We start from the raw sequence: 72,089 nt of genomic DNA on the forward strand, positions 1-72,089 counted from the left end.
ATGAGTAGTGTCTTAGGCAGCACCAGTTGCAGCTTCTGAAGGATTGTTATCAGGTTCAGCCTCCACCCAGAATTCAGTTTTCTTTCCAATTTGGGATACCGTGTAAAAAATATCTTGTGGGTTTACATTTCCTTTAACTGTCACCTTTTGTTCCTCCATATCAATGTCAACTGAGTGATTCTACACCTGTAATGAGCCCAAATTGGATATGAAACCACAATAGATAGATATGAAATAGAGATAAGAAACCCTACCACTCTTTAACTACATGAAAAACCAATTGTTTTTGGTGATTATAATGTGTAAAGTACAACATATATAAAAAAACTAAAGATATTTCAATGTTATAATTACATACATCCTCCAGACACTATTATAAGCAAAAAAAAAACATTTTAGATTCATTTAATTAATGATGCTTATGATCTCTATTATATACCACATACATCATTTAATTAAGGCTTAATAGCAGTTTTGGCCCCCTATGTTTCAAGAAGTTGCGATTTTGGCCCCCTAACTAAAATAATTTGATTTTGGCCCCCTATGTTTTGCCCCCTTTGCACTTTTGGCCCCCTAAGCCAATTTTGACCAAGTCAATGTTGACGTGGCGCCACGTGTGTAATTTTTTTAATTTTTTATTTATATTTTTTTAATTAAAAAATTTTAAAAAAAGTATTTTTTTTTATATTTTTTTAATAATTAAAAAAATAAAAAATAAAAAAATTACACACGTGGCGCCACGTCAGCATTAACTTGGTCAAAATTGGCCTAGGGGGCCAAAAGTGCAAAGACGGCAAAACATAGGGGGCCAAAATCAAATTATTTTAGTTAGGGGGCCAAAATCGCAACTTCTTAAAACATAGGGGGCCAAAACTGTTATTAAGCCTTTAATTAATGAATCTAAAATGTTGATTTTTTATTATAATAGTCACCGGAGAGTGTATTAATTTAGATAATTTGATAGGAGAGATAGTTTGCTTAAGAATTTAAAATACCTTGCATTTTTTTCAAAACCCACTTGACTGCTCCAGAACAGCCTGTCCATGACATTCTTACTTTGAGGACAACAGTCTGCAATATAATCACAAAGACAAAAATCATAAATTATCAATTCTTAAAAGGTTAAGCACATTAATTATTCTTTGATTTCAATTTAAAAATGGAAAATATGTTGAAGATGGGGACAACAATAAGAGGAAGTAGAAATAGAATAACTAGCATATAAATGTCGATTAACCAAATATATATATTGTTTACCATTTTTTTTATGAATAAGTGTGGTTAAACAACAAGGTGAAACTTACACATCCCAACTTGACACCCCAAGAAACTCTATCCTCTACCCACTCATAGATATATTTAAAAAATAATAAAAATATGTGTAAGAGGGAGGCCAAACCAAAATAAGTAAAATAAAAAAAGGTAATATATATTGATAAAGAGGCCAACGGCCGAAAATAAATATCGCTAACAATAAAGATTACAAAATTAGGGTAATGACTGAGAGGCTAGGGTTAAAAAAAAAAAAAGGTTTAACCTGGTACATTAAAGCTCCCGCGTACACAAGGGTCGGAAAAGGGTCCCACCATTTGGTGTATTGTACGCAGTCTTAACATGCATAAATATCTTTTTTACTATTGGATAAAAATTATGCATCATATTTCGTGTAATTTAATTGTGTGAAATATTGATACAATAGTAGAAACTAGCTTGTTGATGATGTAATATATGCCTCATTATAAGGAGATATCAAATTAAACCACTGTAATTTTATTTAGCAAATAAAAATTATTAATGAAGTTAGAAAAATTCCACCCCTCACAATTAATTTTTCAAAACACTTTTCTATACAAAATTTACCCTTATGATCAGTTTACTTTGTAAAAGAAATTCTATTTTTTTAATGTATGTGTTAGTTTTACTTGCTAATTAGGGTATAAGAGACAACTCTTTGAAGCAAAAAATTATTTAGGTAAAGTAGACTGCACCCTCTAGTCTCCTGAATACACCCTTGGTTTCAAAGACTTGAACATATGACCTTTCAGTCAAATGGTTGCTTATATAAAATGCATAACTACATATATTGTTGAACTCAATCTTTTCAAGGCAAGTTATGCAACCATCAATAATTCTTCTATGTTTTCATCAGAACCAAATTTTTTAAGAATTAATTAAAAAACAAAATACAAAAAAAGTACAAAGGAATCATAATATTTCAATTCAGAAACTCATCAAATTCATTACAAAAACGTCATAAACAAGGAACTATAGATCAAGGGGGAAAAATAAACGGAACTCAAAAAATTAAAATAAAAAATCTAGAATCACAATGATCAAGCACAAGAAAAATACAAGCGCAATAACAACATAAGAAAAGAAGTATAAAGGTTAAGCACCTCAGAAGACATGGTTATGACGCATGAGTTTGATGGAAAATGAACAATAAGAAGAAGAATATATTCTCAATTGGATGGTTTTGAAATGAAGGTTTAATGTAATGAGAATGGTAATTGTTGAGTGCATATATATAATATAGGGGGCTGCTAACTTACTCTCACTCGAAAACATGAAAAAGTAAGTTAGCAAGTCTACTCCCACTTGCTTTTTACCAAAAACTACCTTGCATCTTTAATAAACAACATTTTCATAGATGGGCATTATTGTAATTTGCTTTTGTAACTTTTTTTTTGAAACATCGTTTATTTTTATTTGTTTTTTTGAAAGAGTTTATTTTTATTTGTTAACATCGACGTTGTTTTTTTACGTAATAATGACGTTGTTTTTTTTAGGTAACAGCAACAACTTGTTTTTTTTTTTTTTACATTGTGTTTTTTGTAGAAACATTTTTGTATTGATGTGGGCTTCATAGGAATTTAAATTTTTTTAAACTAATGTTATTGCCATGATGTGATCAAACATAGAACAACGACTATTCATTCAAATAAAAGATGAATGGAAGAAGAAGTACTTTGCAATTTTCTGTCAAAAAAAAGAACATAAGCTTATTAAAAATACAAACCTCAATTTATTTGAAAATAAGATAAAAAATACAAGCCTCAGCTGACTTATTTTTTGATCAAAGATAACAAGCTGGGTTTATCAGGGGAAAAAATAAATCAAACGAAACACACTTACGGAAATCTCGGAAATGGTTACTGATTTTTTTGTTTAAAAATCAAAATTACTCAATTATCCTTCACTTAAAACTATTTTAAACTAACAAACAATAGGTGTTTTGGTCAATAACAAGTGGGAGTAGGCTTGCTAACTTACTCCTTCATGTTTTTGAGTGGGAGTAAGTTAGCAACGGCATAAGTTATGGTGCATAAGCCATTTGCTTATGCACCATGCATAAGGACTTCACAACCATTAGATTTATTGGACACTTGTAATAATCATAGCCTTCTCAGCTCATACCCCACAATTAAACTTCATTTGCTTCTCTCACCAAAACACAGGCCGGCCACTCCTTCTTCTCCGGCGAGCAAAACGATTCCGACACGGTGGCCGGTGGTGCACCACCGTGCCGGAGTTTCAAAACAACTCCGAATCCAATTTTTTTTCATATTTAGATATCCTTTTTCATGTAGATTACAGATCCGGCCTTAGTTTTTCAAAACAAAGCTTCACAAGTTCTAGATCTAACAAACAAAGAGACGAAAAAGAAACCCTGAGGTTTATGTACAGTTCTCTTTGCGGTCCTTTTTCACAGTTTTGCTCTGAGCTTGCTTCATTCCGATATGTTCTTCTACAGATCTAGCCGGTTGCTTGTATAGTTTGGGTAGTGGTGACAAATTCACACTCGTGGTTGTGGTTTGTAGCTTGAACGAATTCGGTTTCGGTGGTGTTGTGGTTTAGAATCCGAATCTGTGATGTGTGTTGGTGGATTTTGAATTTCAGTGATTCTGGAGGACTATGGTGTGGTGTTGTTTGATTTCGGTTTGATTTTGGTGGTTTTTGAGTACAACTCACAGAAACCATTTCCACAGCAAAATGGTTTTGGAGTACAACTCGCAGAAACCATTTCCACAGCAAAATGGTTTTGGCATTCTGGTATAGTGATGATGACGGTGTTGATGATGAGATTGAAGATTTTGGAAACCATTTCCACAACAAAATGGTTTTGGAGTACAACTCGCAGAAACCATTTCCACAGCAAAATGGTTTTGGAGTACAACTCCCAGAAACCATTTCCACATCAAAATGGTTTTGGCATTCTGGGCAATGCTCTAATGGATTGCTTTTTTTCCCCCTTGAGGAATATCATAACAGAAGAGAAGGAGCGAGCACAGACAAAGATTCAGAAGTTCTTAACGGCGTTATAACTATTGTAAGGCTTAATAGTGTAAACTTGGAAGTGATTATTATTATTTTTCTTTTGAGTTTATAAGGATCTAATGATATTTCAATTGAAATGTTTACCAAATTCAAAATATTCTCCACCATTAATTAAACAGCAGTTACATATAACAAATCACGATATGATCAAACCAAATAGTTGACAATAATCACATTCTATTTGAATAAAATGGTACTACCACCTTCCAATCACCCTTGCAATCATATGTTTGAATTTCTTAATTTGTTTTGTCATTAGAAACAACATCAGTCACGCTCACATCATAAACTTTCAACCAAAATGGATCGCCTAATTAATGGTGTGCCTTACTGGTTATGAAGAACAAGGATGCGAACCTGGAACGCTTTTTATGGAAATTAGAAGTTAGCTCTGATGTTTATTTATGGTTGTTGAGAACGAGAGGATAATTGAGAAAGAAACACTGATATGTGGTTGTTGAGATTATAGTCACATACAATTTCTATCACAGCTTTGATTTATGTAGTTATACTGGATAATATATTTTCTTTCCTTTTGAGTTTCTAATTGTTTTGTTTTATTTTGTTTGGTTCTTTTTGGGGTGTAGGAAGCGATTCTGTTGGGCTACAGGTTAATGGGCTGGACTTATGCATGATGCATAAGGATTTTCCTTATGCACCATAACCACACCTGTTAGCAACCCCCTATATATATATTGAGACTTAAATATATTATTGACATTTAGATTTAAAATATATTTAAGATTTCAAATAAAAAATCTCTCAAAAAAAAGATTTCAAATAAAATATTATTGACTCTTATAATTTATATTTATGTTTAGAATATTTTTAAGATTTATTCTTATTTAAATATATGATTTTGAAATATATTTTGTATTACAATTTAGTTTATATAAACTAGCGGAAAGACGATTTGTCCGCTGTTTTTACTACGCTAACGTGTGTATATTTTATTATGTTGTTTGTATAATTTTGATTACAATTTTTAAATTTTTAAATATTAATGGAAATTATTCGTACATTAATTTATCTACAAATTATTGTCAAATCATATAACGAAATTATTTATCAACTCGACATAACAGGAGTGAACTCCCGCTCGACATTTGTCAGCAGTAGTTAACTATCGCTAACACTTTTAAGATTGGTTCAATCTATCTTAAAAGTGCCAGTGAAAGTTAACTCCCGCTGAAAAATTCCGAGCGGGAGTTAACTCCCGCTGAAAAATTCCGAGCGAGAGTTAACTCCCGCTGAGTTAAGGGAATGAGCAATTTTTAAAGGGAGAAGAGTAATTTTCATATACATATATATATATATATATATATATATATATATATATATATATATATATATATATATATATGTTTTTTAATTTGGACCGAGAAAACATCTAAGGCCCATTTTCACGGGCCCAATCCAAAAATAACCCAATTCTCGCATTTGGGCCACTTACGCGTAACACACCCCTTCTCCGTGAAGGGGTTGTGCTGGTATCGTGTCAGGAGATCCATTCATAATGTCACTTCCCACGTTTTCGAGAATCTCGCTCGGCGGTTACAATTCCCACAAATCTGTAACCATGCGAGCTAAATGTGTGCCTTATAACGGCTCCTACACCTCCTCATTATAAAAGGGGACTGTCAATAGTCCTCAAGGTTAGATTATCTCTCATTGGAGTGCCTATAAGTACAATCCCCCCTCCCCCCCACCACATACGCACTGTTCAAAATAATGCAAATCACTCAAAGCAATCACCTTCTGATCAGGTACCATCAGTGGTGCCATCTAGGGGAATTTAATGCTTTCCTTTCTTTTTTACCTACAAAAAACCAAAACCTCTAGAAATATACTTTGAAACATGACTACCAACGGTGCTACCTCACAAATACGAAGCGAAATCTACCAGATCCAATGTGACGGTCAAACATCAACGCCATCACCTGGTGAAAGCATAAGAGAGGGTCTTAACCATTAGATCCCACAAATGGTGATGCCCTTGCAGGAGTCCCCTCCATACGGTCCCTCGTGGCCTAACGAGGAGACGAGCAACACATCTCACGTAAATGCTATGCTTAACAACCTGTTCCGAACGGTTCAACGACAAACGTTGAATCAAAGAAATATAGGATGCTCACTCAAAAAGATCTCCATCTCCTTAACAAATTGTTCGACCTCCTTCTCTATTGTAATTTTGGCACGTAGGGGACAAATGTCGTATAAGATGTCCAGGACACCAAGAATGTCGAATGCAATGTCCAGGACATGTGATAACAAATACTAAACACAATAAACAATAAACAAGTGAAGTGCAGGAAGGAAATAACACATAGTATTTATTAGCCCAGTTCGGTGCAACGTCACCTACATCTGGGGGCATCCAAGCCAGGAAGGAAATCCACTATAATAGTATTAGTTTGAAGTCCTATATGAACAGCGTCCTATCCACTGCCCTCGCACTTAATCACTACCCGTGATATTTCTATCTAATACTCTCTTGGATATGAGATCCCATCTCACTACTCGTGATATATCTTAGTTTGTAAGTTATCAGTTACGAGTTTTATTTGTCTCCTAATAGAATGTTTCAAGCACCCCTATTTTTGTTGAAGAAGATAAAAAGGTGCTCGATGAGTATCAATATCCTTCTGTGGTTAAGGAGAAACTGATTATGAATAAGCAGAAGAACATATTCAATGATCAATTTACGGAGGCTACCAATCTTAAAAGCAAGAGAAAGATTTCTCAAGTACTTGGTAGCATTGATGAAGAGAAGTGTCATATCAAGTTCAAGGTTGATCATGCATTAATTGGAGAAAGTTGAAGATGTTTATCTTTATGACTAGGCATTGGATTTGTTTGTCTTTTAATTTGTTTTGGTCTTTTTGTGGTGTACCTCTTTTTATCATTAAGGCTCTTTGTTGTATTTGAATGTTTTGTTTGGTTTGGAGTATTAGTCTTTTATGTTGTTAAACTTGACTCTAATTGTCTTTTACTTATGTATTTGTATGTTTCACACTCTGTGTAAGTTTGTTGGTTAGCTAATGTTATCCCTTAATCATTTTCTAAAGAGACCTTTTAATGGAGTTTGTTATCATAGTTGATGTTAATGCGTCTTATTTTTTGTCTATATGGTTTGATTTAGACAGAGTATATGGACCAAACTTATAACATAAATAGAGCTAAGATACAAATCAATCATCTAAGGTGTAGATTTCAAATAATTTTGACTAAGGATTGGTGGAAAAATTTATGTAATGTCGTTGTGTGTGTTTGTGTATCACTTATGTATTTCTTAGGCAATATGCACCATAATATGATGTTGTTTATGCGATTAGTATGGATTGATGATTGCAATGGTGTGAGTGTTTTTTTTAGGGCTTCGTTCAATTTTTAAGACATATTATGTTCTATACATTGGGTAAAAATATGGTTATGTACACTTTTGTTCATATGGTGGGGTGAATTATTTTTTTGTTGGATAAACAAACTTTTTGTCCGATATGGTATGCAATTCCAAGAGTCATTTGTTGGAGGATTTTCTCTTACTGGTGTCATAATTTTCTTCTTTAAATGGACATTCAGCTTACAATCTTATTCAGTAAAATTCTTTGTTGCTATTTCAACCAATTTGATCTTTATTTTTTTATGGATTATATGGTGTGATAGATTGTTTCTCATTTAATGCCACTTTTTGAACCATTGTCACATTATTTTCTTTTCCTTATTTTAGTGGATTTGGTTATGTGCACTTTTGCCTAAATTTGGTTTCCATCATTCCTTTATTGTTGATTGATGGATTGGGTTTATAGTGTGTGGATGACGTCATGTTAACCACCAAAAGAGAGAACAATATGTTTGTTGAATATTTAATTATAGTTTAGAAAAATATTGTCCATTTTTTTATCCATATTGGGGTTTTTATATGTTATATTTTTTTCTATACATGGACACAATGTTATTTACGTTTCATGCTTCAACAACTATATATACATCTCTAGGTAGGTGCATTATATTTGTTATTCTCATATGTGTTGGGTTATTTGCTAAACATATATGCATATTCTGTTGAACTAAATTCATGTCTCTGTCTTACTTTTGTCTCACTTCTTAAAAGAGAAGTTTAATCATCATGAACTTTTTTCACGACTTCAAACTTTGTTTTTTCTTGGCATGGATAAAGATATAAGTTGTTTGTTGTCCCTGGTGCCTTTCAGATCTGACTGGACTATAAGAGTAAAAGTTCTTAGGTTATGGCGTGTAAAGAGTTCATTGGTTCCTAACAAAGTTAACGTCATTGGGATGACACTCTTTGATAAGGATGTATGTTAGTCTTTACTTGCATTTTTATTTATGTGAAGAAATTGGTTCCCGTTTTACTATTGGTTTCTTTTCATGTTCATTGTTCATTTATCTAAAAGAAGATTATTTGTCCGTGTCGTAATATTTCTTTCAAGGAATCAAAATACATGCTACGATGCCATCCTGTAGTCTGTATCGTTTTGCTCACCGTTTGGCTGGAGGCAAAAGTTATATTATGACTTCTTTTGTTGTTGTTCTAAATTCAAGTGATTTGATTGTCACTAATCATGAGTATAGGCTAATATTTCAGTTGATGTCTGAGATTTACTTTAAGGACAGTCCTCTTATTGAATTCAATGGCTTATCTATTTATCCATCTAGCAAGATATCGTCTTGTGAGTCTGATCACAAGTATTTGATTGGTGAGTTTAACTTTGTTGTATTTTCATGCATTTATGTTTACCATCCATGGTGGTATATTTTGGTAATATGGTTTAGTTCATGCATTTGTTGTATTTGTTTCAGATGTGATGTGGCTTTTGACCTCAATCAGACGTGAATATGAACATGAGCAAGACGGTTTCATCCAAACTATTATTGACTTAGAGCTTATGGATCGCAGATGATGTTATTTTTCTGCTTGGTTTTGATGTGTATGCTTATATTTGGATATTTTTAGATTTGTAAAGTATGGTTTGAGTTTCTGTTGAGCATTTTTCTGAATTATCCAACGGTAACCAAAATTAAAAATAGCAAAGCCTATGTTGTGTGGCATAAGGGTAACAATATCATTAACAGTAACTGCAATTTACAAAATCCACTATATAACTACCTAACCTTCAATCATAATTTTCACATCATTATCAGAATATTTATCAATCTTTTCAAAATGGCTAAAAGTTTTCTTCTATGCATCACACTATATGTCATTATTTTATTTCTTATTATCATCATCATCATCATCATCATCATCATCATCAACAACATTGAGGAATTAAGAATTATTTATGTAGGGTTAATTGCATTTAGCGTTTTCCATTATTGAGTTTAGCTTGGACCATTATCATTTGTTTAGATAGAGACATAGATTAAAACATTGTAATGGTTGTTGTGATTGTTGTTATTGAATAAGATGATATTTTAATTTTTATTGTCTATACATTAAATGTTGATTGTAATTTTTAATGTTTTTAATATAATTTAATGTTTTAATGCACAAGGAAAAGGGCCTTTGAAAAAATATTTTTTTGTTTCTATAAATAGATAGTTTAGAGGAGCTTTCTACTGGACAACTTCGTTCACCAGCAGTTATGAAGAGTTACTAGAATTTCCTGAAAGAACAACCATGTTGAGGTTTTACAACCCTCTATCTTGCTTGCAAGGTTAATGTTTATCAATTATTTTATTTTGATTGTTAAAGTTTGTCCAAGGTTAATGTATGGAGAATTATTTCGTTTCAGTCATGCTTGTTGTGTCTGTAACTTATCCTTTGTTTCTCTTTTACTTCTCTGTTGTTAGTAAGTAATTTATTTTATTAAGTGTTTGACGATATGTGTTGTCTTTCTATTTTTACATATTACTTATGTTTATATGAATCTCTGATGTTAGTATGATGTGATCTTTGCCATTTCTATGTTGTGATCTTTGCCATTTCCTTTGCCTGTTTTGCCAGCAATTTCCTTAACTCATTCTCCGATTCTTCTTTCTTTGCCAACGCCTCCTTTTGAGATTGCAACTCCTGGTTCAATCGTTGTATCATTGCTTGCATCTCAAGAGGCAGCTCCCTAGAACGAGATGAGGACTCTGGTGGAGGAGGAACATAGAACAAATCTCCATGTACCACATTGTCGGCTAACGGCCCAAGACCGTACATTCTACCCTTTCTTCCTTTTCCTCCATCCGGTCTTCCTTTTTCTGCAGCCTTTACCCATAATTGAAGTTTAATGGGGAAGGGAATTTCTGGATATGATGGAATCTCAAGATTCTCCTCCATAAACTCAGTTGCATTCGTGCGATAAGCTGCCTATAAAGAAAAGTAATAAATAATAAAGTCAAAACCGAAAAGAAAAAAAAACACAGCAGCAGCAAGTTATCAACACCAAAACAGAAAAGCCACAAACAGAAAATACTGATAGCTTCAATCTCAAAAACGAAAGGCACCAACCACAAAAAACGCTGGCAAACAGAACAGAACAACATTTTCTGGGCAGCTGCAAGCTTTAATAATTTAACTAACAATGTGATATTTATAAGCATCAAATAAAAACGAAAGGCACCAACCAATAAGCACTAATTGACAATGCACATATGACCGACACACATCCTTTGAACACAGCAGATAACAGAAAATTATTAAAAATTTACCTGGATATTGCTAGCTCGAGCATCGACATACCGACCAAGATTATGACTGAAATGAGTCACATCATGGATCTCTTCCGAATAAGGATCTCTACCCAATCTATTTCGCTAATTGTACACACAAATATTAACCAATTAGAACATTTGGCAAATTTGATATATACATATATAAAAACATTAATAGTTAAATATATTTTTTTACCAAATTTCTAGCATGGGTAGCGGTACTGACAGAGCCTTGTGCATGCAACTATCCTCCTACAATAGATGCCCTGTTCGCCTTGTTAGCTTTGGACCGGTTCTTAAAATGTGGATCTTCATTCCAATACTTCAGCAATAAGGCCCAACTTTTTTCTCCGATCCATTCTGTACGATAATTGCCCTTACGTTTTTTCAATTCCTGCCGTTCATCATACAATAAATCTTATAAACGTCTTGCAGCTACCCTATGAAAGTTTCTCTCTACAAGAGTGTGATGATGAGGTTCCCATCTACAAAAATCCTGCAATAAAAAAAAATGATTTATCTATCTGGAGCCATTCCCCATTTTCGTATCAAACCATTCTAGTCATCAAGACTTCTCAGCTCGCTGCAAAACGTCCAATTGTATCTTAATTATCCAATGATGTTTATATTCAATAATCCAAAAATTACAAAAATAATTCTTGATAACGTATCGTAAAAGAAGAGTGAAGAGAAGCATAACCCTAAGATCGCTTATAGGAAAAGCTGAAATTAAGCAATCAGGGAAGGAACAATCTGGCTGGCTAATGGATCAAGAAACGAAAGACAGTAGAAAGAAAATCAAGCAAACTCTAAACTTAAGACATCAAAATCATTTATGCTCTCCTACAACACTAAAGATTGAACAAAAAGAATTTACTTTAGGCTCCATGCTATGAATGAAGGAGATCATTATTATGACAAACCACAATGCAGAAAATCAATTTGTATGTTTTGCAATCAAAGTTAAAGATTAAAAACAATAAACAATGGCTCATTGAAGAAATTTGATTTACCTAATCAAAACTTGGAGGTTCTTTTTTATTTATGAACTAAGGAGAAAAACTTAAGGGTCTATACAATGAAGGAGGTTATTAATTAGACATTCAATAATGTAAAAAATAAACCATATTATAAAGTAAATACAATTATTTAATATTCAATAAAATGTGTTTACCGAAAGTATTTAAAAAGGTCCTTCCTGTCATCGGTAGTAAGATCTGTATATACGCCCCAACGCCTATCTTTAGGGTAAAACGTCTAGATCGCCATTCTAATATGTTCTGATACTTCATGGGATGGCTCCAACCTACAAATTTGAATTGTTAATTAAATTATGTATTTAAAAAACTAATAAGAATTAAGTCAAACATAGGTAACAAATTAAATTTTTATTACTTACGTTTCATGTGTTGGTGTAACCGCAACAAGGTCATCCACATACTCCCAGTCTTCAATGATGTGATGTCGATGTCGTCGTTGTTGATCACCCTCAGACGGTACCTCTTCATTTTGGTTGTTGTTGTTGTTGTTGTTGTTGTTGTTGCTGCTGTTGTTGTTGTTGTTGAGGCCGTTGATCAGCAAGTAAGGCTAGGAAATTGTCAGTTTGCATAAGATCTTGCATCAGTTCCGTTGATGATTGTGATGGAACGGATGTGTTAAAGCCTTGTCGGACATTATACGGGGTGGTGTTGTAATTTGGCAAGTGTGTGGATAGCAGAGTAAATCCAGGCATGGCAAAACCAGGATTAGAATATATGGGGGGCTGGCTAGTAGTAGCCTGACTAGTAGTAGCAGCTGAAAATGATGCGGGAAGAATAGGTGGGAATGGTGCGAGAGGATTAGGCGGGAATGGAGTGGAGTAAGGAGATGGAGTAGTAGCAGTAGGAATAGGAGTACCTGTCCGTTCATCCATGTTACGGAAGGTAACCCCCGTCGGCCGAACCCACTGTCTGGTAGGGTCCGAGGAAACATCTATTCTTCGATTCTTTTTTTTCTTCGGCTTCCCATGATCTACATCATGAACCTTACCCCTATCCTTGTCTCTCCCAGAAATCCCTGTCATAATTATACAATAAACAAAATTAATAGAGGTAGCAGAAGAAAGAGTAAACGAATCAGTTTGAAGTTTTAACTTCAACAACCAAGTGCAACAAACATTGACTATATACCACTATGTATATCATGGCACAGTCTAACACATCATGCAGAAATAAAATATAAACAGTGTATTACTATATTTATAAGCATTCACAATTTGAGTTGACAGGGAATATTAAATCACATACAGAGGGCATACTACATTATTCAAGTCACACAGATAGCCTATACAAATATCAGTTTAAAAAGAAGACCCTAAACCTAAGTTTAAAGGTATTACTCATTGTCCTTAGAATTGCTCTTACTGCTAATGAAAATGGCATCAAGTTGGATGAGGTGGTCCTTAGAATTGTACTAGTTATAGTTCATATTGAAATTTCTCTAAATAGCATTACTCATCCAACAATTTCTTAACCTCAAACTATATCTATATAACCACCATGGAATACTCTATTGTAGAAATATATACTATCTTGTAGAAATATATGAACTTGTTTCATAACAAACTCATTCTATAATATACATGAAAACAATCATAGATGTCAAAATTAATAAAATCCATAGCATAAGGAGCATTGAATTCTCATTAAGCTTGTATAGTAGTCAACGATCATGTTATTATTAGGTGCTGATCTTTTGGAGTTTGTTTTCCTAAAATGACTCTAGAAATATCATTGTATATTATTTGTAATTATTAGCATTACTTATTAAAATTACTTCAAATAAGGGGACCCTAAGCTAGGCATAATGATTAACTAATACCTTCATTGTTATGCACCAAACCAGTGTATGTGCATCTGACTCTGTGTGTTTGCTTAAGGATGACCAAGTAAAATTAGAGTGGAAGTAGCGTGCAGGTGTGCGTAAAAGAATTCTATACAATAATTTTATGGATTAAGTAAACTAAATACAAAATGCATATTATCAACAACTCACTACTCTGTCTAAAAAATATATCAGCTATTCACAAGGAAAGAACTAGTGCGCGCAAAATAGTGCTAAACTCGTATCTTCAACCAGTATCACAGAAATATTAAGTTGTCTATGATATCATTAAGTTTGACTCAAGGAAGGCATGATGTAATATTGGCAAAAGCTGAAAGTGACAGCTCTCCATATGTTCAGGACTAGGTTTGCACAAAAGAAAGTCAAAATCATTGCCTTGATATAATGGTCACATACTCACATGCAAGACAAAGATTACAATGAAGATAAAATACAAATATTGAGGACGTTTGAAGGTGTTTCAAAGGGTGTGTTAGGTGTAGTGTGTACTTATGAATAAACAGTGCTGCTAGAGTAACAACTATTTGTTCAAATTCTATTTAACAATAATGAGTAGCTGACATTTTACTTTACCTATTTTTATTTTAACATTGAGGCAATTAGTGATGAAGACTTCACTAGTTGTACTAAGAAAAACAACAGAAAATCACCTTTACAGATGATATTACACATTTTGAAGCATTCTGAAAGCCTTGTTGCCTGGAATATGTATATTGGGTTGCATTATAAGTTGTTCTCGCCATGAATTGGCAAGCACTCAAGACTTCAAATTGTTTCATGATGTCTTACTGCCACAACTTCTTTGGACGCGATTTCATTACCACTCAACTAAATAAAAAGGAATACACACACAAGAAATAACATAAACTACCATTCAGTTGCAGCACCAAATATTACCTAGTTGCAACAATGGATTGTTAAGACGCCTCGGCTCATACAGTCTTTGATTAAGCTACTTCGATAACACCTCAAGTTGATCCAAGTTTCTATAAACATAGTTCAAAATTAGATAAATCAAAATACATTTAGGGTCAGAAAGAAAATAAAGCAACCCACAACAAATTTATTCTTTAGACAACACTAAGAGAGTTGAATCAGCATAAAAAACACTCAAATCAACATAAAAACCATAAAAATCTTAAAACTAATTCTCACAATCACTTGTGTGGGTGTGACAGTAATACATTTGATTTCAAGCTCGTTTTCATCGTACACTAGTAGTAGGTGATTTCCTTCTCTGCTTTCAAGCTCATTTTCATCACCGCAACTCTTACACTAGTAGACCATCATACAATTGTGTGGGTGTGAAAACCAATCAAGAGTAAAACCCAGTTTCACACAACCCCTCTTAATTTTTTTACCTTAGGTTACAAATTAACTAATTATATCAAAAATTAAAAAAACAACATTAGCGTAAGAAAAAAATTAGGGTTAGAGTGTACCTTCAGCTGGGAAAGGAGATTTGAAGCAGAATCGATTGAGTGAAGGAATGAGAAACGGTGAAGAAGAGGAACAATTCAATTGCTTTGATTCGGTGAGCCATGGAAGAGGAACAATGAAAGAAGAAGAGGAACGGTGAAGAAGAGGAAAAGAGATTTGAAGCAGAATCGATTAAGGTTTTGGAAGTGTGTATGGAGACTTAGGTTTTCGATTTGGGGGAGAAAATGAGATTGAGAAAGTGAGATTTGGAGGTGTGGAGGGAGAGTGAAATTGGAATCTGGAAAAGAGGGGGAGTGTGAAAATCCTGCGACCCTTGTGTGTTGTTTTGACAGTATATAATTTTACTTTATACAATATCTTATAAATAATTTAATTTCTTTATAAAATATAATTTAATTTTTTTAATATATTAGATATATAACTAATATGATAAAATCATTACATTGAACATAAATGTTTTATTATTATGATAAAATAATAACATTAAAGGCATCAAGTGTTTTATCAAGGGTTATTAATCATCATAATAAAAATCATCCACATTGTTGTCAGGGTTATTTGCATCTTCCCCATTGTCTCTAGAGTTGCTTGACTCCTCCCCACTATCAGTGTCAATAAGTAACATTTGAGCTAACATATCAGCATCAAGTTGCTGATCGTCAACATCTCTGTCAACCAAATTTGTAACAGGATCGATTTCAATCACATTTGGACACATGTGATATTTCATCATCTTGGTAAGGTATTTCTTTATCTGGAACTTCTGTCTCAAATTCACCTCTTGGTTTACACTTGATAGCAGCACACCATCCATGTTTGCGCCGGTGATGAGAAGGATAAGGTACATAATACACTTGACTAACTTTACTTACCAAAATAAAAGGGTCAAATGCATCCTGTTCATTCGTACATCAACAGTTTTATGCTTTGGATCAATTTTCATCCCATTTGCAGGGTCAAACCAATCACAATACAACTTTGTTAGGTTCATCCACATATAGGTAAGTTACTTCAAATATGTGTTTGATCACACCATAGAAGTCATCTTCACCTCCATCACTGATTCCTTTGACGTAAACATCACTGTTAATTGTTTTTTTGCCCACTGACCGCGATTGAGTATGAAATTTAAACCCATTGACAAAGTAAGTGTCCCATTGTTTGACTTTTCTTCTCGGACCTTCGGCTAATCCTCTCAAATGATATATCTGTGTAGTCGGATGAGAATTTAACAATTGATGCTTAAACCATCCTTGAAAACTGGTATATATGTTACCGATATTTAATCCTTGAAATATCTTAATGTATGGTCCAACTTTGCTGCAATTAAACATCACATGAATTGTCGCTGATTGCAACTCTGCGTCATTCATCCAGTAATATTTTCCTGGATGACAAGGACGTCCTTGGTGACGAAAAACTGATAAGGTAGACTGAAACCCTTCACTTTCAACAATAACTTCATTTCGTGTATTTCTTGGGGTCAACATCAACAGGTTGAAGTAATGAGAGATGAAATAGTTTGTTTCCCAACGGACGTAAGCTGCAACTTCTGATCCCTCAACCCTTGCTTTATTTCTCACCATTCGCTTTGCATAACCCATGAACCTTTCAAAAGGATACATCCACCTATATTGAACAGTTCCACCGAGCCAAGCTTCATATGCGAGATGCACAGGAAGATGTTCCATAGAATCAAAGAAACTCGGGGGAAAATTTGCTCCAATTTACAAAGAGTGATAGGCATATTTTGATCCATTTTAACAAGTTCATCCATCCTCAAGGTTGAAGCACACAAGTCTTTAAAAAATTGGCTAATTTCAACCAATGGATTTAGAACATTGTTTGGCAATGAACTAAACGCAATTGGAAGTAAGCGTTCCTGGAAAACGTGGGAATCATGACTTTTCATTCTATGCAGTCTTCCTGGAAAACCAATGGGTTTATATTTGTTATTCTCATATGTGTTGGGTTATTTGCTAAACATATATGCATATTCTGCTGAACTAAATTCATGTCTCTGTCTTACTTTTGTCTCACTTCTTAAAAGAGAAGTTTAATCATCATGAACTTTTTTCACGACTTCAAACTTTGTTTTCTCTTGGCATGGATAGTTTGTTGTCCCTGGTGCCTTTCAGATCTGACTGGACTATAAGAGTAAAAGTTATTAGGTTATGGCGTGTAAAGAGTTCATTGGTTCCTAACAAAGTTAACGTCATTGGGATGACACTCTTTGATAAGGATGTATGTTAGTCTTTACTTGCATTTTTATTTATGTGAAGAAATTGGTTCCCGTTTTACTATTGGTTTCTTTTCATGTTCATTGTTGATTTATCTAAAAGAAGATTATTTGTCCGTGTTGTAATATTTCTTGCAAGGAATCAAAATACATGCTACGATGCCATCCTGTAGTCTGTATCGTTTTGCTCACCGTCTGGCTGGAGGCAAAAGTTATATTATGACTTCTTTTGTTGTTGTTCTAAATTCAAGTGATTTGATTGTCACTAACATGAGTATAGAAAATATTTCAGTTGATGTCTGAGATTTACTTTAAGGACAGTCATCTTATTGAATTCAATGGCTTATCTATTTATCCATCTAGCAAGATATCGTCTTGTGAGTCTGATCACAAGTATTTGGTTGGTGAGTTTAACTTTTTTGTATTTTCATGCATTTATGTTTACCATCCATGGTGGTATATTTTGGTAATATGGTTTAGTTCATGTGTTGTATTTGTTTCAGATGTGATGTGGCTTTTGACCTCAATCAGACGTGAATATGAACATGAGCAAGACGGTTTCATCCAAACTATTATTGACTTAGAGCTTATGGATCGCAGATGATGTTATTTTTCTGCTTGGTTTTGATGTGTATGCTTATATTTGGATATTTTTAGATTTGTAAAGTATGGTTTGAGTTCCTGTTGAGCATTTTTCTGAATTATCCAACAGTAACCAAAATAAAAAAGAGCAAAGCCTATGTTGTGTGGCATAAGGGTAACAATATCATTAACAGTAACTGCAATTTACAAAATCCACTATATAACTACCCAACCTTCAATCATAATTTTCACATCATTATCAGAATATTTATCAATCTTTTCAAAATGGCTAAAAGTTTTCTTCTATGCATCACACTATTTGTCATTATTTTATTTCTTATTATTATCATCATCATCATCAACATTGAGGAATTAAGAATTATTTATGTAGGGTTAATTGCATTTAGCATTTTCCATTATTGAGTTTAGCTTGGACCATTATCATTTGTTTAGATAGAGACATAGATTAAAACATTGTAATGGTTGTTGTGATTGTTGTTATTGAATAAGATGATATTTTAATTTTTATTGCTATACATTAAATGTTGATTGTAATTTTTAATGGTTTTAATATAATTTAATGTTTTAATGCACAAGGAAAATGGCCTTTGAAAAAATATTTTTTTGTTTCTATAAATAGATAGTTTAGAGGAGCTTTCTACTGGACAACTTCGTTCACCAGCAATTATGAAGAGTTACTAGAATTTCCTGGAAGAACAACCATGTTGAGGTTTTACAACCCTCTATCTTGCTTGCAAGGTTAATGTATGGAGAATTATTTCGTTTCAGTCATGCTTGTTGTGTCTGTAACTTATCCTCTGTTTCTCTTTTACTTCTCTGTTGTTAGTAAGCAATTTATTTTATTAAGTGTTTGGCCATATGTGTTGTTTTTCTATTTTTACATATTACTTACGTTTATATGAATCTCTGATGTTAGTATGATGTGATCTTTGCCATTTTTATGATGTTTTGTGTTTGTGACCTTTTTGTTTAATTTCAATACTGTCTAAAACCCAAGTAGAGACAAAAACCTGGGGGAAGATGTGGTATTGGTTTACTACGAATTAAAAATAATTAATATTTTGTTTAATCTAAATTAAACTTTTAGTATAATTTTTTCCTAATCAAAGATAAAGTTCACCCGACAATCACTCGGTTTTAAATTCTCCTTTATTCTCATATCACTTTTGAGTTACGATCACAATGGCAGGTGCTACCCTCAGCACCAATGGTTATGGGAAAAATATCTCGGAAAACTCACTTTTAGAGTTTTGATCGCTTGTGTTACTGCTGTTTTTGGAGGTGTAATTTTTGGCTATGATCTTGGCATCTCAGGTGGAGTTACGTATATGAATCCTTTTTTACAAAAATTCTTTCCAAATGTCTATGGAAAGGAGGCCAATATAAGACCATATGACACCCAGTACTACCAAATCGACAGCCAAACGCTAACATTATACATATCCTCATTGTATGTGGTTGCTCTTGTCACGTCTCTTGGGGCTTCTTGACTAACTCGACTGTTTGGATGGCGTATCACCATGCTTCCTGGAGGTGTACTTTTTCTTGTTGGTGTTGCCATGAATGGCTTTGCTCAAGAGGTTTGGATGCTCATTGTTGGTCACATGTTACTTGGATTCGGTATCAGATGTGCTAATTAGAGTGTGCCAAATATATCTTTCTGAAGTGGCTCCATATAAGTACAGAGGAGCTCTTAACATGATGTTCCAATTGGCAATCACAATCGGCATTTTTGTGGCTAATATTCTAAACTATGTGTTTTCTAAAATGAAAAACGGCGAAGGATGGTGTTATAGTTTGGGTTTTGTTGTCGTCCCTGCAATAATGATTATCTTAGGTTCAATCTTTCTTCCCGACTCGTCAAGTTCTTTGATCGAGCGCGGTCAAAATGATAAGCCAAAAAATAATTGATAAGTATCCATGGAACGACCGATGTTGATGAGGAGGTTCAAGATTTGGTTGCAGCTAGTAATATTTCAAAAACTGTGGAACATCCTTGAGCCTCTTTGTTGATGAGACCGTATAGACCTCATCTCACGATGGCAATTGTAACACCCCGTTTTCCCAACATAAAAATTTCATTTAAAATCAGAGTATTTAATTCATAACGGAATGCCACACACTACTTTAACATCTCAAAACAGATAATAATAATTATCCTTCAAATTCAACATCATGAAAATCCTAAACTGTTGCAGCGGAAAATAGTTCAACATTTAAAAGTCTTGGCACGCAGGCCTTATTGGAAAATCTCATAGATTAGTTCATAAAAGAGACACGTAAGGAATAGAAGTAAAAGCAAGCCCCCATCCCGTTACGTATCAGAGCACCTAGACACCAACTGAGAGTCCACTCATGAACACCTCTAATCTTTATTACCTGCACATTACCCACGATCGAGGCAACATATACGCAGAAGGGGTGAGATTTCATAATCAATACATTAAGCATATAATCCAATAAAATGCATTTAACAGCTTAAACATTAATATCATATCAACGATTAACAATTAGCATATTTTTCATTTCATAACAAATACAATCATCAATACCGTTACTAATTTTCATCACAAATCATAATCAACTTACACTCAACTTGACGACACAACTCATCTTTGACCATGCAACTCTATCAACTCAACAACAACTTGACAACTTAAACATCATGAAACTTCTTGTTATGCAAATGCATGTGGTACCAATCAACAACAAAATGAGCATAATAGGCTCTTCAACGTGTGAGCACAAAGGCTGCCGGGCCTAAAGCCCCCAACTTTAATGAGCACAAAGGCTGCGGGCCTAAAGCCCCCAACTTTAATGAGTATGCAATGAACTCAAACTTCCAACAACTTAGACAACATCATGAACGACTCATACGACTCATAATCATGGACAACTTCTTAAATTCTTGCAACATAGACCGACTCATGCAATTTCAAGACTTTAAAGGTCAGCAGCAATGAACAGCAACAGATTTACGACATATAACGGTGTTGGAATATCTCAACATCATTTAAGGAATGGATTACATCAACATAAATATCATAAAACATCATAACATCATTCATGCAACATTACTAATCATTTCAGTCATATAAACAGACTTCTGTAACATCTGGAAACATCCTAAACCACCCTCATTCTTACTTCTAAGGTCAGCTCAAGACTATACGTGTGAAAGGATCGCATCGGGACAATTTTGGACAACTAACAGCCTAACTCGCAGTGGCGAGTGACTTTGCTCGCAATGGCGAGCAAAACGTGTTTTCTGGAACTCATAAGACCTTGCTCGCAATGGCGAGCTACTTTGCTCGCAAATGCGAGCGTTACGGGTTACTCGCAATGGCGAGTTGTTTTGCTCGCAGTTGCGAGCTCTGGGTTCTAGCTCGCAGTTGCGAGTGTTCTTGCTCGCAGATGCGAGCGATGAATGTCAGTACGACCAGAAACCTAAAAATCACAACTTTTCACCTATATTCATGATTCCTTCATCCAAATAGCATCTAATTATCATCTTAAGGAATATCTAAGGTCTGTACACTAATTTTGCATCATTCTAACATCTGTTCATGATTCAATCATCAAAATTGATCTTAAACCTAATTCTCACTAAAACTTAATCTAATCATGCTAACTTCATCCTATAGAATCATACTCTTAATAATATTGAAAATTAGTCTCACCCTTACCTGATAATAGCAGAAATCGATAGCCTCCCTTTGTTCTTCTCTCTTTCTGACTTTTCTCCCTTTTTCTCCAAAAACGTACGTATTCTGTTTTCTAACTTTTGTTGTCTATTTATCTCTCCTAATTACTCTTCTCACTACACAGTCCAATTTTTAATATTTTTATTTTATTTCTCATATCTTATTTTATTTAATAATAAAATAAGTCACACCAACATAACAACTTCACAACATCAATATACTTCACGTCAATCTAGAAAATCACATAATTTATCTATAAATCATGCAAACTATTTAAATTCTTAAATCATATAAATATATATAAATATATAAATCCTCATTAAATTAAGTAAATAATTAAAACGGGCGATACAACTCTCCCCAACTTATAGAATTTTCGTCCTCGAAAATTTATCTCAAGCAAACAACTCTGGGTAAGACTCCATCATCTTACTCTCCAGCTCCCATGTCAAGCTTTCACCAGTCGTTCCACTCCAAACAACTCTCACTAGAGGTATCTCCTTGCCTCTCAACGTCTTCATCTTGCGATCATCAATCCTCAAGGGTAAGGTCTCCACCGTAAGGTTGTCTCTAACTTGCACATCATCACTCTGAATCACATGGGACGGGTCTGGGACATACTTCCTCAACTGAGACACATGGAACACATCATGCAAATTTGATAAATGCGGTGGTAAGCCAACTCTATAAGCCACCGTGCCAATTCTCTCAGATATCTGATAAGGACCAATAAACTTTGGAGTCAACTTCTTTGACTTCAATGCACGACCAACACCGGTCGTTGGGGTAACTCTCAAGAACACATGGTCTCCCTCTTGAAACTCAAGGTCTTTCTTACGCTTATCATGGTAACTCTTTTGTCGACTCTGCGACGCTTTCATCTTCTCTTGAATCATTTTCACCTTCTCAGTAGTCTGTTGAACAATTTCTGGTCCTAGAACCACACTTTCACCTGTCTCAAACCAACACAACGGAGTCCTACACCTCCGACCATACAAAGCCTCGAAAGGTGCCATCCCAATACTTGAATGATAGCTGTTATTATAAGTGAACTCTATCAACGGAAGATGACTATCCCAAGTTCCACCTTGCTCAAGTACACAAACTCTCAACAAGTCTTCGAGTGACTGAATTGTTCTTTCCGACTGACCATCTGTTTGAGGATGATAAGCCGAACTCAATCTCAACTTAGAGCCTAAAGCCTCTTGCAAACTCTTCCAAAATCTAGAAGTAAATCTTGGATCTCTATCTGACACGATGCTTGAAGGAACACCATGCAATTTCACTATGTCTCGAATATAAATCTCTGCCAACTGAGCCACAGGAAAACTAATATTAATCGGAAGGAAATGTGCCGACTTCGTCAATCTATCAACAATCACCCAAATGGCGTCATTTCCCTTAGGAGTATTCGACAAACTCGTCACAAAATCCATGGATATACTATCCCATTTCCATTCTGGTACATTTAACGGTGTCGTCAATCCAGCAGGTTTCTGATGCTCTACCTTCGACTTCTGAAAAATCAGACAAGAGTACACAAATTGTGCTACATCACGTTTCAATCCAGACCACCAAAACAACTTCTTTAAGTCATGATACATCTTTGTAGCTCCAGGATGAATACTTAAGCTACTCCTATGACTCTCTTCAAGAATCATCTTCTTTATCTCGTCATTGTCTGGAATACAAATCCTACCTCGAAACCTCAACACACCCTGATCATCGACCTTAAAGTCACTATCTTCAGTTTGATTACTAGCAACCAACAAGTCCACAAACTTAACATCAGCTTTCTGCGCATCCTTAATATCTTTTAAGAAATCGTTATCAATTTTCAGCATTCCTAACTTAACGCTCCGAGACGACATTTCACAAACTAAGCTCATATCTCTAAACTGTTCAAGCAATTCAAATTCCTTCACCATCATAGCAGACATATGTAAACTCTTCCTACTTAAGGCATCCGCAACAACATTAGCTTTACCCGGATGGTAATTCAAACTAAAGTCATAATCCTTCAACAATTCGAGCCACCGCCGCTGTCGCATATTCAATTCTTTCTGATCAAACAAGTACTTCAAGCTCTTGTGATCACTAAACACCTCAAATCTCGAACCATACAAGTAATGTCTCCAAATCTTAAGGACAAATACGACTGCAGCTAATTCAAGGTCATGAGTAGGATAGTTTCGTTCATGAGTTCTCAACTGTCTTGATGCATAAGCAACAACTTTACCATCTTGCATAAGCACACCGCCTAAGCCCAATTTGGACGCATCACAATACACCGCAAAAGGTTCATCAGGTTTTGGCAAAATCAAAACTGGAGCCGTCGTCAAACGCTTCTTCAATTCATTAAAACTGTTCTCACAATGAACATCCCACACAAAGGTTTTACCTTTACACGTCAACTGTGTTAACGGAAGTGCTAACTTAGAAAATCCTTCTATAAATCTTCGGTAGTATCCTGTCAAACCCAAAAAGCTTCTAATCTCTGTAACTGACTTAGGAGTCTCCCATTGTGATACTGCTTCAACTTTAGATGGATCGACTGCAATACCACTACCAGAAATAACATGTCCCAGAAAACTTACCTCGTTCAACCAGAATTCACACTTAGACAATTTAGCATACAACTTCTTCTCCTTCAGCACTTGCAAAACGATTTTCAAATGTTCTGCATGTTCTTCTTCTGTCTTAGAGTAAATCAAAATATCATCGATGAACACAACCACAAAGCGATCCAAAAATGCATGGAAAATGCGATTCATATACTCCATAAACACGCCAGGCGCATTACTCACACCGAAAGGCATCACCTTATATTCATAATGACCATATCGCGTCCTAAAGGCCGTCTTCTGCATATCTTCATCTTTTACTTTAATCTGATGATACCTTAAATCAATCTTGCTGAACACACGTGCACCCACCAGCTGGTCCATCAAATCATCAATTCTAGGAAGTGGATATCTATTCTTTATAGTTACTTTATTCAGTTGTCGATAATCAATGCACAACCTCATACTTCCATCTTTCTTCTTAACCAACAATACCGGCGCTCCCCAAGGTGAAACACTCGGTCTTATGAACTTCTTATCTAGCAAATCTTCCAACTGTTTCTTCAACTCAGCCAACTCAGAAGCTGACATACGGTAAGGTGTCATAGACACAGGCTTCGTTCCCGAAACAAGATCAATAGAAAATTCAACTTCTCTCTCTGGTGGTACATCAGGAATTTCATCAGGGAAAACTTCAGGAAAATCACACACCACTTGCAACTTATCAATCACTGCTTGATTCTCCAAAGATAAGGATGCCATCAAGGAAAACATCAAGATCCCATCGCGTTCTAATTGCTTCAGCTGCTTAGTAGACAAAAATTCTGCTCCACTTTCCTCTTCAGCAGAAGAGAAACGCACCGACTTACTAAAACAATTAATGAGAACATGGTTGTACTCTAACCAGTTCATACCAAGAATTACATCCATTCCACTTAGAGACAGACAAACTAAATCAATCTCAAAATCACGATCAAACATAGACAAAGGACATCGTAAACAAACAAGAGAAGTAGTCACCGAACCCTTAGCTGGAGTTTCGACAACCATTTTCCCACTCATATCAGACACAGCAAGACCCAACTTAGAAGCACAATCAAAAGCAACAAAACAATGTGTAGCACCAGTATCAATAATAGCAACTAAAGGAGTATTGTTAATATAACAAGTACCTCTGATCAAACAATCCTCATTTTCAGTCTGAGTACCAGTCAAAGCAAACACCTTCCCTCTAGTCTGAGTCTTCTTCGGATTCGTACACTGAGACCCAATATGACCCTCTTCTTTGCAGTTAAAACACACAATGTCCCCATGCTTACACTCTGCAAGTGTATGTCCTTTACTGCCACAACGAAAGCACCGTTTAATATCCTTAGTACAAGCATTACTCTTATGGCCTTTCTCGCCACAAGTGTAACAAACAATCTCAGCACCAGCATCCTTCTTATTTGACCTCCTCTCATCATTAGATCTTCCTTTTCCTTTGTCAGCAGGAGCACTGTAAGGCTTTGGGCGACTTTGTTGGCCCTTACCCCTCTTCTCACTCATAATCTTATAATGAGCTTTGCTGTCATCTTCATAGATTCTGCATCTGCTCACCAAAGCAGAAAAGTCACGGATCTGTTGGTAACCAATGGCTCGCTTAATATCAGCACGCAAACCATTCTCAAACAATTAGAGAACTCAGCATTGTCCCCAGTGTAGTGTGGATAGAACTGAGCCAGCTCCACAAACTTTGCTGCATACTCTGTCACCGACATGTTTCCTTGCTTCAACTCAAGGAACTTGATCTCTTTTCTTCCGCGAACATCCTCAGGAAAATATCTGTTTAGGAACTCTCTCTTAAACACAGCCCAAGTAATAACTGCATCATCCTGCTCTAGGGTAGGTTGGAGGCTCACCCACCAGTCATCAGCTTCCTCAGCCAGCATATGCGTTCCAAAACGCACCTTTTGATCTTCAGTACATTGCATAACTCTAAAAATTCTTTCAACCTCCTTGAGCCACGTCTGTGCTCCATCAGGGTCGTACCTTCCTATGAAAGTAGGAGGATGATTTCTCAGAAAGGTCTCCAACATTCTCACATCCGCATTCGCACCAGCACCAGCATTTGGATGTTGTCCCACAGCTTGGGCTACAGCTTCCAAAGCAGCAGCAATCGCAGCATCATTTCTTCCAGCCATTCTAGTCCTCTTATAGCAGATAATTAGAATAACATAATAATGGTATCCCAACTGCTAAAGACACAACTCGACTCACTACTTGGCCGGACAGACCGACCTGCTCTGATACCAATTGTAACACCCCGTTTTCCCAACATAAAAATTTCATTTAAAATCAGAGTATTTAATTCATAACGGAATGCCACACACTACTTTAACATCTCAAAACAGATAATAATAATTATCCTTCAAATTCAACATCATGAAAATCTTAAACTGTTGCAGCGGAAAATAGTTCAACATTTAAAAGTCTTGGCACGCAGGCCTTATTGGAAAATCTCATAGATTAGTTCATAAAAGAGACACGTAAGGAATAGAAGTAAAAGCAAGCCCCCATCCCGTTACGTATCAGAGCACCTAGACACCAACTGAGAGTCCACTCATGAACGCCTCTAATCTTTATTACCTGCACATTACCCACGGTCGAGGCAACATATACGCAGAAGGGGTGAGATTTCATAATCAATACATTAAGCATATAATCCAATAAAATGCATTTAACAGCTTAAACATTAATATCATATCAACGATTAACAATTAGCATATTTTTCATTTCATAACAAATACAATCATCAATACCGTTACTAATTTTCATCACAAATCATAATCAACTTACACTCAACTTGACGACACAACTCATCTTTGACCATGCAACTCTATCAACTCAACAACAACTTGACAACTTAAACATCATGAAACTTCTTGTTATGCAAATGCATGTGGTACCAATCAACAACAAAATGAGCATAATAGGCTCTTCAACGTGTGAGCACAAAGGCTGCCGGGCCTAAAGCCCCCAACTTTAATGAGCACAAAGGCTGCGGGCCTAAAGCCCCCAACTTTAATGAGTATGCAATGAACTCAAACTTCCAACAACTTAGACAACATCATGAACGACTCATACGACTCATAATCATGGACAACTTCTTAAATTCTTGCAACATAGACCGACTCATGCAATTTCAAGACTTTAAAGGTCAGCAGCAATGAACAGCAACAGATTTACAACATATAACGGTGTTGGAATATCTCAACATCATTTAAGGAATGGATTACATCAACATAAATATCATAAAACATCATAACATCATTCATGCAACATTACTAATCATTTCAGTCATATAAATAGACTTCTGTAACATCTGGAAACATCCTAAACCACCGTCATTCTTACTTCTAAGGTCAGCTCAAGACTATACGTGTGAAAGGATCGCATCGGGACAATTTTGGGCAACTAACAGCCTAACTCGCAGTGGCGAGTGACTTTGCTCGCAATGGCGAGCAAAACGTGTTTTCTGGAACTCCTAAGACCTTGCTCGCAATGGCGAGCTACTTTGCTCGCAAATGCGAGCGTTACGGGTTACTCGCAATGGCGAGTTGTTTTGCTCGCAGTTGCGAGCTCTGGGTTCTAGCTCGCAGTTGCGAGTGTTCTTGCTCGCAGATGCGAGCGATGAATGTCAGTACGGCCAGAAACCTAAAAATCACAACTTTTCACCTATATTCATGATTCCTTCATTCAAATAGCATCTAATTATCATCTTAAGGAATATCTAAGGTCTGTACACTAATTTTGCATCATTCTAACATCTGTTCATGATTCAATCATCAAAATTGATCTTAAACCTAATTCTCACTAAAACTTAATCTAATCATGCTAACTTCATCCTATAGAATCATACTCTTAATAATATTGAAAATTAGTCTCACCCTTACCTGATAATAGCAGAAATCGATAGCCTCCCTTTGTTCTTCTCTCTTTCTGACTTTTCTCCCTTTTTCTCCAAAAACATACATATTCGGTTTTCTAACTTTTGTTGTCTATTTATCTCTCCTAATTACGCTTCTCACTACTAATTGCTCATCTCACAACACAGCCCAATTTTTAATATTTTTATTTTATTTCTCATATCTTATTTTATTTAATAATAAAATAAGTCACACCAACATAACAACTTCACAACATCAATATACTTCACGTCAATCTAGAAAATCACATAATTTATCTATAAATCATGCAAACTATTTAAATTCTTAAATCATATAAATATATATAAATATATAAATCCTCATTAAATTAAGTAAATAATTAAAACGGACGTTACAGCAATAGTCATTCCATTATTCCACCAACTCACTAACATGAATGTTATTACATTCTATGCTCCTGTTTTGTTTAAGACTATTGGCTTTAGCGGTCCTCTTGATTGGTTGGTGCCTAGTGAAATATTCCCACCTGAAGTTCGCTCTGCTACTCAAAGATTCAATGTCTCTATTAACATGATTTGCATCTTTGTCATTGCTCAAATTTTCACTACAATGGTTTGTTGCATGAAGTTTGGATTATTTATCTTCTTCGCCTTTTTCGTTGTTGTGATGACAACATTTATTTACAAGCTTTTGCCAGAGACCAAGGGAGTTCCAATTGAAGAAATGTCAACTGTATGGGAGAAACATCCTTATTGGAGTGATTTTGTTAAAGTGGAGCCAATACCCAAAGATCAGGAGTTAGGGAAGTGTAAGATTCTTTAGTTTTTACTTTATTTATTTATTTTTTAGAGGAAAAAGAAAAGGAAAAAGTTCACTCGTGCATCCCTAAGGGTTGCACACTAGCACATATTCATACCTGGTAAATGTAATCAACCATTCTAAACATACCAATACATAAAGAGCCTTTAATCGATTAGTTGAATTTGAACTTCGACAATCTCTTGATTCACATAATAATTGATATTTTTTGGTATCAACCCTTCAATTTTTAAGGAAAATGAATCATGATAATCTAAAGTTCGGTCGAGAAGTAAGTAAGTCTAATAAAGAATTATTCCATCTAAACAAATTAAACAAAATTTAAACTTCCTTATTAAATTTTATTTTTAAATAAATAATAATATTTTACATATAAAAACAAGCAATATGATATAGGGTGTTGTTAACGAGTGCCCCTGGAGCACTGGATAAAGAACAATAAATTAATGGGTCCCACCTATTTTATATTGATAGAAGTGAGAAATCCGTCAAAGTAATTAAAATAAAAAAAGTTGTATTCACTGCATGTTTATCTATGTCAAATACCCACGCGCGTCTGTTAATTCCCTTCCCGTTGAGATTGCTTTTTTCTCTTTCTTTGTTTTAAATTGGGTCCCACTTATTTTCCTGTGATTATTTTCTTATAAACACGTATTTTTCTTCCCACAAATTCTTTTCCCTGTATAAATCCTAATTGTTTCACTCTTTTTATTTTCACAAATATTCTTTTTCTTGTTTGCTTTCTTCTTTTCTTTAGAGGACATGTGACAATGTTATGTCCTTCACCTTTGCATAATCCACAAGTATTCATGTTATGTGATAGCTCTTTTCCACCTTTAAGTCGTCGTCGTTGAGGACGACCTTTAGGTTTGGATTTTGGAGGACAATGAACAACATGTTGTGAATGAACTTCATTGTTACTACTTGTTACTTGCTCATCAATAATAACATTAACTTGTGACTCCACTTCGTTATCATCAAATGATGCTTGAAGCAACCACTGTGATGGCAAGTAATTAGAAGGGATTTCATGACAATCTTTATGAAGAAAAATACTAAGAATGTGACGACACAATATCCCCCAAAATTCAAAGAGCTTACAACTACATGTATCTACCTCACCATCCCAAAAGACTACATGTTTCCTACTATTAACCTCTTTATAATACTAAAACACAAACACATTACCATTTTCATGATCAATTGAATATTGAGCGGACCATTCAAACTCCTCTTGAAACTTTTGAAAAGAAAAACGAGTGAGAACACTATGAGCTTGCTCTTGTAAAGGCGACATCAACTTCATATTTGATCCTTTGCACTTCTCTAACATTATATCGTGCTCTTCTTTTTGCTTAATATTATCAATTACTACATCAACCTAAAATTAATTTAAATAAATTCATACACAAGTTTATAAATAAACACTAATGCATCATACCTTTTAAAATAATGGGTACTAATATAATGAAAAATACATCATACATGTTTTGCAAAGTTGGTTAAAATTGTGTGAGAATTGATGAATCTTTTAATGAATGCATTAATACTCTCCGATCTTCCGGTGGTTGTCATCCCACCAATAATCACTAAGATAAGCAAGTGCCTAATAGTTTTTGATTTCATACAATCCTTTCACATGTTTATTTGAGTGCAAATTGTACTTAGCAACAACTTTTGGCCATTGATGCTCAAATTCTTCACGTGTCTCCAACTCATACAACTCATAAAAATCATAACACCATTTTGCATATGTCTCGAAGTATAGCATTAAACCAACAACTAAACTTGAAAGTCATGTGCCATATGTAGAAACTGTGTTTTGTTGATGACAACTCTTTTGAGATTGCTTCTTTCATCCATAGATCTTGATCAGTTAATATAGTCTTCAGTGGCTTCTTCATCAAAGATATAAATGTCTAAGGGAAATTTAAAAGCGTTCAGATTTTCGTTATTAATTAAAGACGAGAACTATATGTATATAAAAAAAGGATCATATAAATCAAATGATAAAATTAAATAAAAAAGACGTAAGAAATAGTTACCTTCATTAGCCAACAAAATGCAGACACAATTTTGTTCGGTTAGAGTGCACATCCAAAAAGTACGGTCTTTCCATGATTATTCATACCCACAAAAATCCCAAATGACATTTCATAAGAATTGACCATGCATGTAGTATCAAATACAACAAGATTGCCATATTTTTGGTACCAATCAAAACAAGAAGTCGAGGACCTAAAAATATGCTCTAACCTTCTTTCTTCATCAAGTGTGTATGCATATTGAAATTTTGGAGCACGTTTCTTTTGCATCCTCACAATACTTCAAAAGATCCACGCCATCACTTCTTTCAACTTTTTCATTAGCTTTCACAAAAAGATTGCGAATGTCCCTTTCAATAAATGGAAGATAACCATACTTCACATTTTTCTCTAGTTTTATAACACACATTATTTGTCTATTTGAAAGTCCACCTTTTTTTAATAAGAAAATACGTTCACGATCATCTTCTAAGATAGTTGGATAAGCCGGTAAAAAATGCACTTCTGATTGGGTTAGCAAACCATGGTTATGTTCAACAACAAACGTTGTAACTAGCCACTCAGTTGGAAATATATCATGAGACTTTTGTAATTTAATTCGTAGATGAGCTTTTCAATCACACTTTGACGATTCTCTATTTTTCTGCTCTTTTGATTGTTCCATGATTTTCAAGGAGGCTTTACCTTCACGATGGCAAAAAAAAAACCACACCTGCTGATAACCCCATTTTTGTTTGTGAATCTACCTTTTTTTTTTATTGAGAACCCTTGTTGATAAGCATATCTTATAAAAGGCAAATGCTTCTTCTTCACTAAGAAAAATTTGACCAACAAAGAAAACACAATTTGTTTCATTACTAGACCCATCTTTATCACCTTCATTTGTTACAATATTCAAACTTGAAACAAAGCTTTCTTTCTCAGAACTTCCTATGTTATCAACTATTAACAAGTCCTTCACTAAATCATGCTCAAAATGCTCAATAATTGTTTATGAACAACCATTTTCTAAAGCAATATCTTATATTAGACTTTCATTCAAATCAAAACTTATTTTATTGTTGATCTCTATAACACTAACATCAACTATTATGTTGTTTATGATCTACAAAATGGTAAAAATAAAAGAATGTTAAAACAAGAAAGTTCAACGTACGTTTTTTTTTTAAAAAAAAAGAAGGTTCAACATATAAGGACGTAAAAACAAACAAACCATAAGAACATAAAAAAAAAAACAGTACATGATATTAGAACGTAAAAAAAGAACTTTAATGTGGTACGTGACATATATTTGGTTCATGGTAATGAGAACTCAAGTCGTGTAGATTCAATCCAATAAATATAGTTTATGTGAATCTGCAGAGAAGAATATAATGGAGTGGTAGAGAAAAAATAAGCTCTGCTGAATGTTAGAATAGGCGGGAAGAAAGAACATAATGAAGCAGAAGGAAGAACAGACGAAGATCCATAAAAACATGAGAAGAAGCCCATCTTAAGTGATTTTTTTTTTCAAATAACAAATCTCCTTTGTGGGTTGAACCCATTGAATTTCTCATATCAAATTCTCTTATTGCAAGCTCTCTATTGTTGCCATAGATTGAAGAATAAGGGGTAGTGGATTGTGTCATTACTTACCTGTAAGGTTGTTTTGTGACTGTTCATAAGGTCGTGGGTGTGTTTTGCAATTCTAACAAGGAAATAGAATACAACCATTAAAGAAAATAAAAGGAGAGGGGAATACTTGAGTTTCTATTTTAAATAATTCCAATGTCCTTTTGTTTTTTCTTTTCTGGAGTGTCGATAGTATTTTTTTTTTGAATAAATAAATTCTTGAAAATGGTTTGAATTGATTGGAGGCACGAAGAATTGAATTGTTACTATATAAATTGTAAAACTTTTAGGGAGCCCCTAATATGGTCCCCAATATTAGGGGTCCATTGGTGGACCTCATTGATTTACTGGCCATAGCCGGTCAAATATTTTTCTGCTCTGGATTTTAATTTTTGATATTGCTCTTTTTTGTGGTCCCCAGTATTATCTGGATTTTAATTTTTGATATTGCTCTTTTTTGTGGTCCCCAGTATTACCGAGTCTTCTCTGATAAAACACCACAAATGTGTGGTTGTACCGATTCAAACATTGACTAAAAATATAAACATTTTCATGAGTAATTGGTTCAACATCGTAGAACAAGTTCAAAATGATTACTCATTGAATCAACATCGTACAACAAGCTTTGGGTATCAAAGTTCCAGGCATTGAAACAAAAGGATGATTTTGTGTTTCTTGAGTCATTAGTTTGATCTTTGCTATTATTAAGCTTTTTCCATACATTTATTTCAGATTCAAATTCAGATTTGCATAAACAATACACGGATTTAATGACAACCACTTAACAAATCATATTAAAATTTCGAAAAAACAACATGCACAGAGATGAAGGACTCCGTCTGTAACACCCTATTTTATTAAGTATTTATTTTATCGAGTTTAGTGTCTTTTTGTATGATTTATTTGAATAATTGATGTGTGATTAATTGTCTTTGTGTGTATTTTTGGTTGGGATTATTAGAATTCGGTTTGGTAATAATTAGATATTTTACTAAGTTGAGTGAGTAGTAATATTTTTAATTAGTTGTGAGCCGGTAAGTAACCGTTTTTATTATTATTTTATCGTTAAGTGAGTAGACCTGTTATGAGTAGACTATATTTTATAAAGAAAGAATAGTATAATGAAAAGTTAGAAAAGGAATGAAGTCACGGGAAAGAAGGAAAGGAAAAAAAAAAACATGTTCCTTAAATTGTGGAATTATTTAATGTGACTAAATTCATGGGGTAGTTTTACTTTATTGATGAGATGTATCTCCTTATTTTGTGAATTGTGTTGGCAACGTGTACAATCTACCCTCCATGTTTTGTGGCTTTGAGTGAGAGATTTAATAGCAACATTTTCATAAGAAACCAATTCAACTTTGGCATATACGTAGGACAAATATCTAATGCCTTTTCATCCTATATATATTGGTACCTCACGTTTCTTTAAGGGCCATTTCATTTCAATCATACATATTTTTTTAACGGTCACTCATCAAATAGTTTTTCAAGTCTAGTTGCTTCTTTCCATTTTTCGTGTGATGTAAAGCTTTGAACTCTTTCTCTTGCAAGTCGTCGATGAGGTTGTTTGAGTTTTGCTAGGAAGTAACGAGCACATAAGGTAAGGGTGAGACTAACATTCAGTAATTTTAAGTCTATAATTCTGAAATTAAAATTAACATGTAGGATTAGTTTGTGAGAATTGAGAATTAAGGTTTAAAGTGAGGATTTGATGATAAGATGATGAAAGTTTTAAAAAGATATTTTTATCTTGCTTCATTAATTAATTGATGATGAATATTGATGTATTATATTAAGATGTGTAAATGAAATGTATTATTTAACTATATGTGGTTTAAGGATGTGATATTGATAAATATGCTTTATGTGGTTATTCTTGATAATTAAGTTGATTTGAATTATTCTTATTGATTATATGATGTATAAGAGATGTTATTTGCTGCATATGTTATTGTTTGCTGTTGTTGACAATTAATGTCATAAAGTTGTATATGTTGGTCTAAGTTGTAAAGATTTAAGAAGTTGTCCATAATAATGGAATTATAAGAGGTGTTCATGATTTTGTCTAAGTTGTAGGAAGTTGAGTCCATTGCATACTCATTAAAGATGGGGGCTTGATGCCCGGCAGCTTTATGCTCAAATTACGTTGGGGGCTTGATGCCCGGCAGCTTTATGCTCACTTGTTGAAGAGCCTATTTACGCTCATATATGTTGAGGGCTTGATGCCCTGAATGGTACCACATGCATTTGCATATCAAGAGGTTTTAAGATGATTTAAGATGTTAAGAGTTGCATTGTCAAATTAAAGTTGTATAGTCGAGTCGAAGTCGTCAAGTTGTTAAGATTAATTTATGAAGTTGATTATGAAACTGATATTGATGATTGAGTTTGAAGTTGTTTATGATGATGCTATGATTTTATAAGATTGTTATTATGATATATTAATGATGTTTATGCTGTTAAATATAATTGATGAATTATATGCTTAATATTGTTGTTTGTGAATCTCACCCCTTCTCTTGAAAATGTTGCCCTTCGTATGGGTAACTTGCAGATAATCAAGATTAGTTGCAGTCGTGGGTGACTATCTCTCACGGTGTCCTTAGGTGCTCTGATATGTAACGGGATGGGGAATTGCTTTTACTTTCTATTCCTTATGTGTCTTTTATGAACTAAATTATGAGATTTTCTAATAAGGCCTGCGTGCCAAGACTTTATCATGTTGAACTATTTTCCGCTGCAAAGTTTAAGATTTTATGATGTTGAATTTGGAGGATAATTATTATTATCTATTTTATGATTATCAAGTAGTATGTGACATCCCTTTTATGAATTAAATACTTTGATTTAAATGAAATTTTTATGTTGGGAAGATGGGGTGTTACATTTGGTATCAGAGCAGGTCGGTCCGTCCGGCCAATTAGTTGAGTCGAGTAGTGTCGTTTAACAGTTAGAATACCATTATTATGTTATTCTGATTGTTGGGTGTTGTGCAGAGAAGAGGAGGAGAACTGGAGGCCGCCAATTTTATCTGTTATAAGAGAACTAGGATGGCTGGAAGAAATGATGCTGCTATTGCTGCTGCGTTGGAAGCTGTGGCTCAAGCTGTGGGGCAACAGCCTAATGTGAATGCTGGTGCTAATGCTGAAGTGAGGATGTTGGAGACCTTCTTGAGAAATCATCCCCCTACTTTCAAAGGAAGGTATGACCCCGATGGAGCTCAGACGTGGCTCAAAGAGATTGAGAGAGTCTTCCGTGTTATGCAATGTACGGAGGATCAGAAGGTGCGTTTTGGTACGCATATGCTAGCTGAGGAAGCTGATGACTGGTGGGTGAGTCACCTACCTAATTTGGAGCAAGATGGTGCAGTTGTTACTTGGGTTATTTTTAGGAGGGAGTTCCTAAACAGATACTTTCCCGAGGATGTCCGCGGGAAGAAAGAGATTGCATTTTTAGAGTTGAAGCAAGATAACATGTCTGTGAGTGAGTATGCTGCAAAGTTTGTGGAGCTGGCTAAGTTTTATCCGCACTACACTGCTGAGTCTGCTGAGTTCTCGAAATGTATCAAGTTTGAGAATGGCTTGCGTGCTGACATCAAGCGGGCCATTGGTTACCAGAAGATCCGTAACTTTTCTGAGTTGGTGAGTAGCTGTAGAATCTACGAGGAGGATACGAAAGCTCATTATAAGATTGTGAATGACAAGAGGGGTAAAGGACAGCAGAGTCGTCCGAAGCCTTACAGTGCTCCTGCTAATTAAGGGAAGCAGAGAGTTAATGATGAGAGGAGGCCGTATAAGAAGGATGTTGTTGCTGAGGTTGTTTGTTTCTCTTGTGGTGAAAAAGGCCATAAGAGTAATGTTTGTACTAAGGATATAAAACGGTGCTTTCGTTGTGGCAAGAAGGGACATACACTCACAGAGTGTAAGCATGAGGATATTGTTTGCTTCAATTGCAATGAAGAAGGTCATATTGGGTCTCAATGCAAGAAACCGATGAAGACTCAGACTACTGGGAGAGTTTTTGCTTTGACTGGTACTCAGACAGAGAATGAGGATCGTTTGATCAGAGGTACTTGTTATATTGATAATACTCCTTTAGTTGCTATTATTGATACTGGCGCTACGCATTGTTTTGTTGCTTTTGATTGTGCTACTAAGTTGGGTCTTGCTATGTCTAATATGAACGGAGAAATGGTTGTCGAAACTCCAGCTAAGGGTTCGGTGACTACTTCTCTTGTTTGTTTAAGATGTCCCTTGTCTATGTTTGGTCTAGATTTTGAAATTGATTTGGTTTGTCTACCTTTGACGGGAATGGATGTAATCCTTGGTATGAACTGGTTAGAGTACAACCATGTTCACATTAATTGTTATAGTAAGTCGGTGTATTTCTCTTCTGTTGAAGAAGAGAGTAGAACGGAGTTTTTGTCCACTAAGCAGCTGAAGCAGTTAGAACGTGATGGAATATTGATGTTTTCATTAATGGCATCTTTGTCTATTGAGAATCAAGCAGTGATTGAGAAGCTACAAGTGGTATGCGATTTTCCTGAAGTTTTTCCCGATGAGATTCCTGATGTGCCACCCGAGAGGGAAGTGGAATTTTCAATTGACCTTATTCCAGGAACGAAGCCTGTGTCTATGACGCCTTATCGTATGTCGGCTTCTGAGTTAGCTGAGTTGAAGAAACAGTTGGAAGATTTGCTTGATAAGAAGTTTATAAGACCGAGTGTTTCACCTTGGGGAGCGCCAGTATTGTTGGTTAAAAAGAAAGATGGTAGCATGAGGTTGTGCATTGACTACCGACAGTTGAATAAAGTGACGATAAAGAATAGGTATCCACTTCCAAGAATTGATGATTTAATGGATCAGTTAGTGGGTGCACGTGTGTTCAGCAAGATCGACTTGAGATCGGGTTATCACCAGATTAAAGTGAAAGATGAAGATATGCAGAAGACGGCTTTTAGAACCCGTTATGGACATTATGAGTACAAAGTGATGCCTTTTGGTGTTAGCAATGCACCTGGTGTGTTTATGGAGTATATGAATCGCATCTTTCATGCATTTTTGGATCGCTTCGTGGTTGTATTCATCGACGATATTTTGATTTACTCCAAGTCTGAAGAAGAACATGCTGAACATTTGAAGATCGTTTTACAAGTGCTGAAAGAGAAGAAGCTATATGCTAAATTGTCAAAGTGTGAATTCTGGTTAAAGGAGGTAAGTTTTCTTGGCCATGTGATTTCTGGTAGTGGTATTGCAGTTGATCCGTTTAAAGTTGATGCAGTATCACAATGGGAGACTCCTAAGTCGGTTACAGAGATTAGAAGCTTCTTGGGATTGGCTGGTTATTACAGAAGATTTATAGAAGGATTTTCTAAGTTGGCACTTCCGTTGACGCAGTTGACTTGTAAAGGTAAAACCTTTGTGTGGGATGTTCATTGTGAGAACAGTTTTAACGAATTGAAGAAGCGTTTGACAACGGCTCCAATTTTGGTTTTGCCGAAATCTGATGAACCTTTTGTGGTGTATTGTGATGCATCCAAATTGGGCTTAGGTGGTGTGCTTATGCAGGATGGTAAAGTAGTTGCTTATGCATCAAGACAGTTGAGAACTCATGAACGAAATTATCCTACTCATGATCTTGAATTAGCTGCAGTTGTATTTGTGCTCAAGATTTGGAGACATTATTTGTATGGTTCTAGATTTGAAGTATTTAGTGATCATAAAAGTCTGAAGTATTTGTTTGATCAGAAGGAATTGAATATGAGGCAGCGAAGGTGGCTTGAATTGTTGAAGGATTATGATTTCGGGTTGAATTATCATCCGGGTAAGGCTAATGTTGTTGCAGATGCTTTAAGTAGGAAAACTTTACATATGTCTACTATGATGGTTAAAGAGTTGGAGCTGCTCGAACAGTTTAGAGACCTGAGTTTAGTTTGTGAATTGTCACCTCAGAGTGTGAAGTTGGGAATGTTGAAGATCAACAGTGAATTTTTGAATAGTATCAAAGAAGCTCAGAAGGTAGATGTGAAGTTGGTAGATTTAATGGTTGGGAACAATCTGGCTGAAGATAGTGACTTTAAAGTTGACGATAAAGGAGTATTGAGGTTTCGAGGGAGGATTTGTATTCCAGACAATGAGGAAATGAAGAAGATGATTCTTGAAGAGAGTCATAGAAGTAGCTTGAGTATTCATCCCGGAGCTACGAAGATGTATCATGATTTGAAGAAGTTGTTTTGGTGGTCTGGGTTGAAACGTGACGTGGCACAGTTTGTGTATTCTTGTTTGATTTGTCAGAAGTCGAAGGTTGAGCATCAGAAACCTGCTGGGTTTTTGACACCGTTAGATGTGCCTGAGTGGAAATGGGATAGTATATCCATGGATTTTGTGACGAGTTTACCGAATACTCCAAGAGGGCATGATGCTATTTGGGTGATTGTGGATAGACTGACGAAGTCAGCTCATTTCATTCCGATTAACATCAGTTTTTCTGTATCTCAGTTGGCGGAGATTTACATTCATGAGATAGTGAAGCTACATGGTGTTCCATCGAGCATTGTGTCAGATAGAGATCCAAGGTTTACTTCTAGATTTTGGAAGAGTTTGCAAGAGGCTTTGGGTTCTAAGTTGAGGTTGAGTTCGGCGTATCATCCGCAGACAGATGGTCAGTCGGAAAGAACAATTCAGTCGCTGGAGGACTTGTTGAGAATTTGTGTACTTGAGCAAGGTGGAACTTGGGATAGTCATCTACCATTGATAGAGTTCACGTACAATAACAGCTATCATTCTAGTATTGGAATGGCACCATTCGAAGCTTTGTATGGTCGAAGGTGCAGAACTCCATTGTGTTGGTTCGAGTCAGGTGAAAGTGTTGTTTTGGGGCCAGATATCGTTCAGCAAACTACTGAGAAGGTTAAGTTGATCCAAGAAAAGATGAAAGCGACACAGAGTAGACAAAAGAGTTACCATGATAAGCGTAGGAAAGACCTTGAGTTTCAAGAAGGAGATCACGTGTTCTTGAGAGTTAATCCGATGACCGGTATTGGTCGTGCATTAAAATCAAAGAAGTTGACTCCGAAGTTTATTGGTCCGTATCAGATATCGGAAAGAGTCGGAACGGTGGCTTACCGAGTGGGTTTACCACCACATTTATCGAATTTGCATGATGTGTTTCATGTGTCGCAACTGAGGAAGTATGTTCCAGACCCGTCTCATGTGATCCAGAGAGATGATGTGCAAGTTAGAGACAACCTTACGGTTGAGACTTTACCAGTGAGGATCGAAGGACGTGAAGTGAAGAAGTTGAGGGGCAAAGAAATACCTCTTGTGAAGGTCGTTTGGGACGGAGGAGCTGATGAAAGCTTGACATGGGAGCTAGAGAGTAAGATGCTGGAGTCTTATCCAGAGTTGTTTGAATAAGGTATATTTTCGAGGACGAAAATATTCTAAGTGGGGGAGAGTTGTAACACCCTATTTTATTAAGTATTTATTTTATCGAGTTTAGTGTCTTTTTGTATGATTTATTTGAATAATTGATGTGTGATTAATTGTCTTTGTGTGTATTTTTGGTTGGGATTATTAGAATTCGGTTTGGTAATAATTAGATATTTTACTAAGTTGAGTGAGTAGTAATATTTTTAATTAGTTGTGAGCCGGTAAGTAACCGTTTTTATTATTATTTTATCGTTAAGTGAGTAGACCTGTTATGAGTAGACTATATTTTATAAAGAAAGAATAGTATAATGAAAAGTTAGAAAAGGAATGAAGTCACGGGAAAGAAGGAAAGGAAAAAAAAAACATGTTCCTTAAATTGTGGAATTATTTAATGTGACTAAATTCATGGGGTAGTTTTACTTTATTGATGAGATGTATCTCCTTATTTTGTGAATTGTGTTGGCAACGTGTACAATCTACCCTCCATGTTTTGTGGCTTTGAGTGAGAGATTTAATAGCAACATTTTCATAAGAAACCAATTCAACTTTGGCATATACGTAGGACAAATATCTAATGCCTTTTCATCCTATATATATTGGTACCTCACGTTTCTTTAAGGGCCATTTCATTTCAATCATACATATTTTTTTAACGGTCACTCATCAAATAGTTTTTCAAGTCTAGTTGCTTCTTTCCATTTTTCGTGTGATGTAAAGCTTTGAACTCTTTCTCTTGCAAGTCGTCGATGAGGTTGTTTGAGTTTTGCTAGGAAGTAACGAGCACATAAGGTAAGGGTGAGACTAACATTCAGTAATTTTAAGTCTATAATTCTGAAATTAAAATTAACATGTAGGATTAGTTTGTGAGAATTGAGAATTAAGGTTTAAAGTGAGGATTTGATGATAAGATGATGAAAGTTTTAAAAAGATATTTTTATCTTGCTTCATTAATTAATTGATGATGAATATTGATGTATTATATTAAGATGTGTAAATGAAATGTATTATTTAACTATATGTGGTTTAAGGATGTGATATTGATAAATATGCTTTATGTGGTTATTCTTGATAATTAAGTTGATTTGAATTATTCTTATTGATTATATGATGTATAAGAGATGTTATTTGCTGCATATGTTATTGTTTGCTGTTGTTGACAATTAATGTCATAAAGTTGTATATGTTGGTCTAAGTTGTAAAGATTTAAGAAGTTGTCCATAATAATGGAATTATAAGAGGTGTTCATGATTTTGTCTAAGTTGTAGGAAGTTGAGTCCATTGCATACTCATTAAAGATGGGGGCTTGATGCCCGGCAGCTTTATGCTCAAATTACGTTGGGGGCTTGATGCCCGGCAGCTTTATGCTCACTTGTTGAAGAGCCTATTTACGCTCATATATGTTGAGGGCTTGATGCCCTGAATGGTACCACATGCATTTGCATATCAAGAGGTTTTAAGATGATTTAAGATGTTAAGAGTTGCATTGTCAAATTAAAGTTGTATAGTCGAGTCGAAGTCGTCAAGTTGTTAAGATTAATTTATGAAGTTGATTATGAAACTGATATTGATGATTGAGTTTGAAGTTGTTTATGATGATGCTATGATTTTATAAGATTGTTATTATGATATATTAATGATGTTTATGCTGTTAAATATAATTGATGAATTATATGCTTAATATTGTTGTTTGTGAATCTCACCCCTTCTCTTGAAAATGTTGCCCTTCGTATGGGTAACTTGCAGATAATCAAGATTAGTTGCAGTCGTGGGTGACTATCTCTCACGGTGTCCTTAGGTGCTCTGATATGTAACGGGATGGGGAATTGCTTTTACTTTCTATTCCTTATGTGTCTTTTATGAACTAAATTATGAGATTTTCTAATAAGGCCTGCGTGCCAAGACTTTATCATGTTGAACTATTTTCCGCTGCAAAGTTTAAGATTTTATGATGTTGAATTTGGAGGATAATTATTATTATCTATTTTATGATTATCAAGTAGTATGTGACATCCCTTTTATGAATTAAATACTTTGATTTAAATGAAATTTTTATGTTGGGAAGATGGGGTGTTACATTTGGTATCAGAGCAGGTCGGTCCGTCCGGCCAATTAGTTGAGTCGAGTAGTGTCGTTTAACAGTTAGAATACCATTATTATGTTATTCTGATTGTTGGGTGTTGTGCAGAGAAGAGGAGGAGAACTGGAGGCCGCCAATTTTATCTGTTATAAGAGAACTAGGATGGCTGGAAGAAATGATGCTGCTATTGCTGCTGCGTTGGAAGCTGTGGCTCAAGCTGTGGGGCAACAGCCTAATGTGAATGCTGGTGCTAATGCTGAAGTGAGGATGTTGGAGACCTTCTTGAGAAATCATCCCCCTACTTTCAAAGGAAGGTATGACCCCGATGGAGCTCAGACGTGGCTCAAAGAGATTGAGAGAGTCTTCCGTGTTATGCAATGTACGGAGGATCAGAAGGTGCGTTTTGGTACGCATATGCTAGCTGAGGAAGCTGATGACTGGTGGGTGAGTCACCTACCTAATTTGGAGCAAGATGGTGCAGTTGTTACTTGGGTTATTTTTAGGAGGGAGTTCCTAAACAGATACTTTCCCGAGGATGTCCGCGGGAAGAAAGAGATTGCATTTTTAGAGTTGAAGCAAGATAACATGTCTGTGAGTGAGTATGCTGCAAAGTTTGTGGAGCTGGCTAAGTTTTATCCGCACTACACTGCTGAGTCTGCTGAGTTCTCGAAATGTATCAAGTTTGAGAATGGCTTGCGTGCTGACATCAAGCGGGCCATTGGTTACCAGAAGATCCGTAACTTTTCTGAGTTGGTGAGTAGCTGTAGAATCTACGAGGAGGATACGAAAGCTCATTATAAGATTGTGAATGACAAGAGGGGTAAAGGACAGCAGAGTCGTCCGAAGCCTTACAGTGCTCCTGCTAATTAAGGGAAGCAGAGAGTTAATGATGAGAGGAGGCCGTATAAGAAGGATGTTGTTGCTGAGGTTGTTTGTTTCTCTTGTGGTGAAAAAGGCCATAAGAGTAATGTTTGTACTAAGGATATAAAACGGTGCTTTCGTTGTGGCAAGAAGGGACATACACTCACAGAGTGTAAGCATGAGGATATTGTTTGCTTCAATTGCAATGAAGAAGGTCATATTGGGTCTCAATGCAAGAAACCGATGAAGACTCAGACTACTGGGAGAGTTTTTGCTTTGACTGGTACTCAGACAGAGAATGAGGATCGTTTGATCAGAGGTACTTGTTATATTGATAATACTCCTTTAGTTGCTATTATTGATACTGGCGCTACGCATTGTTTTGTTGCTTTTGATTGTGCTACTAAGTTGGGTCTTGCTATGTCTAATATGAACGGAGAAATGGTTGTCGAAACTCCAGCTAAGGGTTCGGTGACTACTTCTCTTGTTTGTTTAAGATGTCCCTTGTCTATGTTTGGTCTAGATTTTGAAATTGATTTGGTTTGTCTACCTTTGACGGGAATGGATGTAATCCTTGGTATGAACTGGTTAGAGTACAACCATGTTCACATTAATTGTTATAGTAAGTCGGTGTATTTCTCTTCTGTTGAAGAAGAGAGTAGAACGGAGTTTTTGTCCACTAAGCAGCTGAAGCAGTTAGAACGTGATGGAATATTGATGTTTTCATTAATGGCATCTTTGTCTATTGAGAATCAAGCAGTGATTGAGAAGCTACAAGTGGTATGCGATTTTCCTGAAGTTTTTCCCGACGAGATTCCTGATGTGCCACCCGAGAGGGAAGTGGAATTTTCAATTGACCTTATTCCAGGAACGAAGCCTGTGTCTATGACGCCTTATCGTATGTCGGCTTCTGAGTTAGCTGAGTTGAAGAAACAGTTGGAAGATTTGCTTGATAAGAAGTTTATAAGACCGAGTGTTTCACCTTGGGGAGCGCCAGTATTGTTGGTTAAAAAGAAAGATGGTAGCATGAGGTTGTGCATTGACTACCGACAGTTGAATAAAGTGACGATAAAGAATAGGTATCCACTTCCAAGAATTGATGATTTAATGGATCAGTTAGTGGGTGCACGTGTGTTCAGCAAGATCGACTTGAGATCGGGTTATCACCAGATTAAAGTGAAAGATGAAGATATGCAGAAGACGGCTTTTAGAACCCGTTATGGACATTATGAGTACAAAGTGATGCCTTTTGGTGTTAGCAATGCACCTGGTGTGTTTATGGAGTATATGAATCGCATCTTTCATGCATTTTTGGATCGCTTCGTGGTTGTATTCATCGACGATATTTTGATTTACTCCAAGTCTGAAGAAGAACATGCTGAACATTTGAAGATCGTTTTACAAGTGCTGAAAGAGAAGAAGCTATATGCTAAATTGTCAAAGTGTGAATTCTGGTTAAAGGAGGTAAGTTTTCTTGGCCATGTGATTTCTGGTAGTGGTATTGCAGTTGATCCGTTTAAAGTTGATGCAGTATCACAATGGGAGACTCCTAAGTCGGTTACAGAGATTAGAAGCTTCTTGGGATTGGCTGGTTATTACAGAAGATTTATAGAAGGATTTTCTAAGTTGGCACTTCCGTTGACGCAGTTGACTTGTAAAGGTAAAACCTTTGTGTGGGATGTTCATTGTGAGAACAGTTTTAACGAATTGAAGAAGCGTTTGACAACGGCTCCAATTTTGGTTTTGCCGAAATCTGATGAACCTTTTGTGGTGTATTGTGATGCATCCAAATTGGGCTTAGGTGGTGTGCTTATGCAGGATGGTAAAGTAGTTGCTTATGCATCAAGACAGTTGAGAACTCATGAACGAAATTATCCTACTCATGATCTTGAATTAGCTGCAGTTGTATTTGTGCTCAAGATTTGGAGACATTATTTGTATGGTTCTAGATTTGAAGTATTTAGTGATCATAAAAGTCTGAAGTATTTGTTTGATCAGAAGGAATTGAATATGAGGCAGCGAAGGTGGCTTGAATTGTTGAAGGATTATGATTTCGGGTTGAATTATCATCCGGGTAAGGCTAATGTTGTTGCAGATGCTTTAAGTAGGAAAACTTTACATATGTCTACTATGATGGTTAAAGAGTTGGAGCTGCTCGAACAGTTTAGAGACCTGAGTTTAGTTTGTGAATTGTCACCTCAGAGTGTGAAGTTGGGAATGTTGAAGATCAACAGTGAATTTTTGAATAGTATCAAAGAAGCTCAGAAGGTAGATGTGAAGTTGGTAAATTTAATGGTTGGGAACAATCTGGCTGAAGATAGTGACTTTAAAGTTGACGATAAAGGAGTATTGAGGTTTCGAGGGAGGATTTGTATTCCAGACAATGAGGAAATGAAGAAGATGATTCTTGAAGAGAGTCATAGAAGTAGCTTGAGTATTCATCCCGGAGCTACGAAGATGTATCATGATTTGAAGAAGTTGTTTTGGTGGTCTGGGTTGAAACGTGACGTGGCACAGTTTGTGTATTCTTGTTTGATTTGTCAGAAGTCGAAGGTTGAGCATCAGAAACCTGCTGGGTTTTTGACACCGTTAGATGTGCCTGAGTGGAAATGGGATAGTATATCCATGGATTTTGTGACGAGTTTACCGAATACTCCAAGAGGGCATGATGCTATTTGGGTGATTGTGGATAGACTGACGAAGTCAGCTCATTTCATTCCGATTAACATCAGTTTTTCTGTATCTCAGTTGGCGGAGATTTACATTCATGAGATAGTGAAGCTACATGGTGTTCCATCGAGCATTGTGTCAGATAGAGATCCAAGGTTTACTTCTAGATTTTGGAAGAGTTTGCAAGAGGCTTTGGGTTCTAAGTTGAGGTTGAGTTCGGCGTATCATCCGCAGACAGATGGTCAGTCGGAAAGAACAATTCAGTCGCTGGAGGACTTGTTGAGAATTTGTGTACTTGAGCAAGGTGGAACTTGGGATAGTCATCTACCATTGATAGAGTTCACGTACAATAACAGCTATCATTCTAGTATTGGAATGGCACCATTCGAAGCTTTGTATGGTCGAAGGTGCAGAACTCCATTGTGTTGATTCGAGTCAGGTGAAAGTGTTGTTTTGGGGCCAGATATCGTTCAGCAAACTACTGAGAAGGTTAAGTTGATCCAAGAAAAGATGAAAGCGACACAGAGTAGACAAAAGAGTTACCATGATAAGCGTAGGAAAGACCTTGAGTTTCAAGAAGGAGATCACGTGTTCTTGAGAGTTAATCCGATGACCGGTATTGGTCGTGCATTAAAATCAAAGAAGTTGACTCCGAAGTTTATTGGTCCGTATCAGATATCGGAAAGAGTCGGAACGGTGGCTTACCGAGTGGGTTTACCACCACATTTATCGAATTTGCATGATGTGTTTCATGTGTCGCAACTGAGGAAGTATGTTCCAGACCCGTCTCATGTGATCCAGAGAGATGATGTGCAAGTTAGAGACAACCTTACGGTTGAGACTTTACCAGTGAGGATCGAAGGACGTGAAGTGAAGAAGTTGAGGGGCAAAGAAATACCTCTTGTGAAGGTCGTTTGGGACGGAGGAGCTGGTGAAAGCTTGACATGGGAGCTAGAGAGTAAGATGCTGGAGTCTTATCCAGAGTTGTTTGAATAGGTATATTTTCGAGGACGAAAATATTCTAAGTGGGGGAGAGTTGTAACACCCTATTTTATTAAGTATTTATTTTATCGAGTTTAGTGTCTTTTTGTATGATTTATTTGAATAATTGATGTGTGATTAATTGTCTTTGTGTGTATTTTTGGTTGGGATTATTAGAATTCGGTTTGGTAATAATTAGATATTTTACTAAGTTGAGTGAGTAGTAATATTTTTAATTAGTTGTGAGCCGGTAAGTAACCGTTTTTATTATTATTTTATCGTTAAGTGAGTAGACCTGTTATGAGTAGACTATATTTTATAAAGAAAGAATAGTATAATGAAAAGTTAGAAAAGGAATGAAGTCACGGGAAAGAAGGAAAGGAAAAAAAAAAAACATGTTCCTTAAATTGTGGAATTATTTAATGTGACTAAATTCATGGGGTAGTTTTACTTTATTGATGAGATGTATCTCCTTATTTTGTGAATTGTGTTGGCAACATGTACAATCTACCCTCCATGTTTTGTGGCTTTGAGTGAGAGATTTAATAGCAACATTTTCATAAGAAACCAATTCAACTTTGGCATATACGTAGGACAAATATCTAATGCCTTTTCATCCTATATATATTGGTACCTCACGTTTCTTTAAGGGCCATTTCATTTCAATCATACATATTTTTTTAACGGTCACTCATCAAATAGTTTTTCAAGTCTAGTTGCTTCTTTCCATTTTTCGTGTGATGTAAAGCTTTGAACTCTTTCTCTTGCAAGTCGTCGATGAGGTTGTTTGAGTTTTGCTAGGAAGTAACGAGCACATAAGGTAAGGGTGAGACTAACATTCAGTAATTTTAAGTCTATAATTCTGAAATTAAAATTAACATGTAGGATTAGTTTGTGAGAATTGAGAATTAAGGTTTAAAGTGAGGATTTGATGATAAGATGATGAAAGTTTTAAAAAGATATTTTTATCTTGCTTCATTAATTAATTGATGATGAATATTGATGTATTATATTAAGATGTGTAAATGAAATGTATTATTTAACTATATGTGGTTTAAGGATGTGATATTGATAAATATGCTTTATGTGGTTATTCTTGATAATTAAGTTGATTTGAATTATTCTTATTGATTATATGATGTATAAGAGATGTTATTTGCTGCATATGTTATTGTTTGCTGTTGTTGACAATTAATGTCATAAAGTTGTATATGTTGGTCTAAGTTGTAAAGATTTAAGAAGTTGTCCATAATAATGGAATTATAAGAGGTGTTCATGATTTTGTCTAAGTTGTAGGAAGTTGAGTCCATTGCATACTCATTAAAGATGGGGGCTTGATGCCCGGCAGCTTTATGCTCAAATTACGTTGGGGGCTTGATGCCCGGCAGCTTTATGCTCACTTGTTGAAGAGCCTATTTACGCTCATATATGTTGAGGGCTTGATGCCCTGAATGGTACCACATGCATTTGCATATCAAGAGGTTTTAAGATGATTTAAGATGTTAAGAGTTGCATTGTCAAATTAAAGTTGTATAGTCGAGTCAAAGTCGTCAAGTTGTTAAGATTAATTTATGAAGTTGATTATGAAACTGATATTGATGATTGAGTTTGAAGTTGTTTATGATGATGCTATGATTTTATAAGATTGTTATTATGATATATTAATGATGTTTATGCTGTTAAATATAATTGATGAATTATATGCTTAATATTGTTGTTTGTGAATCTCACCCCTTCTCTTGAAAATGTTGCCCTTCGTATGGGTAACTTGCAGATAATCAAGATTAGTTGCAGTCGTGGGTGACTATCTCTCACGGTGTCCTTAGGTGCTCTGATATGTAACGGGATGGGGAATTGCTTTTACTTTCTATTCCTTATGTGTCTTTTATGAACTAAATTATGAGATTTTCTAATAAGGCCTGCGTGCCAAGACTTTATCATGTTGAACTATTTTCCGCTGCAAAGTTTAAGATTTTATGATGTTGAATTTGGAGGATAATTATTATTATCTATTTTATGATTATCAAGTAGTATGTGACATCCCTTTTATGAATTAAATACTTTGATTTAAATGAAATTTTTATGTTGGGAAGATGGGGTGTTACACCGTCGACACACATTGATTTCTGAAAAAGGGAAGAGATATACAGTAAATGACATAGCATGATAAAACAGATGGAAGAAGAAGCAAATTGGAGAAAACAGAGAGAGAATTAGGGTTTGTGTGTTGAAGGTGAAAGAGAGATGGAAGAGGAAGAGAAAGAAGCCATTATTCTAGGCGAGGAAGGAAGGGTATAAAAGTAATTACAAATGTTTACTTTAAATAATGATTTTTTTTTTCTGTGTGGGACCCTGAAACGTTTTTTGTTTTTGTTTTTGTGAAACCTATTGTAGAAGGTTATTTTGAGGGGATCATGGATGAACCCTTAAAACTAAGGACCATATTAGGGGCACCCAAACTTTTATTGTTTGTGAATTTTAAAAAAATATTTGACTTTTTAGTTTTTGTTTAACTTGGATGCTGAAAGTTGAAGGTGGGTATGGAGTTTCATCTTGCTGTAATGTCGCGTGAACGCGGTTAGGAGATATTAGATCTCTGTCACAACACTCCAAACCAACTATGAAATACTTGAACAGTCACATCCTCCTAGACCTCTTCCTTCCTTCTTTTGGTGTTTTTGAACAGTAACATTAGCTATGAAATACTTACCAACACCATGGTAAGTTACCATGGTGTCTGAGATCTCAAACATTTCTGCTTGGAAATAGTTTATCAAAGTCAAAGGTTTTCGAAAGAAAAAAAAAACAAAGTAATAAACTTGGAGAGACTGTAAACAAGTAACCGAAATTCAAGAAAAGTGTGTAGTGGGACACGTGGCCTTATAGGTGAGAGAGTGTCTAGTGGAGAGTGTTAAAGTGACTGTCCTTAGCATTGCTCATGTAAAATAAACAGACCTCTTTTTAATTTATTGTTCCTTTAACGCCCCCAATAACATTACCCTAAGATATATAAAAGAATATTTTAGGAAAAAAAAATATAAATGTTAATAATTGATCCAAAAGGATTATCACTTAAAAAGCGAAAAGTGAAAATTTGATAAACAATTTTTTTTTTTTTGAAGTAGCTTTATAAAATGAGATAAGGTCAAAAGAATACTCCCTCTGTCCTCAATTATAAGAACAAAAAAAAAATCACATTTATTAAGAAAACCAAAACATAAGAATTTGGAGTATAGTTTTTTGTGTTTTCTTTGTAAAAAGTTTTATAGGAAGATGTAAAAACAATTTTCATATTGATTATGGAAAAAATGAAAGAGAGGGAAAATTGAATGTAATTTACATTTAATTTTATGAGAATTAACAAAAGTTTTTTTTAAAAAAGAGATTTAAAAATGAGTTTTTTATTATATTTTAGGACAAAGAAAATGAGTTTTTTTTAATTATATTACAGGACGGAGGAAGTAACAAACAATTTTTTTTGGGTTAATATGTGTTTACCCCCCTGTAATTTGGGCGAGTTCCGGTTTTCCCTCCTGTAATAAATTTTGTTAAAATTCAGCCCCTGTAATTTGAAGATTCCGTCGAAAACCCCCCTGGTCAAACCTGGCACACGCCAGGTGCTGATGTGGCGTGCCACGTCACTTTTTTCTGATGACGTGGCACGCTGACTGTAAAATTATTTTATTTTTTATTTTTTTATATTGTACACGTGGCATTTTTTATTAATTTTTTTTTTAATTAAAAAAATAATATTTTTTAAAAAAAAAATTAAATTTTTTTTTAAAAAAAACGAAAAAAATTCTTAAAAAATAAAAAAAATTCTGAAAAAAATAAAAAAAATACCGTAAAAATTAATAAAAATGAATACAAAAATCTGGTAAATTTTAAAAATAAAAAATAAAATCTGGAAAAATTAAAAAAAATGAAAACATTCGGGAAAAAAATAATAAATTTCGAAAAATTCATATTTCCAGATTTTTTTCAATACCGGAAAAATGAAAAAAATTCTTTTTTTTACGGAAAGTACTTGTCTTTCAACCGTATAACATGATTTATATACCGGAGTCAATCAATATACATTGTATCCTGTTATTAGGACATGATTTTTATAAATATGATTAATCTTGAAAATTTTGAAAATGATCAATCTTGAAATTTTTGAAAAAAGATTAATTAGCTCATTGGGACTGGTTGTTTCTTTTCAAAAATGTCCTCAATTTTCAATACAAATAAAACATGTAACACATCGTAAATATTAAAAAAAATTCCAGATTGTTTTTATTTTTCGAAAAAGAAGTTTTTCAAATTTTCTCAACAAAAAAAAATCTTGAAAATATTTTTATTTTTAAAAATCTGTGTACAAATTTATTTAAAAATTTAGGAAAATTCAGATTTTTTTTTCAATTTTTTTTTACGATGTGTTACAAATTTGAGAATATTTTCTAATATTTAAAAATTGAGGATAAAAACAATCTGGAAATTATTTGTATTGAAAATTGAGGACATTTTTGAAAAGTACTTTCTAAAAAAAAAGAATTTTTTTCATTTTTCCAGTATTGAAAAAAATATGGAAATATGAATTTTTCGAAATTTATTAATTTTTTCCCTAATGTTTTCATTTTTTTTTAATTTTTCCAGATTTTATTTTTTATTTTTAAAATTTACCAGATTTTTGTATTCATTTTTATTAATTTTTTCGGTATTTTTTTATTTTTTTCAGAATTTTTTTCATTTTTTTTATTTTTTAATAATTTTTTTCGTTTTTTTAAAAAAAAATTTAATTTTTTTTTAAAAAAATAATATTTTTTTAATTAAAAATAATATTTTTTTAATTAAGAAAATTATTTTTTAATAAAAAAATATAAAAATGCCACGTGTACAATATAAAAAAATAAAATAATTATACAGTCAGCGTGCCACGTCATCAGAAAAAGGTGACGTGGCACGCCACATCAGCACCTGGCGTGTGCCAGGTTTGACCAGGGGGTTTTTGACGGAATCTTCAAATTACAGGGGCTGAATTTTAACAAAATTTATTACAGGGGGGAAAACCGGAACTCGCCCAAATTACAGGGGGTAAACACATATTAACCCATTTTTTTTTTACCTAAAATTTAGCAATTCTTTCCATTTTTAGCATGTACGAATATATAATTAGGTCAAATACATCGGGAATCAAACCCAGTAAATCAGCGTCTGTTTACTGTTAGAATCTTGGAGGCACGGAACAATTCTCTCTCACTCTCTCTTCATCGCTCTCAGCATCGCTAAAACCGCCATGTCAACCAACACTCCGTCGCAGTTACCAGATTCAGGTGCAACAACAAACCCAAACCCAGTAGTATCGCCGTCGCTTGTCAATTTTTATAGAATCACCAAAGTTCTTGACCGTTTGGCTACACATTTTCTACCCGGCACTCCAACCGACTCTTTCGATTTCTTTAACCTATGTCTCTCCCTCTCCAGGTAATTTAATTATTGCTTCTCCTCACTTTTTAGCCTTTCTTATTGCTTCTGTTTTAGGGTTAAACTGTGAAGTTACATTCCAGTTTCTATCCACTCAATTTTATTTAACTCGCTATTTTGGCATTACACGATTTAGCAGCATTGAATTTCAATCCCTAACGTTTTCATATAAACACAAATTAGCACCCCAAGTTGGTCTGTAGTAGACGAAGTGAAACTCGCACATGTTAGGTCCCGTGTTCGAATCTGGACGACTGGTTAAACCTAGTAATTTCAACATTGTCAGTTGAGTTAGGCTTTACGGTAATATAGGGAATGATTTATTGACATTGCCGGTAGATAAAGTGGTAAACACAACTGAAACTCACACATACAATACAACTGTGAGGTCCCGGCTTCAAACCCAGGTGAAGGTGTTCAACCTAACAATTTTGACATTGCTAGTCGAGTTAGGCTATACGGACTAGTTCTTCTATTGTAATGAGTCAAAATCAAGAGAGGGACTAATTATTAACATCGCCTGTAGACAAAGTGGTAAACACAACTGAAACTCACGCTGGTGAAGTTCCGGGTTTAAACCCGATAAAGTTGTTCAAACTTACGGTTTCGACATTGCTAGTGGAGTTAGACTTTCCGGACTAGTCCTCTATTGTAATATTCTAAAAATTGATAGAGGGACTATTTTATCGATGTTGTCTATAGACGAAGTGGTAAGGACAAGTGAAACTCACACACAAAATTGTGAGGTTCTGAGTGAAGATGTTCAATCTAATAATTTCGATATTACCAGTTTAGTTAGGCTTCACGGACTAGTTCTTCAACTGTAATGAGTCAAAATTAATAGAGGGGCTAATTTGTCACTGGTATGAAAATAATGTGGGTATTATTTTTGGTTAGAGACTGATTTCGGCCTAAAAAAATTGCGAGGGACCAAATTAGGTTTTTAGTCTAAATTTTACCTTCAAGGTAACAATGAACATTCACTATCGGTATGATGGTATATATAAATAATAACGAATGAGCTTAAAAAATTGATATTGAGATGTTTTAAGTTTTGAAATTGTGAAGATGGACGATGGTACTGTAAATGTGATTTGTTTCTATTTTTGTTAATGGATTTACTTTGACATGCAGAGGGATTGATTATGCACTTGCCAATGGTGAAATTCCGCAGAAAGCGAATGAACTACCTATTTTGATGAAACAGGTGATTTCCACTGCAAAATGTGGATTCATTTTTATGGTTTTATGGCTTTTTGCTGATTTCTTTGGGGTGTGTGTGTGAGAGAGAGGAAGAAGTTTCTGTCATATTTTATTAATTGCTATGCCAGTAGGTTTATGGCCTTTACTTTTCCTTTTACACACAGATGTATCAAAGAAAGACTGATGAGCTATCAGTAGCAGCTGTGATGGTTTTGATGATATCTGTAAAGGTAAGTTTGTTTCTTGTCGTTGATGAATTTCCATTAGTTGTGTCTTGTGAAAGGTTGCTATCTTTTTTATAAAAAACTGCTTATTGGCACTGTTGACTAAGGTTAACTTGGTAATTTTCTTCATGAAATGTAATCCACCAAAGGGGACTCTTACACTGTGCCAAGAATGATTTAGGAGCATTTGTTTAAGTTATCGTTTTCATGATGTTTTTCCTAATCTGATTGCTTTTTAATTCTTGATGAATATTACTTATTATCACAAATTTTTGTGCTATACCATTGCCATACATAGACCCGCTTATGATTTAAACGAGCTTTGCTGTATTTATCTATGTGTTTGTCTAGAATCTGGAGTTATGTATCACAACATTTCTTAAGATGTGAATTTCAATTTACTACTGACACTGTTTGTTATTATAGAATGCATGTACAAATGGATGGTTCCAGAAGGAAGATGCAGAAGAACTTTTAACTATTGCTGACGAGGTTTGCTTATATGTTGATTATAATCATTGTCGTCATTACTATTTTTGCTATGTGTCATTTTGTCACAACTCACAATCATCGTTCAAACTGTAGATAGGAAAGATTTACTGCACCCTGGGAAATGCAATTGCCGAACCTAATTCTTGCCATCCTGCAGTGTTAACTATAATGGAAAGGTAGGGATCCTTGAAACTTCCTCTAGATATCTTCTCCTACATCTTTTATCTTATTTTTGAACTAAACTATAATATTTTGCTATGTGTTTTTATGTAACTATTACCGGTGTTAAGTACAAGAAACTAGGACAAACCAAAAGACCTTCAAGAAAAAAATGTGTTTGAAATTAGATGATCCCTCACTATTTCTGATATGCAACGGTAACGATTTGTCTTTATGTGACTGCCTTGCAGGTTCTATCCCAATATGAAATTGGGTCGGGTAATTGTGTCAATCGAAGCCAAGGTGGTTGTCTTTGATAGTTAAATTGTGATTGTCAAATCTAGTCATATTTCATATTGAGAACATATTTAATATCATTTGACCCGCATTGCAGCCTGGATATGGAGCTTCTGCTGTTGACTTCCACATCACAAAGAATAATGTTCAACCAGATAAGAAAATTGTAAGAATCCCCTGAATTGTTTTGTTTTGTTAAACATCGTACATGTGACAAACTCCTAATGTATTCTCTGCTAAAATAAATTTGTAACCATTGATTTCCTTTTGTTTATAAATGACCTGTCTATGTTCATTTTTATATTCCTATTTAGCATGTCTCTATTTCAAGTATCACAACTTCTTCAAGTTAGGTGCAGCGCGTGAGTCACTCAACTTTTAGGATGCAGAGTTTTTTATGTTTTCTTTGCACGAATTTGTTTCATAGCATAATCCTTAATACCTAATGTTTTTTTAACGGGAGATGTAATCTTGGTGCTTATCAGAGTTGAGCTAAGATCTCCTTGGTGAACTATGGTGCCTTTCTTACCTGTTTAACCATTCTTATGTTCATAATTGGGTGTGTGGTAGTTTTGCTTGTTTCTTAAAATAATGGTTTGGCTCTGTTAGACTCAAGATTCAAGAATATGCTCTCAAAAGTAAGACAATTTTATTAATAAAAATTCTGGATTGCCATTTAGAATTAAGAGTACAACAATAGAGTACACCCACCTAAGCCTTAGCATAGTGTTCTCCTCACCCACACAGCAACAACCACCAAGCATTTTCCCTCTAAGTGGGATCAGCTACATGGTCTCACCCACACACAATCAGAAAATTTCCCACTAGCAATATACTGCTACCCCAATCTCTAAGCTTAAATACAAAATCTCTCTGGTTTTGCGAATGTGGTAGGTGATGTGCAAGTTGTCTAAGAATTTCATCCCTGTCAATCAAATTATTTGCCACAACCGCTACTGAACTCTCACCTGGTATATAATGGATAAGTATTTGGGGCTTCTCACGAAGACCAATTCATAAGGAGTAGAGCCATCAGTCCCTGAAATGTAATGCCGTGCAAATCTACCCAACGAAGCCAAATAGACCATTGTCTGGGCTGCTACGATGTAAAGTAGAACCATTTAGTACCTCTGTTTGCTTATACATTTTAGGGCGATAAGCTGATCTGGTAAAGATAATGGAGGGTGTGCAAGTTGAGTTGGAGTTGTAATGCTAACAGGAAGACAATACCTTCTGACAAAGACTCTCTTAAGTCCTTTCTTTGATGATATAAGACAACTCTCCATGTTTCATGTTTTTTAGCAACTTCAATTGTTCTCCCTATGGGAAGATCTTGAAGGACACAGAGAAAAGGGTAAAGTGCAACTACAGAAATTTTGTTTTTAGTAAGTTTATGAATGTAGATCATGTTATTGTAGGATTTTGGGACACAACATAATTGCAAGGAAGAATGAAGTATGATAGTTCTAAAACCTGCAACAAACCTGTCAACTATAACTATATGATGAATGTCAGGATAAGAATTGTATGATAAAAAGTGTTGGAAGAACGAAAGCTCGTGTGGTCTATGGCACTAGAGTCGATAATCCTTACATCCCGAGGAACAATAACAGTTACATGAAAGGGTACGGAAGATAAATCTTACCAATCATGGTTAGAGAACAAGTGCCTGAAGACTTACTGCGATATTCAGCAGGTATATGCAAACCTTTCAACTCATTCTTATTGAGAGTTGTGACTCCATGCATAACAACACCCGAGTTTGACACTGTACTACATTTGTCCCCCTATTGACCAACACACAAGAATTAAGAAAAATAGTTTTTACATTAAGTCAATGTACAAGAATTAAGAACTAGTAAGATAAATTATCCTTCAATTATTGAGAGTTAAATGATCGGTCTTTTAATCCCTCCATTTAATTAGGGGTGTTCTTGTGAAAAAACAATTAATGCATCTGGTAACTTGGAAAGGGCCTTATAAAAGGGTATGAGAAAATTTTACAAAAGGGTTTCACACATAGGGACAAAGGTAGTATCAGGTAACAAAATAGAGAATAAGTACGTGAGTACTTAAAGGATTGATACTTTAGTCGAAAGTAGCAACCGACTGATTTACAAACAAGATCACAGTCATAGCCGGTTGCAGTGACTACAAACAAATATGAGGAGTCCACCTGACATTAGTAGTAGGGTGTGTAGCCTCACACTTAGAGAATTATGAGCTTGTGCTTGGTTGTGGGCTTTCGGGGGGTTAGGTTGAACTGAGAGAGGTGCTCCTGGTTGAGTCATCAGTTAGACTGGCAGTGGCAGTAAGCAGTGCATAGTGCTCCCATTGATGGACCATACTTCTAAGGGCACAATAAACGTGCTAGAGGATGCAATGAAGACATCCAGAGCAACTACGATGGAGGCAGCTAGGGTTTGACACACGGGCACAGTCTCCCAAATTGGGAGCTACGGTACCAATTTGAAAGATATTGAGATTGCACATTGACTAAAGTTTTGGCCAAAGTAGTCCTTATAAAGCTTTGACAACCAACATCGTCCCTTGGTCAAACTTTTAGGATTAAGTTATACCCAAGTCTAGTTCTAGGATACTATCAGAGTCTATCGTAGATCTGTTATTGGGTGACCCATATTTATTTATGCTCTAGGTATCTAGTCCTAGGCTTGAATGGGTATTGTTATTTGCCTGCCAACATTTGTTCGCGCTATAGATGTCTTGTCGGTGGTGTGTAGAGATCCCACATCAACGACATAAATGACAAATGTTGTCCTCACCTCGAGCTAACATTTGTGGAGGAGTTTTCCCTATTGAAAATTATAAGAAAAAAACTAGAACAAGAGAAAAATATGAATATTATTCGATGATTTAAATGTTCAAAACTAATACCATTATACAGAATGTTTTGGTAACCATGTTATTGGCATGAAGTGTCTATTGATTTGCCAATGTCTTATCTTCGTCGGAGAACCAGGTTGGCCACCTTCAATGGCCATTCCCCTCTCAACCACAATTTTTCTATCTACAAGGCTCGGCCCCAAGACTTTGCTTAAAGAATGTTAGTTGAGTTCTACTTGGACCAACATCATGTTAGTATACCAGTATATAGACTAATTCTAGTTGATGGTAATTAAAAAATATCTTGTCCTTATTATTATAGGCTATCATGGTGACATTTATAGAAAACAATGCTGTTAAATAGTGACTACAACGCTATAGCATTGTGGAATTTGAACAAATCATTCGATATCGTTCTGCGATACATATTTGGTACAAAAGGTTGTCAAATAGCGGCACTATATCATTGTTGCGTAGCGAAATTTGAATAAACCGCTATTTTCCACAATCTGCAACACTGTAGAAAAGAAAAAATAAAGTAAAATGTTCTATCCCAAAATAACTACTTATTTGCTGGATTTTTTGTCAATATATATTGTTAATATTTGTTATTTGAACATACCATATATTTTAACTTGCAGTATTTACTGGTGGCTCAAATTGATAACATTGAGACATCTGCATGCCTCGTCAGCCCTCAGCAAGTGAAGTATGATTTCTTTTAACTTTCTTCTTACAATTGTGTGGAAGCCGAAGGGCTGTAAATGGATGCTGATTATGACTATTTTTGCATCTTTGTAGTTTTCTCTTGAATGGAAAAGGAATTGATACAAGGACCAACTTTCGAATGGTCTGTTTCTTTGTTTGAATACACATTATAAATTATTTAGTTTAGACTGGCTTAACAGTGTAACACTAGTTTGCTATCTAAATGTCATTTTGTTTCTCAGGATCCTGGACCACAGATGCCCACCAGTGTGACTAGTATCCTTAAATTTGGGACAAATCTTCTTCAAGCTGTGGGTCAGTTCAATGGTGAGCATTTAAATTAGTGTTTTATTTCCACCCAGTTGTCCTGGTTTCAATGTATGCTTCTTACTATACTATTACCATTACCATTATGAAGGTCATTATATTATACTTGTTGCCTATATGAGTGTTGCATCGTTGCCTGCGGATCCAGCGCTCCCACCAGATTATGTTCAGCCTGCAGTTTCTGTTGATTCGGGTATAATTTGTATGTTCAGGATAACATTTAGGACAAAACTTAGGTGCATTTAATTTCCTTAGGTTCTATTCTTACGGTTCTTAACCTAAAATACATATTTTGTGGTTATAACAAACTTTGAGAAATTATGGATTTGACAAAATCACAAGTAGTTAAGTTAAGAACAATAGGTAAAACACTGAAGGAAATGCACCTAAGTTTATTCCAAAAATTTACCCTGAAATTGTATTTTACTTCTTTTTCTTATTAGCCCACCATTTAAATTCATTGTTGTATTTTTGCTTTTTTGATTGTTCATTCTTATCATTTTCCATCTTTATGCCTATAGATTCAGATATTATCGAGGGGGCATCACGGATCTCACTTAAATGTCCAATAAGGTATGATTTAACCTTCTTTCTTCACAGTATTGATCACTTTTTTATTCCTTGCTTTATCTGTTGCATAGTAGTCAATAGCATGCTATAGCGGCTTAGCGGCCAAGAACCACTACGGTGGGCGTCGTAGCCGACCCCACTTAGTGGGATAAGGCTTGGTTGTTGTTGTTGTTGGTGGTGTTGTTGTTGTTGTATTACTATTTGACACCCTGCGCTTCTTTTTTGCCACTACTACCTTTTTGCTGTACAGTGAGCAAAACCTTTTCAAATACAGCAGTTTTAGAATACTTTTTATCTGTTATGTTTCTCTTGTGCATGTGTGTATTCTCCTTGCTTGGTAATTGGTATTAGTTCATGAACTCTCATGTATGCCGTCTGTGAGCAGCAATCTTATTCAACTTATGAGTTTGTAACCACAGTTTATGACAACCATCAACTTTTAGTATGAACTTTTTAGCATTAAACTATTCACAATAATCTTTTAAAGTTCCCTTTGTCTAGCAAGTATGATTTTTCTGCAGGCTTCTTTTATATTTATCTTGTAGCTTGTATTATTTCACCAGAATGCTTTACTTTGCAAACTTTGCTAAAGACCATCTGTTCAGTTGTCCTTAAAGTTGGAATTTTCACTTTTTTTTTATTTTTATAAATAAAAATTGATAGTCCTGTGTTCTCATTTTTACAAAACAGCCGTACACGTATCAAGACTCCTGTTAAAGGACGTTCATGCAAACATTTTCAGGTGAGTGATTCCTGTATTAGCATCACATAATATGGAGAATGCTAAGGGGGGTTGCTGATTAATTATACACTTGTTACTTACCATTAATAATAAATGTGGCTCAGAAGCCAATTGTTCATTTGTTTGCAATCAAGTAATTTGTTGTGGCAGCTTATGCCCTTCTCTGTTATATGGTTTTTAATGTCTGTTTTTCCATTATTTAAGTTAGAATGTTCTAAAAGTTACCAGTGTTGTTAAATAGCGACACTATTGCATTGCTGGATTTTAAAAAATGGCTATTGTCCCACAGTACGCTATTTAGTACAAAATATTGTGAATTAGCGGCACTATAACACTTGTGTAGCGGAATTTCAACAAACCGCAACTTTCCGCGATCTGCAATTGACCCCACTCAATGCTACCTAGATGTTTGTAGAATAATAGTTATGATAAAGTGAAAATCTTATAATGTGGTTCTGTGTATGTGGGTGGCTGGGCCTATGTGTGTTAATATATTCCCTGTTTGTTTTCTCCCCTCTACCTTACATTTATGTTCTCTTTTCTGTAGTGCTTCGACTTTGACAACTTCATTAAAATAAATTCTAAGAGGCCATCTTGGCGCTGCCCCCATTGCAATCATCATGTCTGCTATACAGATATTCGTCTTGACAGAAACATGATTGAGGCAAGTTGATTTAGTTCTTAAACCTTTCAATGAAATTACATTTTGTTTATCTTCTCTCTCCCAGAGTCAATTTGATGTTTGGGAATGTATTGTTTAGTACTTGATTTTTCATGCCAATCTCTTACTCCCTCTATCCCTAATCTTTGGTCATTTCAGGTTTGAACATACATATTAAGAAATAATGAAGTTAGATAAGTTTGGACCCTTTTACCCTCAACTCATTTAGTAAAACTAAAATTCATTTAATGCTTGCTGTTTAGTTTTTGTAAAGGGACTTGTATTTTGATTTCTTATTAAAACCAACGTTTTAGGATAAAAATAAAAAGCTTAAAGGACCAAAGGTTAGGGATGAAGGGAGTACCATAATTCCCACCTTTCCCAATTTATTTAATGGCAAACCAAGTTGGCCCTAGGGATGAAATAAAGGTTGAAAAGAAAAGAAAAATTAACCTTTATTTTCTTCTTTCTAAACAAAGATCCTGGATAAAGTTGGTGAGAACATTGCGGAAGTGATTTTAGAAGCTGATAGATCGTGGAAGGCAGGATCGGAAAATGATCATGACATGGATAAGATACAGAATAAGGTCCACGATTGTGAAATGGAACAGACTGAACAACAAGAATCTACTTGCTCCCCTGATGCCGTTTCCAATATTGTGGACCTCACCAACAATGATAATGATTTGGACATAATGGGCACTTGTGAAACTGCAGATAGAAAGCCTTTTCAGGCTTCTGTTCCTACTGGCGATCAAATAGAAGACAACTTTTGGGCTGGACTTTATATTGCCAACAGTGGATCTGGTACCCCTACAGCTGGTGTCGACCTTCCTGTTCTGGCTGAGGCCGTTTCTCCTGTATTTAATCAAGAAGTTGAGGGCCATGACAATATTCTTTCCATGAATTCTGTCATGCATAACCAGTTATCAGCACAGAGTAATTTAACGCTGATGAATTATGCAAATTCACTTGTAAACGAGTATGGGAGGTCATCCTCGACATCGAGGCATATTCACAGGACTCCTTCAGCTATTCAGGCCCTTCCAGTCCAATCTCAGACATTAGAAGCACAGCAAAATTCAGTAACTAATTTGGATTCCTTGATAACCAGCAGTCCGTCTGCTACGCCTCATGTTTCTTTGCCCAACCCTGCCTCTGCAGATCCTTACAATGCCATACTGAGTGATGCAGAAAGACAGCAACTTTTTTCTCAATCCTCATTGAACGTGCCTCCAGTCTCTACAGCAACACAGGTTCGATTTATTAATGCTCGGTTGTCATTCCTTGTATTGGCTGGCAGTTTTGGGGACGCATAGTCTGTTCAACTTGCATTTAGTGTGCCAACTTTTTGTTTTTTATATCGTTGTTCCTTTAAAAGAAAACATCACAACTGTTCATATAATAAATAAAAAATTACTTAACTTGAATCCCATTTGAAAATTGGTTTATAGATTAAAATAGTTTGAATATTCTTACACAAAAAGTCAGTGAGAAGACAATTTTTTTGGTTTTGCGAAAATAGGAAACAGTAACATTAGTTTGTCTAACTTTACAAAGAAATTATACAAGATCAAGATGTGAGTGTCTTATTTTCCAGCTATATTTTTGGTACTAAATAATTATTATACTTGGACAACTGGTCGATTATTTAATGTCTTTTACTGTTAGTGATGCCTGTAATGTGTTCATTTATTAATCTAGATATCTTTGAGAAAGCTCACTTTTGTGTTTCTTGGTGTTTATGACTCTTGCACTTAATTTTCATTGAACTCAGAACCGAGTGCCAACAGTTAATATGTCAGCCCCAACTAACCGAGTGCCGCCAGTTAATACATCAGCTGCAACTCGTAACCGAGAACCAAGTCAATCGCAAAACCGATCATACAGAACAAGTATTCTGAACCAATACACAAATTCACACCTGCAGCAAACTCTGAATCCCCGGGCACGCCAGCCAATGCAACCATCAAATGCTCAACGGTCTCACATCCAGCAAGGGGGTTCACAAGCTCATACAGCTGCAGCAAATAGCCAACAAGCCAGGGTTATGGCTTCATCACATGTTGCCAGACAAGGTAATTCTCAAGCTGGGATTGTTTGGACAGCTGGAGCTACTGTATATACTATACAGCCCTGGCTGCCAGGCAGTCCCAATCAATTTTATCTCAGAATCAAACTTGTGTAGAAGCTACGTATTTTACAGCTGATAGTTTCTGGGGTTTGGCAGGAGAGCAAAGAGGACCACCTGTGCAGGCAGTTTCTAGGACTGACGAATTGTTCAATTCCCAACCAGATCAGAATTGGCGTCCCACTTCGCGAATGCGTGGAAGTCTTTCAGGTCAGCAACTTACTGATGATGTTAGGCAGCGATTAATTATGCCATCATCACAAGAAGTTCAAAGTCCAAGATCACAAGGTCCACAACCAGGCCTAACAACATCTCAATTGGATGCGCTAATTGCTAACAGTAGAAATGCTCATAATAATCCTTCAAAACCGTAATACTTTTGGAAGCTTTTACTTGCACATGATTGGAAATATAGATATAGATATTACATATTAGAGAGCTTAACGTCATTGTCTTATAACCATAGGTTGTGAATATAATTGGCAATAGATGCTGCTAACAAATAAAAAATAAATTGGCTATAGTCTATTTGAGGTAGAAAACACAAGAACATGTATTCAGGTATGTTGATTGTAACTTGACCTTACACGTTTGTTAACCACAGAATTGAAAGGGAAAATATGTTTTATTTGCATCAATATGACTATTGATATATCAAGGTGAAACATGGTAAGTGAAAGCAGTTTAGGGAAAACCGACGATGACAAAATCAACGCGCCTATATATAATATTGTCTATACAGTTAAAAGAAAATAATTGATTTGAATAAGTAGGAACTGTAACTTCATTTTAAATTTATTGGGGATGTCTTCTTTCGGATTGCAATGGGTTGCCTAATTTTCGATTCCCATATGCTGCTATATTTTTCCCTTTGCTGTTTTTTTTTTCGGCCTTTAGAGGGTTTTGACTTGGCCCTCTCTTGTATATTTATTTTCTCCTTTTTAATAATATATTATGAGTAGGTGACATATGATGAGAGAGGTGCTCTAGTTTCAAACTTCCCTAGATGTTTCATCTCTCTGTCTTATCAATTTTATTTTATTTTATTTTTTAAAATTTATTCACCTATTATCTAATTGTTAAATTTTCACGATTCTTTTTTTCCTGCTGTTTTTACCTTTTTTGTTCTTTTGTATGCCTCTTTTATAGGTATCAGGATGTTTTTGGGTGATAATCAATTTAACCAAGTGTTTGTTCCTAAGCAGTCTGTGAACACATCTAAAATACAACTTTGTTATAAAATGAGTCTAAACAAAACTTCCCAAAATGCTCTCATTCTATATTTAAGTTAAAATTAGTATAAAGAAATGTCCTGAAAAGATGCATAAAACAGAAACGTACTTTTTCCTTTTGACACTTTGTAGTTAGGGTCAAAATATATTAACTCTTTAATTGATCAAGATTTATATTTATATGGTCAAAGTGATCTAACTAAAGTTGATAAAATAAGTGGTCTAACCAAAGTTGATAAAATAAGTGATCCAACCAAATTTATGTTCAACCCACACAATAGTGGGATATGCGTTGGGAATAGGCATGGCAACAAAACCCATACCCGTGGTTACCCGCCCGAACCAAACCCAATTTGACGGGTTTTCCCCGTTTTGATTGGGTTTGGATATGGGTTTGGGTTTTCCACGATTTGAAAACACGGGTATGGGACGGGTAACGGGTATATAGGTACCCACCCCGAACCCTTACCCAAACCCGTCCCGAATGCAGAAAATTACTTTATGTTGATATGCCATGTTTATTTTGTTTGAAAATTGTTGTGTTATAAAAACTACCATTGATATTTAAAGATTCAACTAAATTAATCAGTCTAAGAAATGTTAAAGTGAACATATTACTGGATAATATGCATTAAAAAAATTCTCTAAGGGTTGCAAAAAAACTTCTATTTTTTATTAAAAAAATAATTTAATGCGGGGATGGGGATGAGGCGGAGATACCCGAACCCGTCGGGGACGGGGATGTGGTTCAATTTATCATCCCCGTTGGGTATGGGTAGGGTAATGGGTAAGTATATGAGAATCGGGTATGGGGACGGGGCATGTAAAATCCGTCCCCACCCCGCCCCATTGCCATGCCTAGTTGGGAAAACATGTTTTAAAAAGTATACTCTTAACACTCTTTGATAAAAATGCATGAATATAAAAGCTATAATAAATTTATTTCAGTTTACTTCAAAATGAAAAAAAATTACTTCAAAATTTAGCACGAGTGTTAGGAGGAATCGACTTACACAAGTTCGTGGATTGAATTGGTTTGGCTTTGGTAGGAAAAATCATCTGATCCAATCTTTTCGGTTTTGTTATTTGTTTATCCAATTGGTTTGGTTTTAAAATCAAATCCAATTCAATCCGATTAAAAAAAAATTGGTTTGGATTGAATTGGTTTTTGGTTTTCATTGTTGAATATTTTTTCATTTTCTTTTAAGAACATATATTATTTTATCACTTTTCATAAAAAGGTAAGGTTACAAAAAAGATGAATAAGTAGAAAATAAAAAGCAACATTTTGTCAAAAAAAAAAAGTAGAAAATAAAAAGCAACATAATGCAAATAAAGTAGTAGGTTAAAGAAAATAGTTGCAACATCGTAAATTAATAATATTTCTTAAATGAAGGAAAAAAAAAGTTCAACACTATTAAAGAACAAGTTTAGAAAATAGTTACAGAATTGTAAATTATGGAAATATTTATAAAAATTCATATAATAATATATATACAAGTATAGATATTTCGATTTGGATTGGATTGGATCGGATCGGTTTATACTTTAGAAACAAAACACCAATCCAATCCATTTAAAATTGCGGTTTTTGTTTTGCTTTCGGTTTTTAATTTTTGGTTTTATCCTGTTTTTGGTTTTTCGGTTCGGTTATTGCGGTTTGCATTGGATTGGATTGGACATGAACACCCATAATTAGTTAGACTCATTCAATAACATCCTTAGAGCATCTTTAATGGGGTGAACTAAAGTGGGTGAACTAAGTTACTTTTTGTGGGGCCAAGATGCCAAGTAGGACTTAAGGAATTTATAGTAGATTTAAGTAGTTTTTACTTTAATGGTGATTGTTTATAAAGAACTCAAACTTGACCCCACATGTTTATATTTTTTTATTTGTAATTAGTTTTGATTCCGAATTAATATTAATTTAAATATTTTAATTAAAATTTTAAAAATATTAATTATTAAAGTTGCAGAAAAATTATTTCAATAAATTTTACCAAAACAAGTTGTAAATAATGATAAATATATAATATTAAAATTAAAAATGATACGAAGACACAACAATAATACATAAAAACTACGTTTTTTTATTGAAATTCAAAATAATACATAAAAATAAGCAACAAATTTCATTTTAACCGAAATGTAAAATAAGACAAATTAATTTTCATTATTCTCATGACCAAATCGCTCCCAAATATGCTCCACCAAATCTGCTTGAAGTTGGCGATGGTTTTGCCTTTCATGAACATGAGCTATCCTTTCAAACAATGTTGTCAAATTGGAGATTAAAAGACAACAAGAGAACAAAATGTAGAAGGTGAAATTGTGTGTAAAAAAATATGAGGTAGTAACTACACTAATTTATAGGAAGATAAAAATTAGAGAAATTATTGCCGTTGGTTCTTGTAAAATTATTACCGTTGGCTTTTTATAAAATAAGGTAGTAATTGCTAGTTCAAAAATGGTACCGTTGGCTTTTTTGTAAAATTATTACCGTTGGCTTTTTTTATAAAATGGTACTACTACTACATTGTTCTTTTATTACCATTCCCTCTCCAAGACTTCAATATTTTAATAATAAAAAATGGTAATTGGTAGTTCAAAAAGAGATAGAGCACCGTGTGTTGTATAGTTCACGTGAACTAATATTAGTTCACCCACCATGCCACATCATCCATCTCCAATGCAAGTGAAGTATAAACAATGTAAACTATAAAGAATCAAGCCATTAGTTCACCTGCACTAAAGATGCTCTTAGGAGCATTTCACATATTCCTCAATTAGATTAGGCTACTCATAAATGAATTGCAGCTGGAAATTTATTACCATTTCAATAAATGTATTTAAATTCTGAGTGTTACGAAGAATCGACTTGCAAATTGAATTTTAAAATTTAGCCAGAACTTCTTCACACATTCCTCAATTAGATGAGGCTAATTAGAGAAATGAATTGCAGTTGGAAAGAACCCCTCTTATTATGAGACATGGCATCCATGAAATGAATGAGTGAAAAACTATGAAACACTTGCATTAATGAGAATGAATAGTATTACAAAATGGGGAAGTTTGTTACAATTTGACATCTTAAGCCTATTTTTAGGCACTAACTAGTAACTAGATGACTAACCTATATCTCCAATAGCTCTTGTTGTTTTGGTTGAGGGAGGGAAAATTCTAAATACTTCCAACACTGTTGATGATATTTTAACTCATGTGGATGAGAATATTGATAAGTGGAATGGAATGTCCCTTGATCTTATCTTACAATTGGTAGTTAAACAAAAATTATTAAGGGGATGTTGGATAGCTCAACTAGTTTAAACTAAGGAAAAGTGAGTTGAGGCTCTGGGTCATTGAGAAATTGTCCATTGAGTAAGAGATCAACCAGAAAAAGATGAGGACGAACATTCAGAAGTTGTTCATTGAGTAAGAGATCATCGAAAAGCTTTTGCCCAAGTTCATTGAGAAGAATGAATACTAGAAGGCTTGGGTAACAAAAGAACTGCTCCCACAATTGCTATATCAGATCAATCCACCTACCTTTGACCTGCATGGAGATTTTGTCTAGATGGCTAAACCCTTTACATCATCTTCATCAGATGATTCCTCTCCTTCCAAGTAACTTTGTTGTTTGTGGACAACTTTTTACTAATGAAGGGGAGAAGGTAGAGAGTAGAAAAGAAATATTAAGATCAATTTTGAACTCTAATTAGCTAATATCTTAGGATTTAAGCCTAGTCTGATCTTATCTTGTTTGGCAAGCAACATAGAATGTTGTTAAGGATATTGGGTTTTGAACCATGTGTGTGCATGATAATATGCAATTCTGTAATTATTCCATTTTTTGATTAATGAGAATTACAATTTTGGTTCAAACATTCTTGACATTGAACAATTTTTTTTCTCAATTATTATGTATCATATATGTTCAAATTGACGGTGAGTTGTTAGTTTTTTTAAAAATGATCTAAATACAGAATAAACTGAGCGGGAAGGGAGGGGGGAGGGGTATAATTCATCCCATATTATTGCATTGTTTAAATCAGAATCAAATTCTTGATCCCAAATTCAATAAGTTTGTCATCATGGAAAAGGGAGAGATTGTTGAAATAAATCATAAAATCCTTCTTAAGTTGATGTTTAATGATAACAAACTTCATTTGAATTAAAGAGACCAATATGATTCTGATTTGTGTTGTGATCTAACAAGTTTCTTTAAGTGTTCTTTAGAACAGGATATTGCAAATACACAAATATCCAAGAAACATGAATCTTAACAACACCAAATGCTAAGAAGGACGCCATAATGATCAGAAGTACTTCAGATTGAGATCAAAAGCAATCTAATGGGTGCTACAAAATTGAAGAACAGGCTTGACAAAGAAATTTGGGATCAGAAGCTTATACATGTCGATCTCATGAACAAAATTCTTCAATAAAAAATAATTTCAATACAAATATCAGAAGCACTTCAAATTGCTGATCAAAAAATTAGATAAGGTGTCTAGTTCTAGTATGTCGGAGATTGATAACATGGGTGGACGGCAGGTGGGTGTGAGATTTGAGGTGGAGGCAGAGTCAATTTTTCTGGGAACAGGAGCTTGCAGTAGAGTTGTCGGGTGTCCTTGAAGCTCACCCTTTCTCAGTTGGGGTAGACTCTTGGGTTTGGAACATTGGTAAGGAATAGGTCTTCTTTGCTTCTTCTGCGTATGGGTACCTTGCATGGATTTTCTTATGAGGGGATGGCAGAGTGTCCATTCTATCCTATATCCTGTCTTTAGTCTGGAAGAGCTAGGCTCCTTCCGAATTCTTCTTGATAGAATCCCAACTAGATGGAACTTGTTGCGTCTTAGAGTTTTATTGGACTAGGTGGGTGCTTGGTGTCCCCTTTGTGTGTGTGTGTGTGGGTGGTGGTGGGGGGTGGGTGGGTAATGTTTGGTATAGGATTGTGAGATGGTTAGGCTGAGAGTTGGTTCTTCTCCACTTGTGGCTGGACTCTGGTGCGTGTGTTTGTTTTTTTCGAGTGTTAGTTCTTTCTATGTTTTTGCAACTCTTTTGTATATATATAGTTTTCCATTCAAACAAAAAAAAGAAGTGGGAGCTGGGAGTGACAAAGTAGAAATTGTTATTTTTTTGTTAAACAATAGTTGATTTTCATATTTGAAATCTTATTTATTGAATTGCTCTTTTTTTTTTCTTTTTTTTTTCCAGCGTGTCACACATCCATGCATCTAAATGGATTAAATGGAGCTGATCGAAACTTTTTTTTTTTTTGAAGGAAAACTCTTTTAAAATCTCAAATTTGGATTTTGCCTCAATAAATCTTCAAGGTACAACAAGAATTCAAACATACCTCAAATTTAAGATTCAATCTACACACTTAGGGTCTACACTTGACTAAAATCCTAAGGAAACTCTACCTGAATAGCCACGATGAAATGAATCGACGACTTGACAAAATCGCGTCGTGTTTGAAGAATAAGGGAACTGCTCCAGAGAAGAAGATCTTCTGCGAGGTCTAGGATCCAATTTATGGGGTTAGGGTTTGTCATGGCGGTTGCGCGATGATTTAGAATGGTTGTGAGTCAGATCAGAGAAAATTAAAGTAAAACTCATCAAGTTCAATCCAACTTCATATGACATTAAAGATAACATTAGATTAATAAATTAGATGAGAATTAAAGATAAAATTTGTCATTCAAGGAAGAAAAATAAAAGATTAGAAGTAATAAGACATTTAGTATATGACATTGTACCATAAATATTTAATAGTGAAAAAAAAATCCTAGTATAAACCACTTATCATTTCTAGGACCAAACTCAAAAATACATCTCTTCTCTAAAGTAAGTCACATACAACAATTATAATTAGTATTCTCAACCAAATGGTGATGAGCTTCTACCAGCTGCAACAGCATTGATCATAGGTAATGTTATTCCAAGCTTCACAGATGGATCAAATTTCTTCTCACTCACTTTTGTGTCATAAATATTAACAATAGAATCACTTTCATCACATCTATCCAATGATTCACCTTTGAAATTAGGAACATCATCAGGACTAATGCATGATGAAGTTGTTCCCAAATCATGAAGCCTAAGATCATTATCATTCCAAATTATTGGACTCTTTCCACTTCCATTAAAAGGGTTAGTCCTTTTCTTTCCAACGAACAAATTTTCATCATTATTATTATTAGGCATTATAATTCCATCAAGGGTTGGCCTCTCTATGTTGTGATGAAGATCAAGTTGTTCATCATCACTACCACAAATGTTAAGATCTTGAAAATGAGGAAAATTATTAAGAGGAGAAACAAAATCTTTCATGTCAGCTGGGATGCCTTGAGTTCCATTGATACCCTTGAAATTTGCAGCTGCAGCTGCCATGTTTTCACCTGCAAGTGTGTTATAAGCTTTCTCCAATATACTTTGCATGTATTTTCCTTGAGCCTCAATCCTCAGTTGAAGGTGCTTTTGAACCTGCCACATATAAACCTACAAATTAATCACTTCCTGCAACACACATATTTTTTTGTCTTAATCCTCTCATCGCCAAAAGAGAGGGATTTTAGTAATCTATAGTTCAATCAGAAGGTAAATAAAGTCTATTAAAAAATTGTTTTAAGAAAGATTTAAACTCGGATTTCTCCAAAACATTTCCACCTTACTGATGTTTATGAATCAACTCAATCATTTTGTTATTTGACCGACATACAATACTCGGAAAAGTTAATTTAATTGAAAAATATTAGGCTAAACTGCACTTTTCGCCTCCTAAGTTTCAAAATGTTGCGATTTTGACCCCCTATTAAAAAAATGAAAATTTGGCCCCTTTCGTCCCAAAATTGTTGAGAAGACACCACGTGTCCCAAAAAAGGGGCCATAATCGCAACTTTTTGTAAAGATAAGAGGTCAAAAAACATATTCCCCTTATGTTAGGGGATCAAAAGAACATATTTCCCTAAACATGGGGGGTCACTATTTTCATTTTTTTAATAGGGAGCCAAAATCGCAACAATTTAAAATTTATGGGACAAAAAGTGTAGTTTAGCCAAAATAATATTGTTATTTAATTTTAGTGTTGTTAACTCCTAGAAATTAGAAACTAGCTTTGTTTTAATTTTCGGTTTCTCAATTTTTTATTAATATATTTAGGTAATTCAACTTTTTTTTTTATCTTAGCAGTAGTTCAGCAAAATTTAATAACATAGATATAACAAATATTACAAGACCATAGTATTTAGGAACACACAATGATGCATTTGTCTTCAAAATGTTAAATTAATTTAATTTTTTATTATTAGAAAAAATGTCTCTTTGTATGTGTGCCAAATTACTATACATATGATCTTGTGACCATATATAGAAGACTAGCACTATAGATACTTGCAGCTGTGTATACCTCTAGTTGTTCATGCAGTCTTCTGTGCACCTCCATTTGCATCCTAAAATGTTACACCAACAATGTTTTAGTTACGGTTACATACAATGGCTCATACAAAACACAGTACAACTAAAACATCGACCAAAGTTTCTCATTATAATATGAGTTAAATTAATGTATCCAAATCCCCAAGAATAATTATTGTGAGCACAATTAAAAAAAAAATGAATTGAAATTAAATAAAAATGCAAGAAAATACATGTTGAAGTTATCAGTTATTATATGCAGGCACTAAGTATAGATTCATGTAACAATTCCTCTAGAAAAATTCAAATTAAAGAAAAAAATTCTCTAAACAAAAAGAATAAAAAGTAATAAAAGACTGAAAGTATAGAGAAGAGAGAAGAAACTATATACTTTTCAATATTAGTTTACTTGTGGTTGAGGGTTTGAATAAATAAATTAAGAATCAAAAGGTAATTATTAACATACTCATTCATGTTGCGACCAGTCATAGAAGACGAGGTGCCAGTATTTCTTTGCAGTTCAAAAGCCGAAACTGTCATGAAAACAAAAGTGTTGTAATACATGTGAATTCAACAAAGTGTAAAGAGATAAAAGCTTAGAAAATAAAAATATTTAAGGAACATTAAAGTGTTATATGTCACCTCTCATACCATCCTTAATAGATTGCTCATTGAATTCCTTGTGGGGTTGCTTTCCAAGCCTAAATTTCTATTAATGCAAAAGAAAATAAAATCAAAGAACTTAAAAGGG

The 72,089-nt window shown here is 34.8% G+C and overlaps 4 protein-coding genes, 1 long non-coding RNA gene and 2 pseudogenes across 7 annotated transcripts in view; 4 read left to right on the top strand and 3 right to left on the bottom strand.

Annotated features, from left to right (window-relative positions):
* Positions 1-8,812: 8,812 nt before the first annotated feature.
* LOC146898788 (uncharacterized) lies at positions 8,813-9,263 on the top strand. The gene is made up of 2 exons (XM_085736615.1): positions 8,813-9,059; positions 9,163-9,263. Exons 1-2 carry the CDS (start codon positions 8,813-8,815, stop codon positions 9,261-9,263), a joined length of 348 nt encoding a protein of 115 aa, XP_085592741.1.
* Positions 9,264-10,267: 1,004 nt separating this feature from the next.
* On the bottom strand, positions 10,268-13,112 carry LOC146898789 (uncharacterized; annotated as a pseudogene).
* A 4,749-nt stretch (positions 13,113-17,861) lies between these two features.
* LOC146898790 (sugar transport protein 1 pseudogene) lies at positions 17,862-20,169 on the top strand (annotated as a pseudogene).
* A 10,454-nt stretch (positions 20,170-30,623) lies between these two features.
* LOC146898791 (uncharacterized) lies at positions 30,624-32,668 on the bottom strand. The gene is made up of 2 exons (XR_015022506.1): positions 31,231-32,668; positions 30,624-31,104 (listed from the first exon to the last, which is right to left on the bottom strand). It is a non-coding gene; the product is annotated as an uncharacterized LOC146898791 (long non-coding RNA).
* Positions 32,669-35,894: 3,226 nt separating this feature from the next.
* LOC146898792 (uncharacterized) lies at positions 35,895-36,602 on the top strand. The gene is made up of 2 exons (XM_085736616.1): positions 35,895-36,128; positions 36,201-36,602. The coding sequence occupies exons 1-2, from the start codon at positions 35,895-35,897 to the stop codon at positions 36,600-36,602; spliced, it is 636 nt and encodes a 211-aa protein (XP_085592742.1).
* A 15,438-nt stretch (positions 36,603-52,040) lies between these two features.
* LOC146898793 (E4 SUMO-protein ligase PIAL2-like) lies at positions 52,041-63,325 on the top strand. Of its 2 annotated transcripts, none has more exons than XM_085739339.1 (17): positions 52,041-52,329; positions 53,464-53,536; positions 53,697-53,762; positions 54,183-54,248; positions 54,342-54,424; positions 54,659-54,710; positions 54,802-54,870; positions 58,190-58,257; positions 58,350-58,398; positions 58,499-58,583; positions 58,675-58,776; positions 59,105-59,156; positions 59,844-59,895; positions 60,443-60,559; positions 61,036-61,812; positions 62,334-62,634; positions 62,787-63,325. In XM_085739339.1, exons 1-17 carry the CDS (start codon positions 52,142-52,144, stop codon positions 63,059-63,061), a joined length of 2,475 nt encoding a protein of 824 aa, XP_085595465.1. In that variant the 5' UTR covers positions 52,041-52,141; the 3' UTR covers positions 63,062-63,325. The 2 variants fall into 2 exon arrangements, with proteins under 2 accessions (XP_085595465.1, XP_085595466.1); XM_085739340.1 differs by having other exon boundaries at positions 59,111-59,156.
* Positions 63,326-69,603: 6,278 nt separating this feature from the next.
* LOC146898794 (myb family transcription factor IPN2-like) overlaps positions 69,604-72,089 on the bottom strand; it is a 3,257-nt gene continuing 771 nt past the window's right edge. The window contains exons 3-6 of one of the 2 annotated variants that reach the window (XM_085732817.1): positions 71,990-72,047; positions 71,805-71,871; positions 71,331-71,373; positions 69,604-70,408 (exon numbers count right to left, since the gene is read on the bottom strand). In XM_085732817.1, the coding sequence (XP_085588943.1) occupies positions 69,803-70,408; positions 71,331-71,373; positions 71,805-71,871; positions 71,990-72,047 (774 nt within the window). In that variant the 3' untranslated portion in view covers positions 69,604-69,802. Of the gene's footprint in view, positions 70,409-71,330; positions 71,374-71,804; positions 71,872-71,980; positions 72,048-72,089 lie in introns of both variants that reach the window. The other variant, XM_085732816.1, reaches the window with a different exon arrangement.

This window comes from Medicago sativa, chromosome 8 (genome assembly GCF_051527215.1).
Source record: "Medicago sativa cultivar Bolivia chromosome 8, Bolivia_mono, whole genome shotgun sequence".
NCBI lineage: Eukaryota > Viridiplantae > Streptophyta > Magnoliopsida > Fabales > Fabaceae > Medicago > Medicago sativa.

Coding starts and splice junctions, on each gene's coding strand:
- LOC146898792 (XM_085736616.1), top strand. CDS start 35,895: ATGGCTGGAAGAAATGATGCTGCTATTGCTGCTGCGTTGGAAGCTGTG. Junction 36,129..36,200: donor AATGTACGGAGGATCAGAAG/GTGCGTTTTGGT, acceptor CCTAATTTGGAG/CAAGATGGTGCAGTTGTTAC.
- LOC146898793 (XM_085739339.1), top strand. CDS start 52,142: ATGTCAACCAACACTCCGTCGCAGTTACCAGATTCAGGTGCAACAACA. Junction 54,871..58,189: donor TTCAACCAGATAAGAAAATT/GTAAGAATCCCC, acceptor TTTAACTTGCAG/TATTTACTGGTGGCTCAAAT. Junction 58,777..59,104: donor TGCAGTTTCTGTTGATTCGG/GTATAATTTGTA, acceptor TTATGCCTATAG/ATTCAGATATTATCGAGGGG.
- LOC146898788 (XM_085736615.1), top strand. CDS start 8,813: ATGCCATCCTGTAGTCTGTATCGTTTTGCTCACCGTTTGGCTGGAGGC. Junction 9,060..9,162: donor TGATCACAAGTATTTGATTG/GTGAGTTTAACT, acceptor TATTTGTTTCAG/ATGTGATGTGGCTTTTGACC.